We start from the raw sequence: 61653 nt of genomic DNA, 5'->3' as shown, positions 1-61653 counted from the left end.
ATTTTGGACCAAATTTTATTTTTTCAAAAAAACAGTCAGATTATGGATGAAATAGTGTTCTATGACATTTGGGTTGATGACATAGTATAGTATGACGTTTTGGTCACATTTTGGACTAAAATAATTTTTTCAAAAAATTGTCCGATTTTGGACGACATAGTATAGTATGACGTTTTTGTCAAATTTTGGACCAAACTTTTTTTTTCAAAATAATGGTCAGATTTTGGACAAATAGTGTAGTTTGACATTGTCGTTGACGCCATAGTATAGTATGACGTTTTGGTCACATTTTGGAATAAAAAAGAAAATTCTAAAAAATTATCCGATTTTGGACGACATAGTATAGTATGACGTTTTTGTCAAATTTTGGACCAAAAGTATTTTTTCAAAAAATTGTCCGATTTTAGACGAAATAGTGTTCTATGACATTTGGGTTGATGACATAGTATAGTATGACGTTTTGGTCACATTTTGAAATAAAAAAAAGTTTTCTAAAACATTATTCCACTTTGGACGACATAGTATAGTATGACGTTTTTGTCAAATTTTAAAGCAAAATTGTTTTTTCAAAAAACGGTCAGATTTTGAATGAAATACTGTTCTATGACATTTGGGTTGATGACATAGTATAGTATGACGTTTTTGTCACATTTCGGAATAAAACATTTTTTTCTAAAAAATTATCCGATTTTGGACGACATAGTATAGTATGACGATTTGTCAAATTTTGGACCAAATTTTCTTTTATCAAAAAAACAGTCAGATTTTGGATGAAATAGTGTTCTATGACATTTGGGTTGATGACATAGTATAGTATGACGTTTTGGTCACATTTTGTACGAAAATAATTTTTTCAAAAAATTGTCCGATTTTGGACAACATAGTATAGTATGACGTTTTTGTAAAATTTTGGACCAAATTTTCTTTTTTCAAAAAATTGTCCGATTTCAGACGAAATAGTGTTCTATGACATTTGGGTTGATGACATAGTATAGTATGAAGTTTTTGTCACATTTCGGAATAAAAAAAAAAATTCTAAAAAATTATCCGATTTTGGACGACATAGTATAGTATGACGATTTGTCAAATTTTGGACCAAATTTTCTTTTTTCAAAAAAACAGTCAGATTTTGGATGAAATAGTGTTCTATGACATTTGGGTTGATGACATAGTATAGTATGACGTTTTGGTCACATTTTGGACTAAAATAATTTTTTCAAAAAATTGTCCGATTTTGGACGACATAGTATAGTATGACGTTTTTGTCAAATTTTGGAGCAAACTGTTTTTTTTCAAAATAATGGTCAGATTTTGGACAAATAGTGTAGTTTGACATTGTCGTTGACGCCATAGTATAGTATGACGTTTTGGTCACATTTTGGAATAAAAAAAAAGAATTCTAAAAAATTATCCGATTTTGGACGACATAGTATAGTATGACGTTTTTGTCAAATTTTGGACCAAAAGTATTTTTTCAAAAAATTGTCTGATTTTAGACGAAATAGTGTTCTATGACATTTGGGTTGATGACAGTATAGTATGACGTTTTTGTCACATTTCGGAATAAAAATTTTTTTCTAAAAAATTATCCGATTTTGGACGACATAGTATAGTATGACGATTTGTCACATTTTGGACCAAATTTTCTTTTATCAAAAAAACAGTCAGATTTTGGATGAAATAGTGTTCTATGACATTTGGGTTGATGACATAGTATAGTATGACATTTTGGTCACATTTTGTAATAAAAAACTTTTTTCTAAAACATTATTCCACTTTGGACGACATAGTATAGTATGACGTTTTTGTCAAATTTTAAAGCAAAATTGTTTTTTCATAAAAACGGTCAGATTTTGGATGAAATAGTGTTCTATGACATTTGGGTTGATGACATAGTATAGTATGACGTTTTGGTCACATTTTGGAATAAAAAGTTTTTTTCTAAAACATTATTCCACTTTGGACGACATAGTATAGTATGACGTTTTTGTCAAATTTTAAAGCAAAATTGTTTTTTCAAAAAAACGGTCAGATTTTGGATGAAATACTGTTCTATGACATTTGGGTTGATGACATAGTATAGTATGACGTTTTGGTCACATTTTGGACAAAAATAATTTTTTCAAAAAAATTGTCAGATTTTGGACGACATAGTATAGTATGACGTTTTTGTCAAATTTTGGACCAAAAGTATTTTTTCAATAAATTGTCCGATTTTGGACGAAATAGTGTTCTATGACATTTGGGTTGATGACATAGTTTAGTATGACGTTTTTGTCACATTTCGGAATTAAAAAATAATTTCTAAAAAATTATCCGATTTTGGACGACATAGTATATAGTATGACGATTTGTCAAATTTTGGACCAAATGTTCTTTTTTCAAAAAAACAGTCAGATTTTGGATGAAATAGTGTTCTATGACATTTGGGTTGATGACATAGTATAGTATGATGTTTTGGTCACATTTTGGACTAAAATAATTTTTTCAAAAAATTGTCCGATTTTGGACGACATAGTATAGTATGACGTTTTTGTCAAATTTTGGACCAAACTTTTTTTTTTCAAAATAATGGTCAGATTTAGGACAAATAGTGTAGTTTGACATTGTCGTTGACGCCATAGTATAGTATGACGTTTTGGTCACATTTTGGAATAAAAAAGAAAATTCTAAAAAATTATCCGATTTTGGACGACATAGTGTTCTATGACATTTGGGTTGATGACATAGTATAGTATGACGTTTTGGTCACATTTTGAACTAAAATAATTTTTTCCAAAAAATTATCTGATTTTGGACGACATAGTGTTCTATGACATTTGGGTTGATGACATAGTATAGTATGACGTTTTTGTCAAATTTTGGACCAACATTATTTTTTCCAAAAAATGGTCAGATTTTGGACAAATAGTGTAGTATGAGATTTTGGTCACATTTTGGAATAAAAAAAAAATTATCCGATTTTGGAGGACATAGTATAGTATGACGTTTTTGTCAAATTATGGACCAATACTTTTTTTTTCCAAAAAAGGGTCAGCTTTTGGACGAATAGTGTAGTATGAGATTTTGGTTGACGACATAGTATAGTATGACATTTTGGTCACATTTTGGAATAAAAAAGAAAATTCTAAAAAATTATCAGATTTTGGACGACATAGTGTTCAATGACATTTGGGTTGATGACATAGTATAGTATGACGTTTTTGTCACATTACGGAATTAAAAAATAATTTTTTCAAAAAATTGTCCGATTTTGGACAACATAGTATAGTATGACGTTTTTGTCAAATTTTGGACCAAAAGTATTTTTTCAAAAAATTGTCCGATTTTAGACGAAATAGTGTTCTATGACATTTGGGTAGATGACAGTATAGTATGACGTTTTTGTCACATTTCGGAATAAATTTTTTTTTCTAAAAAATTATCCGATTTTGGACGACATAGTATAGTATGACGTTTTTGTCAAATTTTAAAGCAAAATTGTTTTTTCAAAAAAACAGTCAGATTTTGGATGAAATACTGTTCTATGACATTTGGGTTGATGACATAGTATAGTATGACGTTTTTGTCACATTTTGGACAAAAATAATTTTTTCAAAAAAATTGTCAGATTTTGGACGACATAGTATAGTATGACGTTTTTGTCAAATTTTGGACCAAACTCTTTTTTTCAAAATAATGGTCAGATTTTGGACGAATAGTGTAATTTGACATTGTCGTTGACGCCATAGTATAGTATGACGTTTTGGTCACATTTTGGAATAAAAAAGAAAATTCTAAAAAATTATCAGATTTTGGACGACATAGTATAGTATGACGTTTTTGTCAAATTTTGGACCAAAAGTATTTTTTCAAAAATTGTCCGATTTTGGACGAAATAGTGTTCTATGACATTTGGGTTGATGACATAGTATAGTATGACGTTTTTGTCACATTTCGGAATAAAAAAAAAAATTCTAAAAAATTATCCGATTTTGGACGACATAGTGTTCTATGACATTTGGGTTGATGACATAGTATAGTATGACGTTTTTGTCACATTTCGGAATAAAAAAGAAAATTCTAAAAAATTATCAGATTTTGGACGACATAGTATAGTATGACGTTTTTGTCAAATTTTGGACCAAATTTTATTTTTTCAAAAAAACAGTCAGATTATGGATGAAATAGTGTTCTATGACATTTGGGTTGATGACATAGTATAGTATGACGTTTTGGTCACATTTTGGACTAAAATAATTTTTTCAAAAAATTGTCCGATTTTGGACGACATAGTATAGTATGACGTTTTTGTCAAATTTTGGACCAAACTTTTTTTTTCAAAATAATGGTCAGATTTTGGACAAATAATGTAGTTTGACATTGTCGTTGACGCCATAGTATAGTATGACGTTTTGGTCACATTTTGGAATAAAAAAGAAAATTCTAAAAAATTATCCGATTTTGGACGACATAGTATAGTATGACGTTTTTGTCAAATTTTGGACCAAAAGTATTTTTTCAAAAAATTGTCCGATTTTAGACGAAATAGTGTTCTATGACATTTGGGTTGATGACATAGTATAGTATGACGTTTTGGTCACATTTTGAAATAAAAAAAAGTTTTCTAAAACATTATTCCACTTTGGACGACATAGTATAGTATGACGTTTTTGTCAAATTTTAAAGCAAAATTGTTTTTTCAAAAAACGGTCAGATTTTGAATGAAATACTGTTCTATGACATTTGGGTTGATGACATAGTATAGTATGACGTTTTTGTCACATTTCGGAATAAAACATTTTTTTCTAAAAAATTATCCGATTTTGGACGACATAGTATAGTATGACGATTTGTCAAATTTTGGACCAAATTTTCTTTTATCAAAAAAACAGTCAGATTTTGGATGAAATAGTGTTCTATGACATTTGGGTTGATGACATAGTATAGTATGACGTTTTGGTCACATTTTGTACGAAAATAATTTTTTCAAAAAATTGTCCGATTTTGGACAACATAGTATAGTATGACGTTTTTGTCAAATTTTGGACCAAAAGTATTTTTTCAAAAAATTGTCCGATTTCAGACGAAATAGTGTTCTATGACATTTGGGTTGATGACATAGTATAGTATGAAGTTTTTGTCACATTTCGGAATAAAAAAAAAAATTCTAAAAAATTATCCGATTTTGGACGCCATAGTATAGTATGACGTTTTGGTCACATTTTGGACTAAAATAATTTTTTCAAAAAAATTGTCAGATTTTGGACGACATAGTATAGTATGACGTTTTTGTCAAATTTTGGACCAAAAGTATTTTTTCAATAAATTGTCCGATTTTGGACGAAATAGTGTTCTATGACATTTGGGTTGATGACATAGTTTAGTATGACGTTTTTGTCACATTTCGGAATTAAAAAATAATTTCTAAAAAATTATCCGATTTTGGACGACATAGTATATAGTATGACGATTTGTCAAATTTTGGACCAAATGTTCTTTTTTCAAAAAAACAGTCAGATTTTGGATGAAATAGTGTTCTATGACATTTGGGTTGATGACATAGTATAGTATGATGTTTTGGTCACATTTTGGACTAAAATAATTTTTTCAAAAAATTGTCCGATTTTGGACGACATAGTATAGTATGACGTTTTTGTCAAATTTTGGACCAAACTTTTTTTTTTCAAAATAATGGTCAGATTTAGGACAAATAGTGTAGTTTGACATTGTCGTTGACGCCATAGTATAGTATGACGTTTTGGTCACATTTTGGAATAAAAAAGAAAATTCTAAAAAATTATCCGATTTTGGACGACATAGTGTTCTATGACATTTGGGTTGATGACATAGTATAGTATGACGTTTTGGTCACATTTTGAACTAAAATAATTTTTTCCAAAAAATTATCTGATTTTGGACGACATAGTGTTCTATGACATTTGGGTTGATGACATAGTATAGTATGACGTTTTTGTCAAATTTTGGACCAACATTATTTTTTCCAAAAAATGGTCAGATTTTGGACAAATAGTGTAGTATGAGATTTTGGTCACATTTTGGAATAAAAAAAAAATTATCCGATTTTGGAGGACATAGTATAGTATGACGTTTTTGTCAAATTATGGACCAATACTTTTTTTTTCCAAAAAAGGGTCAGCTTTTGGACGAATAGTGTAGTATGAGATTTTGGTTGACGACATAGTATAGTATGACATTTTGGTCACATTTTGGAATAAAAAAGAAAATTCTAAAAAATTATCAGATTTTGGACGACATAGTGTTCAATGACATTTGGGTTGATGACATAGTATAGTATGACGTTTTTGTCACATTACGGAATTAAAAAATAATTTTTTCAAAAAATTGTCCGATTTTGGACAACATAGTATAGTATGACGTTTTTGTCAAATTTTGGACCAAAAGTATTTTTTCAAAAAATTGTCCGATTTTAGACGAAATAGTGTTCTATGACATTTGGGTAGATGACAGTATAGTATGACGTTTTTGTCACATTTCGGAATAAATTTTTTTTTCTAAAAAATTATCCGATTTTGGACGACATAGTATAGTATGACGTTTTTGTCAAATTTTAAAGCAAAATTGTTTTTTCAAAAAAACAGTCAGATTTTGGATGAAATACTGTTCTATGACATTTGGGTTGATGACATAGTATAGTATGACGTTTTTGTCACATTTTGGACAAAAATAATTTTTTCAAAAAAATTGTCAGATTTTGGACGACATAGTATAGTATGACGTTTTTGTCAAATTTTGGACCAAACTCTTTTTTTCAAAATAATGGTCAGATTTTGGACGAATAGTGTAATTTGACATTGTCGTTGACGCCATAGTATAGTATGACGTTTTGGTCACATTTTGGAATAAAAAAGAAAATTCTAAAAAATTATCAGATTTTGGACGACATAGTATAGTATGACGTTTTTGTCAAATTTTGGACCAAAAGTATTTTTTCAAAAATTGTCCGATTTTGGACGAAATAGTGTTCTATGACATTTGGGTTGATGACATAGTATAGTATGACGTTTTTGTCACATTTCGGAATAAAAAAAAAAATTCTAAAAAATTATCCGATTTTGGACGACATAGTGTTCTATGACATTTGGGTTGATGACATAGTATAGTATGACGTTTTTGTCACATTTCGGAATAAAAAAGAAAATTCTAAAAAATTATCAGATTTTGGACGACATAGTATAGTATGACGTTTTTGTCAAATTTTGGACCAAATTTTATTTTTTCAAAAAAACAGTCAGATTATGGATGAAATAGTGTTCTATGACATTTGGGTTGATGACATAGTATAGTATGACGTTTTGGTCACATTTTGGACTAAAATAATTTTTTCAAAAAATTGTCCGATTTTGGACGACATAGTATAGTATGACGTTTTTGTCAAATTTTGGACCAAACTTTTTTTTTCAAAATAATGGTCAGATTTTGGACAAATAGTGTAGTTTGACATTGTCGTTGACGCCATAGTATAGTATGACGTTTTGGTCACATTTTGGAATAAAAAAGAAAATTCTAAAAAATTATCCGATTTTGGACGACATAGTATAGTATGACGTTTTTGTCAAATTTTGGACCAAAAGTATTTTTTCAAAAAATTGTCCGATTTTAGACGAAATAGTGTTCTATGACATTTGGGTTGATGACATAGTATAGTATGACGTTTTGGTCACATTTTGAAATAAAAAAAAGTTTTCTAAAACATTATTCCACTTTGGACGACATAGTATAGTATGACGTTTTTGTCAAATTTTAGAGCAAAATTGTTTTTTCAAAAAACGGTCAGATTTTGAATGAAATACTGTTCTATGACATTTGGGTTGATGACATAGTATAGTATGACGTTTTTGTCACATTTCGGAATAAAACATTTTTTTCTAAAAAATTATCCGATTTTGGACGACATAGTATAGTATGACGATTTGTCAAATTTTGGACCAAATTTTCTTTTATCAAAAAAACAGTCAGATTTTGGATGAAATAGTGTTCTATGACATTTGGGTTGATGACATAGTATAGTATGACGTTTTGGTCACATTTTGTACGAAAATAATTTTTTCAAAAAATTGTCCGATTTTGGACAACATAGTATAGTATGACGTTTTTGTCAAATTTTGGACCAAAAGTATTTTTTCAAAAAATTGTCCGATTTCAGACGAAATAGTGTTCTATGACATTTGGGTTGATGACATAGTATAGTATGAAGTTTTTGTCACATTTCGGAATAAAAAAAAAAATTCTAAAAAATTATCCGATTTTGGACGACATAGTATAGTATGACGATTTGTCAAATTTTGGACCAAATTTTCTTTTTCCAAAAAAACAGTCAGATTTTGGATGAAATAGTGTTCTATGACATTTGGGTTGATGACATAGTATAGTATGACGTTTTGGTCACATTTTGGACTAAAATAATTTTTTCAAAAAATTGTCCGATTTTGGACGACATAGTATAGTATGACGTTTTTGTCAAATTTTGGACCAAACTGTTTTTTTTCAAAATAATGGTCAGATTTTGGACAAATAGTGTAGTTTGACATTGTCGTTGACGCCATAGTATAGTATGACGTTTTGGTCACATTTTGGAATAAAAAAAAAGAATTCTAAAAAATTATCCGATTTTGGACGACATAGTATAGTATGACGTTTTTGTCAAATTTTGGACCAAAAGTATTTTTTCAAAAAATTGTCCGATTTTAGACGAAATAGTGTTCTATGACATTTGGGTTGATGACAGTATAGTATGACGTTTTTGTCACATTTCGGAATAAAAATTTTTTTCTAAAAAATTATCCGATTTTGGACGACATAGTATAGTATGACGATTTGTCACATTTTGGACCAAATTTTCTTTTATCAAAAAAACAGTCAGATTTTGGATGAAATAGTGTTCTATGACATTTGGGTTGATGACATAGTATAGTATGACATTTTGGTCACATTTTGTAATAAAAAACTTTTTTCTAAAACATTATTCCACTTTGGACGACATAGTATAGTATGACGTTTTTGTCAAATTTTAAAGCAAAATTGTTTTTTCATAAAAACGGTCAGATTTTGGATGAAATAGTGTTCTATGACATTTGGGTTGATGACATAGTATAGTATGACGTTTTGGTCACATTTTGGAATAAAAAGTTTTTTTCTAAAACATTATTCCACTTTGGACGACATAGTATAGTATGACGTTTTTGTCAAATTTTAAAGCAAAATTGTTTTTTCAAAAAAACGGTCAGATTTTGGATGAAATACTGTTCTATGACATTTGGGTTGATGACATAGTATAGTATGACGTTTTGGTCACATTTTGGACAAAAATAATTTTTTCAAAAAAATTGTCAGATTTTGGACGACATAGTATAGTATGACGTTTTTGTCAAATTTTGGACCAAAAGTATTTTTTCAATAAATTGTCCGATTTTGGACGAAATAGTGTTCTATGACATTTGGGTTGATGACATAGTTTAGTATGACGTTTTTGTCACATTTCGGAATTAAAAAATAATTTCTAAAAAATTATCCGATTTTGGACGACATAGTATATAGTATGACGATTTGTCAAATTTTGGACCAAATGTTCTTTTTTCAAAAAAACAGTCAGATTTTGGATGAAATAGTGTTCTATGACATTTGGGTTGATGACATAGTATAGTATGATGTTTTGGTCACATTTTGGACTAAAATAATTTTTTCAAAAAATTGTCCGATTTTGGACGACATAGTATAGTATGACGTTTTTGTCAAATTTTGGACCAAACTTTTTTTTTTCAAAATAATGGTCAGATTTAGGACAAATAGTGTAGTTTGACATTGTCGTTGACGCCATAGTATAGTATGACGTTTTGGTCACATTTTGGAATAAAAAAGAAAATTCTAAAAAATTATCCGATTTTGGACGACATAGTGTTCTATGACATTTGGGTTGATGACATAGTATAGTATGACGTTTTGGTCACATTTTGAACTAAAATAATTTTTTCCAAAAAATTATCTGATTTTGGACGACATAGTGTTCTATGACATTTGGGTTGATGACATAGTATAGTATGACGTTTTTGTCAAATTTTGGACCAACATTATTTTTTCCAAAAAATTGTCAGATTTTGGACAAATAGTGTAGTATGAGATTTTGGTCACATTTTGGAATAAAAAAAAAATTATCCGATTTTGGAGGACATAGTATAGTATGACGTTTTTGTCAAATTATGGACCAATACTTTTTTTTTCCAAAAAAGGGTCAGCTTTTGGACGAATAGTGTAGTATGAGATTTTGGTTGACGACATAGTATAGTATGACATTTTGGTCACATTTTGGAATAAAAAAGAAAATTCTAAAAAATTATCAGATTTTGGACGACATAGTGTTCAATGACATTTGGGTTGATGACATAGTATAGTATGACGTTTTGGTCACATTTTGAACTAAAATAATTTTTTCAAAAAAATTATCTGATTTTGGACGCCATAATATAGTATGACGTTTTTGTCAAATTTTGGACCAACATTTTTTTTTCCAAAAAACAGTCAGATTTTGGATGAATTAGTGTTCTATGACATTTGGGTTGATGACATAGTATAGTATGACGTTTTTGTCAATTATGGACCAATATTTTTTTTTCAAAAAACAGTCAGATTTTGGATGAAATAGTGTTCTATGACATTTGGGTTGATGACATAGTATAGTATGATGTTTTGGTCACATTTTGGACAAAAATATTTTTTTCAAAAAAATTGTCAGATTTTGGACGAAACTTTTTTTTTCAAAATAATGGTCAGATTTTGGACGAATAGTGTAATTTGACATTGTTGTTGACGGCATAGTATAGTATGACGTTTTGGTCACATTTTGAACTAAAATAATTTTTTCAAAAAAATTATCTGATTTTGGACGCCATAATATAGTATGACGTTTTTGTCAAATTTTGGACCAACATTTTTTTTTCCAAAAAACAGTCAGATTTTGGATGAATTAGTGTTCTATGACATTTGGGTTGATGACATAGTATAGTATGACGTTTTTGTCAATTATGGACCAATATTTTTTTTCAAAAAACAGTCAGATTTTGGATGAAATAGTGTTCTATGACATTTGGGTTGATGACATAGCATAGTATGATGTTTTGGTCACATTTTGGACTAAAATAATTCTTTCAAAAAAATTATCTGATTTTGGACGCCATAATATAGTATGACGTTTTTGTCAAATTTTGGACCAACATTTTTTTTTCCAAAAAAGGGTCAGCTTTTGGACGAATAGTGTAGTATGAGATTTTGGTCGACGACATAGTATAGTATGACATTTTGGTCACATTTTGGAATTTAAAAAAAATTATCCGATTTTGGAGGACATAGTATAGTATGACGTTTTTGTCAAATTATGGACCAATATTTCTTTTTCAAAAAACAGTCAGATTTTGGATGAAATAGTGTTCTATGACATTTGGGTTGATTACATAGTATAGTATGATGTTTTGGTCACATTTTGGACAAAAATAATTTTTTCAAAAAAATTGTCAGATTTTGGACGAAACTTTTTTTTTCAAAATAATGGTCAGATTTTGGACGAATAGTGTAATTTGACATTGTCGTTGACGGCATAGTATAGTATGACGTTTTTGTCACATTTTGGAATAAAAAAGAAAATTCTAAAAAATTATCCGATTTTGGACGACATAGTATAGTATGATGTTTTTGTCAAATTTTGGACCAAAAGTATTTTTTCAAAAATTGTCCGATTTTAGACGAAATAGTGTTCTATGACATTTGGGTTGATGACATAGTATAGTATGATGTTTTGGTCACATTTTGGACTAAAATAATTTTTTCAAAAAATTGTCCGATTTTGGACGACATAGTATAGTATGACGTTTTTGTCAAATTTTGGACAAAACTTTTTTTTTCAAAATAATGGTCAGATTTTGGACAAATAGTGTAGTTTGACATTGTCGTTGACGCCATAGTATAGTATGACGTTTTGGTCACATTTTGGAATAAAAAAGAAAATTCTAAAAAATTATCCGATTTTGGACGACATAGTATAGTATGATGTTTTTGTCAAATTTTGGACCAAAAGTATTTTTCAAAAAATTGTCCGATTTTAGACAAAATAGTGTTCTATGACATTTGGGTTGATGACATAGTATAGTATGACGTTTTAGTCAAATTATGGACCAATATTTTTTTTTCAAAAAACAGTCAGATTTTGGATGAAATAGTGTTCTATGACATTTGGGTTGATGACATAGTATAGTATGATGTTTTGGTCACATTTTGGAAAAAAATAATTTTTTCAAAAAAATTGTCAGATTTTGGACGAAACTTTTTTTTTCAAAATAATGGTCAGATTTTGGACGAATAGTGTAATTTGACATTGTCGTTGACGGTATAGTATAGTATGACGTTTTTGTCACATTTTGGAATAAAAAAGAAAATTCTAAAAAATTATCCGATTTTGGACGACATAGTATAGTATGACGTTTTTGTCAAATTTTGGACCAAAAGTATTTTTTCAAAAATTGTCCGATTTTAGACGAAATAGTGTTCTATGACATTTGGGTTGATGACATAGTATAGTATGACGTTTTGGTCACATTTTGGACAAAAATAATTTTTTCAAAAAAATTGTCAGATTTTGGACGACATAGTATAGTATGATGTTTTTGTCAAATTTTGGACCAAACTTTTTTTTTCAAAATAATGGTCAGATTTGGGACGAATAGTGTAATTTGACATTGTCGTTGACGGCATAGTATAGTATGACGTTTTGGTCACATTTTGGAATAAAAAAGAAAATTCTAAAAAATAATCCGATTTTGGACGACATAGTATAGTATGACGTTTTTGTCAAATTTTGGACCAAAAGTATTTTTTCAATAAATTGTCCGATTTTGGACGAAATAGTGTTCTATGACATTTGGGTTGATGACATAGTTTAGTATGACGTTTTTGTCACATTACGGAATTAAAAAATAATTTCTAAAAAATTATCCGATTTTGGACGACATAGTATATAGTATGACGATTTGTCAAATTTTGGACCAAATGTTCTTTTTTCAAAAAAACAGTCAGATTTTGGATGAAATAGTGTTCTATGACATTTGGGTTGATGACATAGTATAGTATGATGTTTTGGTCACATTTTGGACTAAAATAATTTTTTCAAAAAATTGTCCGATTTTGGACGACATAGTATAGTATGACGTTTTGGTCACATTTTGGAATAAAAAAGAAAATTCTAAAAAATTATCCGATTTTGGACGACATAGTATAGTATGACGTTTTTGTCAAATTTTGGACCAAAAGTATTTTTTCAAAAAATTGTCCGATTTCAGACGAAATAGTGTTCTATGACATTTGGGTTGATGACATAGTATAGTATGACGTTTTGGTCACATTTTGTACGAAAATAATTTTTTCAAAAAATTGTCCGATTTTGGACGACATAGTTTAGTATGACGTTTTTGTCAAATTTTAAAGAAAATTTGTTTTTTCAAAAAAAACGGTCAGATTTTGGATGAAATACTGTTCTATGACATTTGGGTTGATGACATAGTATAGTATGATGTTTTTGGTCACATTTTGAACGAAAATAATTTTTTCAAAAAAATTATCTGATTTTGGACGCCATAATATAGTATGACGTTTTTGTCAAATTTTGGACCAACATTATTTTTTCCAAAAAATGGTCAGATTTTGGACAAATGTGTAGTATGAGATTTTGGTCACATTTTGGAATAAAAAAAAAATTATCCGATTTTGGAGGACATAGTATAGTATGACGTTTTTGTCAAATTATGGACCAATATTTTTTTTTAAAAAAACAATCAGATTTTGGATGAAATAGTGTTCTATGACATTTGGGTTGATGACATAGTATAGTATGATGTTTTGGTCACATTTTGGACTAAAATAATTTTTTCAAAGAAATTATCTGATTTTGGACGCCATAATATAGTATGACCTTTTTGTCAAATTTTGGACCAACATTTTTTTTTCCAAAAAAGGGTCAGCTTTTGGACGAATAGTGTAGTATGAGATTTTGGTTGACGACATAGTATAGTATGACATTTTGGTCACATTTTGGAATTTTAAAAAAAATTATCCGATTTTGGAGGACATAGTATGGTATGACGTTTTTGTCAAATTATGGACCAATATTTTTTTTTCAAAAAACAGTCAGATTTTGGATGAAATAGTGTTCTATGACATTTGGGTTGATGACATAGTATAGTATGACGTTTTGGTCACATTTTGGACAAAAATAATTTTTTCAAAAAAATTGTCAGATTTTGGACGACATAGTATAGTATGACGTTTTTGTCAAATTTTGGACCAAACTTTTTTTTTCAAAATAATGGTCAGATTTTGGACGTATAGTGTAATTTGACATTGTCGTTGACGGCATAGTATAGTATGACGTTTTGGTCACATTTTGGAATAAAAATGAAAATTCTAAAAAATTATCCGATTTTGGACGACATAGTATAATATGACGTTTTTGTCAAATTTTGGACCAAAAGTATTTTTTCAAAAAATTTTCCGATTTTGGACGAAATACTGTTCTATGACATTTGGGTTGATGACATAGTTAGTATGACGTTTTTGTCACATTTCGGAATTAAAAAAAGAAAATTCTAAAAAATTATCCGATTTTGGACGACATAGTATAGTATGACGATTTGTCAAATTTTGGACCAAATGTTCTTTTTTCAAAAAAACAGTCAGATTTTGGATGAAATAGTGTTCTATGACATTTGGGTTGATGACATAGTATAGTATGACGTTTTGGTCACATTTTGGACTAAAATATTTTTTTCAAAAAATTGTCCGATTTTGGACGACATAGTATAGTATGACGTTTTTGTCAAATTTTGGAGCAAACTTTTTTTTTCAAAATAATGGTCAGATTTTGGACAAATAGTGTAGTTTGACATTGTCGTTGACGCCATAGTATAGTATGACGTTTTGGTCACATTTTGGAATAAAAAAGAAAATTCTAAAAAATTATCCGATTTTGGACGACATAGTATAGTATGATGTTTTTGTCAAATTTTGGACCAAAAGTATTTTTTCAAAAAATTGTCCGATTTTAGACGAAATAGTGTTCTATGACATTTGGGTTGATGACATAGTATAGTATGACGTTTTAGTCAAATTATGGACCAATATTTTTTTTTCAAAAAACAGTCAGATTTTGGATGAAATAGTGTTCTATGACATTGTGGTCGACTACATAGTATAGTATGACGTTTTGGTCACATTTTGGAATGAAAAACTTTTTTTTCTAAAAAATTATCCGATTTTGGACGACATAGTATAGTATGATGTTTTTGTCAAATTTTAGACCAAAATCTTTTTTTTCAAAAAAATAGTCCGATTTTGGATTAAATAGTGTTCTATGACATTTGGGTTGATGACATAGTATAGTATGACTATTTTGTCACATTTTGGACAAAAAAATTTGTTTTCTTAAATTGTCCGATTTTGGACGACATAGTATAGTATGACGTTTTTGTCAAATTTTGGGCCAAATTCTTTTTTTTCAAAAAAATGGTCAGACTTTGAACGAAATAGTGTAGTATGAGATTTTGGTCAACGACATAGTATAGTATGACGTTTTGGTCACATTTTGGACAATTTATTTTTATTTTTTTAAATTGTCCGATTTTGGACGACAGTGTCCAAAGTGTAGTGGTTTGCACACGTGCTTTTAGAGAAAGAGGGTATTCTTCCAAATGTTTGAATGAAACACACAAGGACAAATAACTCATGTGGAAGAACGAAAGACAGGAGTTCCTGAGGTCAAGTGTTCGAATCTCAGCTTAAGTTATTTTTTTGTACAATATTCAACGCACAGAATAAATAGGTGTTCGAAAAAATCTTATGAAGAGTGTGGAAACTTAGCTCAGCTGGTTCGAGAGCAGGCTTGTAGCCCTAACGTTGAGAGTTCAATTTCTTCATACGTCAAAATTTAATGTGTAACATCCAAAGTGAAGACTGAAAACCACCAAGAGCCTTGAAAAGTAACAGGAATGTGTGGCATAGTGGATTCAGTCCGGTGATGGCTGGTTCGATTCCACCTCGTGATTGTATGCGCACTGGCTGTGGTTTGATGGTGGGAGTCTGGGGCTGGGCCTGTGCCCCCCAGAGACATGACATGAGGGGTTTATGCCATTTTATTTAACCAAAAATTCTTTAAAAAACCCATAGAAATGTACAAGGGTTCACACCCTGGACAGTTCCCGGACAGTTGGGGTCCAGGTGTCCAGTAACTGCTGCTTAAAAATGATCAGCATATTAATTAGACTAATTAACACCTATGATTGGATCACTCAGGTCGGATTAACAGCAGCAGGTGTGAACAGGGCGTCAACAGAACATCATAGAAATGTGTGGATCATTTTTAAGCAGCAGTTACCACGTTTGTCCTTGCTGCTCCTTGTCCTCCTCCAGGTCCTCCTGCCCCTGCTGGCTGTGTGGAAGGTCTGACTGGCAAACAGGAAGTGGATGATACCAATTAGATTTATTGAGAGGGGAGTGCGTGGACCGCACTAAGCCAGGAGGAGTCCACTTTTCCTCATTGTGTTTTGTGATTTGCAGTTGTGTTTAATGTGCGTTTGTTTGTCATTTGTTGGTGTACACATAATGGAACACTTCATGACAAATAAATCTATGTAAATAGTCTAGTAATAAATAAATGGCAAATCCAACCGATAGTGAATACAGTAAGCTGAAAAGTATAATGACTATATATAATCAATTTAACGGGTTATTTCATTGACGGTGGCTGTTTTTGCCTGATTTCCCTCATATAAATCAAATCAAATGTTGATTTTCCATTCACTGATATACTGTATGCTAATAATCAAAGATGTCACAGAACTCAGGGATTTTATTGTCCAAGAAAATAATGACAAAACAATTCCATTGTATATTAACCAAGGAATATTTTGGTCTCATTGCTATGCTTGTATTTTGGTTTAAATTTCACATTTGTAACTGATTTTGTAGAGGTGGTTTACAAATAAAGCTAATTTATCGTTATAATTGCTATCAAAACAATAAGTACTATTATTACTTTTGTTATTAGTACTACTGTTTTTATTTAACCCTTTAAGGCACCACTCAATCATTTGGTCAACCACACTATAAGTCACCAAACTCATTGAAAAATGCATCAAGCTGAACTCACTAACACTTAAAGTCACTTGTTCTGAATGTTGTACTTTATGAATTATGCAAACCAGGTTTATTATGAACAGACGTCTCAACCGTTTGGTAGAGGCCTGTATCTGTAATACTGTAGGGTCTAATTTAAAAATATATATATATATATTGATTGTCGTTATTGTTATCATAAGTAATTTTTTAAATGCAAAGAAATCACTATAGGTTTAAAGTTTGTAAGTTTAAAAATGGGTCTCGTGCTATTGTGCATGATTCCTTCTGCCCTCAGAGATTCACTGTCGTGTCCTGAGCTCAGTGCAGATCAGATCAAAATGCTGACAAATCAGCAAGGATTTATCCAGCCGCCCCCAAAATGGAGGCTGGCATTAGCTCGAGTTTGATGGTGCAGGCTCCCAAACAGACACACTCACCTACTTTACAGCCTGTGGGACAGGACAAACAAACAAAAGAGAACAAAAACAATTGGGTCACATACAGATTTTTTTCTTCTTCCTGAAATGCTTAATGGATGCAAAGCTGTACACTGACATGGACTGTCAGTAAAATGATCTGTACACTTTTTTTTTGTATATAGCTATAAATACTACTTAATAGTAGCTTGCACATGCACCCAATCATCTATTACTACGGCTGCTCATTGTGACTTTCCAGCTATTTTGACGTGTGAGGTTTATAATCAGAAATATTGTGAGAATATGTATGTACTTGTCAGGTCTCAGCCATGTATATTTAAAGTATCCTGAGATAATGTATGTTTTTAAACAAAAACACAAATGTGACAGGGCACAATGGCCCTGGACTGGATTTATTTCTATTTCAGTTCAATGTGGTGCAATGGCACAATTTAATCGGGAAATGAGATAAAAGGCTCAGAGAAGCAGTGAGTGGGAAAACTGGACCCAACTGCTTAATAGATGATGGACCGTTTATATGACATATTTACTTCTCGTCTACGAGACTAGTTTAAGATCCTGATCCTGATCCTCACCTCCAGTTACTTGGGTTGATAGGAGCCTTCATCCCTCGATACCCACACAAGGTGACATCAGACTAATGTTTAGTACCCAAGTGTTTGACAGGTAAAATTCTTCATATATGAGAATTATATAAGGCACTTAATGATCTGGCTATTAATACCTCGAGATCCTCTTCTAGATTATTGTTCCCATATTCTAGTGGTTCTATTATTTTTGCATTTATATCTACTTTTGACCAGTTTTTCCTGCACTTTGAGAAGTGCTATGTTGATTATTTTTTAACCATAAAGCATAAACCTTTGTAAGAGTGGCATATACAAGGACTTGATAAAGTGTAACAGACAATTAACATAGGACTACAATACATTTATTAAGACCGGTTTATTTACTTCCTTTGGAAGTTAAGAAAAAGTCAGGGCATCAGAGATAGCCATCAACCTCCAAGGCAGTTTATACTGTACATCTGCAGTGTCCTTGCTCAATTAGAGTGAACATGTTACAGTCTTCTCCAAGGTTTATGTAAGGGAAAAGAAAAAAAACCTTAAATATCAGCAGTTGTGTAATTCTGACAGTTGCGTGACCATGAGCACAGTTGGGAGGATCATTATCATCTACACATGAACTGATAATCCTGTCGTCATGCTACGCGACAGAAGTCACAGCTGGTTAGTCGTTTCCATCACTGATGTTTAACAAAGTAAGTGACTGACTGTAGAGAGAAGAGGAAATCCCTCACTCAGTAAGACTGAACTGTCATCTGAGGAAACAAAAGAGCACACCGCTGCTCTCTGGTGGATACAAGAAGGACCAACATCATTGTTGAGGACAGCCAATAGTACATAAAAATGAAGACAGGAGCGGCATCAACTGTTAACTCAGATTTTATTTATGACAAGGGGGCGGGGGAACAGTTCTACTGAGCCTGCTGCTGCTGATCTGGCATACTCCTGATGATGTCAGAATCACCTGAAGAGGAAAACATGAACGCGTGTTAGTGGATCAAAATTTAAACACATTTATTACTGCAGCACAAAAACATCCTCTTAAATAATCTAACTAGCAATGAACAAAAGCTGCAGATCAACTCTTCTATTTTAAACAGTTTTATCTTTGATGCAAATTAGAAAAATTATAACCAATACATTGGAAACAGTGGTTCACATATTTAAGTTTCATACTAATGAGAATATGGAGTAGTTAATTTGACAGTAATTAGGTAACATTCCATTGCATCTTACATCTTAATTACTACTACCCATCTTAATTAAAACTATTATTATTATTATTAATAATAAATGTCAAGCTATCATTGTAACTTGGCTACCCGGTAGCTGAAATACTGCTCTTGTCCCACGAGTGGGGAATCTACTAATTGAAGTGTTTAAAATGATAAAACCTAATCCGACTCCTTGCCAGTCTAAAAACACCCACTAGCTTAAATGTTTTACATGTCTGTCCCACACACTCTGTTGTGCACCGGCTTCTTATAATAATTCCTGGTATAAGGCAGGGGCGTGAGCTGTGGTGCATGGACAAAGCATCCCGAGTAGCTTAATCCAACTCTGAAACCCTGTTTGACTGAAGATGCGATAGCGCTTGAATGTGGTAGTCTTTCTTCTAATGACATGTAAATGACACGAGGATAAGTACCAGTAACCCTTGGCTAATATCCATGTATGAATTTTGCTACGAGACAGCATTCGGAACATGCTTGGATCTGTAAAACCCCCTTAGCTCACTTAATATGCCTGGATGGACCCACTGGAAACTATCTTTAGCTCTTAACAGGCTCAGTGTTTGAGGCCATTCACAGCAGAATCAAAGCAGGGACTCACCGGGATCAATGATAGCCAGTGTGCACACCCTGTAGTATTTACCACAGGCTGTACCAAGCTCAATATTGTTTCCACTGTAGTGGTGGACACCAGTCTTAGCCAGCATGGCGTAGTACTCGATCTCAGATTTCCTGAAGAAAACAGAGGCAAAGAAAATTAGTCAAAGAAGAAAATACAAGAGGGCAGACGATACAAATAAGAACTGCATAAAAAATGTGCAGACAAATCATGCTGCCCCATAATGCAACACTGATGGCAGATGTACAAACAATTTATTTAACTAATTTGTAACAAGATATTTAAGGATTTAACCCCCACTGTGAACCCCGATGTGCATGTTACACAAAAATCAGTGGAATATAAAATTTCAAAAACCCTTCAATCAAGCTAACAACAATGTTTAGTAACATATCCTTCATGTGAAGTATATTAAAGTGATTTACATTATTCTACTAGTGTGTTTCTATTAGCTGCTTGTAAAAAAAACTGAACAAATACCACCATCATCTCCCTCTTATTCAGCCATTCCCAAACACTGGGTGAGAAGTGACCTCTTTTGAAGCCTATCATTTAAAATATGTTGTATTTATTTAACCAAACATATGTACATCAGAAAGACGGTTTATCTGTTCAAATTAAACTAGTAAATTAATGCATTATCAAAGTGACAGTAAAATTAGAAACATTTAATGAACAAATTTACTCTCTTCAAGTGTTACTAGTAGGTTTATGTCACTACATTGTTCTTTATGTTTTTACAGTGGTAGATTTCCCTACAGTTGCATAACTGCCTTTTTTTTTAAATCATCTTTCTTGCCCCGTTTTGTGTAATATAACAATTCACAGATGGTTACAAGCTTTAAAAATGAATGTTACGTGCATAAGAAATTTACTACTACTACTATTAGTATTTGATTTCATGTAGCGGTCCTCCGTTTACAGACCCATGATTTGACAACACGATCTTGTGTTTAAACCAAATCTTATGTCTAGAACTTACGATTATCTCCATATAAATTAACTGGTTGATTATTTCTTGATTAATTGAGTATTGCTTGGTCCAAAAGGTGTCGATCTGTATTCCTCAAATTATGTAAATAAATGTCTTGTTTCAGTTGAAATTTAGTTTTCAAACGGAAGAAAAGGCATAAAATATTCACATTTAAGAAGAAGAAAAATCAGAAAATGTATTTAAATCCATAAAAAAATAAAAACAAAAAAAAACTCTTAAGCAAATAATCAATTATCAACATAGTTGACGTTTCATTCAGTTATCATTACAGCTCTACTAACATAACTTACACTTTCTTACAGCAAATTTAATCCTTATGATGCAGACATTAGTCTATGGAGTCTTACCTGAGAGCAGGGCAGTTGTTAGCCAGGATGACCAGCTTGGCTTTTCCCTGCCGGATCATCTTCTGCGACTGTTTGTAGCCCAGGACATATTTACCACTCTTCATCACCAGCTGGAGCCGAGAGTTGATGGACTCCATGGACTTTTTCTGAATAAAACACACATCATCCAAAATGATCACCCGGGTTTAACAGCTATTATTGTAGGCAGAATAAACATTTAGGAAATCGATTCAGCTGTAAACCAAGTGGACACACGGACAGCAGTGTGGTGCGTTTATGGCGTACAACTAAATTAATAATTGCCACTAAACTGAAATTTGCTGTACATTACATTTAGCAAATTAGCATTAGCAAGATGGCTAAATCTAGAAAACCATACGAGTACGCAACAATTTAAGATAAACAAAAGACATAAACGGCAATATGGTTGTATTAAAGCAACAACCGCACGCTTTATTGTACATGTTAACTCTTTTAGATTGGTTTATAAGGACATTAGCGGTGCTGGTTAGCAGGCCCTGACAGATAAACTCGTCCACGTGAAGCAGCGTGTGCCCCGGCCCCAGCCGCCCGCACTACTCACCGTTTTCTTAGCGGCCACCATGTTTGCGGTTAAGTCCTGACCGGCCAACCTGTGGACGACGGGAGGGGAAGAGAAGTGTTTTGTTAACGTATGGCAAGATACAAAATGTCAAAATGTGATAGAAAACGTGATTTTTATCAAGAAAACGCAGAGCTCGTCTTACTGTGAGATAACTCCAATATGGCCTCGGAGAGAAAGGAAGGACCGTCATGCATTGCGCCGGTATCAGTCCGAGGGCCTGCGCAGAAGACTACTGCGCACACCGATGGCTGCTGCCTGTTACACCAACTATTCTAACAATAATAATATTCAAAATAAAAGTACAGATACGGTTGTAATCATAAGCTATATGTTTTGTATATACTGTTGAGTAGTTCATGTGTTTAGTTGTACAACTTAAACTTTAATGTGTTTAATCTGTTTCAGTATTTTTATTTTTGTAGTTTGTTTACCTTCTTTACCTCATACTCCACCACTCCCCAACATTTGAAAAACGAAACATTTTATTTCTCAATGTGTGTTTGTTTATTATTGTGTATAGCATGTTTTATTATTGTTATTGTTATTATTATTATTTATTAATTTTATTTGAAATCATTTGTGATTTCTTCTGAAATCATAGCAAATAGGGTGTTCCCCCTGGTGGAAGACAGTTTTAATTTGTCGGGTAGTAGTTTAATAATTAACTGTGGATTCTTTTTTTTTTGCTCAACGTCACCTTGGCATTTGGTCTAATTTTTAATTCTGGCACCACTTTCTCCGCCCCAAAAGGTGGCCACTGCGCACTAAGTGAATAATGTGCTACTGTTCCCGTGACAGCCTCTTGGTAACAGCTTACGTTTAAGGACACAACAAAAACACCATTTAGAAACTGACAGACGGAACGTGAACTCTTTGACGCTGGAGGAAGGAGAACCGCGGTGCGTAATTACGCACAGGAGCAGAGGAATTTTTTTTTCTTATTGTTTTTACCTCCCAGGGATTCGCTCTCCACTGCGTGGACTCACCTTTATTCACATAGACGATATCTATGCTCGACGTCACCTGTGCAGATACAGCCTCACCTGTTCACTCTGAACTTCACCATCCAGTCTCTGTGAGCGCAGGACAGGATGGGATGCTCCACCAGTTCCCAAACTTCAGCGGTAGACACGACTCGACCGAGTTCTAAGCCCGAGGAGAGCAACGGAGCCAGCACCACAGGTGACGTAAGATTTACTTACTTAAAAACAATATATGAAGCACATTATATTGACGTTTTTGTCTTATAAATACAAGTTCGTGTGGCTATTTTAGTGGCTAAATACAAAGTGAGGTTACATTAACTTATATCTGAAAATAATGGTGGAAAAAAAAGTATAGAAACATTGTTTTTCTATACAAAAATGACTTTAGTTTCACAATTTGTATTTAATTTAATTTAATGTTATTTTATTGAATGCATAATGTGAAACAACATGTTGAGGCTTCACTGTAGAAATGTTTATTATGACAATTATGGACTCAACTTATATAACTCATATAATAAGTAATTTATTTAAGTAGGCAATCAAAAATATAATATAACATGTTAGGAAATCAACTTCTGCTTCTATATAAAGTTAAACCATCGATTCAATTGTATTGTAGTGACCACCTTCATCTGATAATTCTGATAAGGATAGCAGTGTCACAGTCTGCATGCAAATGACCACCGGCGTGTTCCTCTGTGTTCAGTATCTGGTTGCTGTACATTTAGTGAGCCACAGCTCCACGGTGACAGGATGGGAAAGTTTATTGACATTATTTAACACTGCTCTCTGGCTCTGTCCTCCTCAAGAGGGACGGCAACAAGAAAGCAGATTTGGTAACAGTCTACAGTTTCAGTAGGAAATGGAGAGGCCACTTTAGACCCTCCTCCCTTGTTGCAGGAGGTCAGAGATGACCCAGCTCTAGTGCACAAGAGGAGCTTATAAATACAGTATGTGCAGGACATTGTGCCTATTTATAATAAACAGCATATTATTATCATAAAAACATGGAGACTAGTGCATTGACTTGCGATACCTGGAAATGTTTTTTTTGCCTCCCTGTTGTTGACACTGAGGAACGAAGTGTGCCGGTAATTGTTGTCTTAGAGGTCAGATGGAAATTTGTCAGGAGCTTTTCTTATTTTTGCATGCGGCTCTTTTTCCTCTGCGTTGGTCCTTGTCACGCACAAGACAGAGTAAACAGGGTGACATTTATTAACCAAAGTTTATTCATATAAGGATGTGTTAGTTTAACCCCACAGGGCTGTCAGTCACTAGTCAGCAGCAAATCATATACTGACCCACTTATATATCATAATATTGTTTAAAGTATGATATAATACACATATATTATCATATCATACTTGTACCATACCAAGAACATATATTGACAAATATCAAGCAATATCATGTTCCCAGTTTGCAAATGACATCTCATTTATTCAAACTACCTCACCATGACCAGTGATATTCCTCCCAGCTCTAAACTTCCAAATGTCTTTGGGATCAACTCTACTCTGTGCTTCAAAAAAACTTAAGTCGCAGGTCCATGTCATGAAGTCTGTGATTTACACAAATGCAAAATGTCTCAAAAGGGGATTTGCATTGCAAAAGGAAGTGATACATTATATCTATAAACACATAGCAACAACCTGTTCACAGAGCTAAGTTAATGTTTATTAACAACAATTTATATAATTATTAACTCCCTTTGTCAACTTGTTGAACATAGCAGCAGCAGCAGCAGCACATGTCTATTTCGAGGAGGAACAAATTTTTTTTGTTGCTATTGAGCTCATCTATTTTGGTGAACATAGGATTTTAAGTCTATTGTTAGAGACTTGAATGTTATCCTTCATTCCACAGTCATCAGGTTCTTATTTCCATACTGGCCAGGTTCTTAAATATATCATGCAAATCAGGGGACGTCATAAATGGAAAATATCTGAGTCATACACCCTAATATTCTGCAAGTGAAGTCTGCAGAATTTCCAAGTCAAACCCACCAGTCATGAAACTGACCTGAATATGATCATTATTAATATATATATATATTATATGGGAAAGGTTTTTAGCTTCATATATTTGTTTTGATCATGTGTTGAACGCTGTGTTCCTGACAGGGGCGGCCAATGAAAATGGCAATGTAGCCGAGGACAGTGAAACTCTTCCGGACCAAACGCCTGCAGCCAGCAGTGAAGTTAAACCCGTGGATGAACCTGCTGCAGCGGCCACATCCGCAGACAGCACTACTGCAGCTCCACCAGCAGCGGAGGAACCTCAACCTGAAGCAGCAGCAGCCAGTCCCCCTGCAGACGCAGCACCAGCACCAGCACCAGCAGCTGTGGAAACAACAGCACCAGCAGCTGTGGAAACAGCAGCACCAGCAGCTGCAGAGGCAGAAGCAGCAACAACAACAGAAACAGCACCAGCTGTAGCAGCAGCAGACAGCACCACTGAGACAGCAGCGAGCTCCTCAGAGCCTGCAGCTGCAGCTGCGGCTCCAGAGCAAGGTATGTTTCAGATAAAAGCTTTTCTAAAGAGCAATGACACTTTTCCTCCTCATCCCACTTTGCAGTTGCATGTGGATATGAAGCTTAGGTTGACATCAGGATCTGCGTCTATGGAATTGTCGTTAAAGGGCAGTTGCTGCAAAAAAGTAGACAACAAAAGTCACAATATTAATAGTCCTATTAAGGGATGAAGAATTCATCAGGGACAAAATGTACCATTTTCTTTTCATTGACCAGCAGTAACCTGAGCACTGCTCCACCTCCTGTGTGGCAACCCAATGAACCCGGGCTACCACAGCATCCAGGTACAGGAAGTCTTCTCCTAGATCCTCCCCAGTCTCAGTGCAATGGCAGTTACCAAGCGTTTCCAACAACACACACACACACACCTGGGTTTTAATGAACACACCAGGGTGAACACAGGAATGTGTTTATGAGTCACACCTCTAATTATTTAGTTAGTCTCAAACAATCTGTTTCAATGTATCACTTTACCTCATCAGACCAATGACGGTGGCTTAATGAACACTTTTCATTAATGTTATTATATTATATTTTTAGATAGTTCTCCCTCCTGGAAGTGTGTAACATATTAAGGTGGATGTTTGTGGCTATAGTTTATTGAATTATATGGTTTTACGTCAGTGACAAGGGTTAATATTCCAGGTGTCCCAGCAGCTGTCAGCTATAATATCTTAACATTTCTGCATTTATTTAAGTTAATCAGTTTTCTGGTTTTATAATTTCTATAACTGAGCCCAAAGTAGTTACAGAAGCCATTTATCGCTCCAGTTTTAAACATAGTGTGTGTATGAATTAGTGACGTCAAATGGTGAGGCTGCAGATTTTGACAAATGGGGAACTTCTTTTGTTTCACCCATCTTTTTTTCCAAGCATGTGCAGAAAACTACGATGGCCTCGGAATACCAGAAAGAATAGTATTGTTCTTTGTTTGTTTAGGAAACTTTTGCTTTATGATCTAAAACACAATATCTGACTAGTTTGTCCAATTGACTGCTTTAGAAACTTGGTGTTGCAAGATAGTGTCCACCATAAAGTCTTATTGTGGTGGCTTTAAACCATTTATAAAGCATGTATACATCTATGCAAACACATTTAAGGATTGTATATGAAATTTTCTTCCAAAAAAAGCCTTATACATGTTACACACTTAACCCTTAAAGACAGGATACTTGCTCAGGGTTAAAACTCCGGAGCACATGCCGTGTAATCCCTCCCCTCCACCTTTGTTTTCGTTTGACTTCAACCACCTTTGTTGTCTTACTCTCAGTTCAAACTTGACCACAGCCTTGTTTGAATGGTCAATGTGAAGTGTGTGTGTGTGTGTGTGTGTGTGTTGCAAAGATTTTGTTGTTACCATAGTGTCATTAAGGTGCAATTGGAGTCCACAGAGAAACTAGAGCATACCAACATAGGGCAGGCCGCTGGGCGACGAACGATGTCAGGCCTGCTGAGCCTTCCTGCCTCCATTTCACAGCCAATGAAGAGAGAAAGGATCGAGTGACACATTAAGCAGGATGAGGCAGCTCTGGCTCTGTTAGCAGTCAGGTGTGCCGCTGTGCTTTTTGGAGATAATCTCCAGTCACAAGCTGGAAACTGAAAATGAAGCAAGATGTTGGTCAATGCTGGAATTTGACACCTTTGGATTTAAAGGCTCAATAGTTAATGTTTCAGAAACAGACTCGGTCCAATGTGTTGTCTCTTAAAGTATTTTCTGCTTTGGGACTCTATTATTAGACCTGTACTTGGATGAAGAAAGATGACAGGAACACTCTGGGCTTTGTCTTGACTCTGACTGTAGATTGGGGTCAGGTATCCATTCACATCAGAATCATGCAGCACTGGTCCTTTTTCACTACTTGTGCTGTTTTTGTAGTGTAGTTTGTAAAATGTAGTTTAAGCTGTAAAAAAATAAATCCAAAAATGAAACCAGAATCAACATTGATCGTGGAACAGAATGTCAGGGAAACTCAGTGCAGCTTGTATTAACTTCTTCAAGGACACACACACACGCACGGTTTACATGACTTCAGAGGACATTGCATTGACTTACATTCATCCATCCATCCATCTATCCATTATCTAACCCTGACCCGAACCTAACCTTAAAATGTAGCAATTTACATTATGGGGACTGGGGTCCCCATACAAGACGAGTCCCCATAATGTGACTGTGTAATCAGATTTCGGTCCCCACAACATCAGTAATACCTGTACACACACACAGCTATTCTTCTGAGGACACGGCATTGACTTCCGTTCATTTAGACAGCGTAAACAAATCATAACCAGTTCATGTCTAACCCTAACCTAACCACAATTCAAATCGCCCAAAAAGCCCACACACACACAAATCAACATACAGAAAGCTACTGCCAACATTTGGCACCAATGAAGAAGAATCGATACTTGTGCCCACACAAAATGGACCGGTGCAAATAAAAACATCAGGAGATGTTGTGGTTATTGGTTAATGTCCTAACCTTCACCAGTGAGCCCAAGGTCAATCAGACTTTTAAATATAACCATGTCTCGTTATCATTATGTTCAAATCCTCCTCTGTTTCTCCCACAACAGAAAAAGCAGAGAGCACAGCGACTGATGCAGAGCCCAGTGCAGCGGCAGAACCAGGTGAGCTCAGCTGTACTTTCTCTAATCTCTATTCTCTAATCCAAACATTACACTCTCTGTGTGTCAGTCGTGACAAATTTCTGAACATGTTTCTCTCTTTGAATTTGTTTCCAGCTCCCAGTGAATGAAGCACCGTGTGAATGACTGCACAGATTATTTTCTTGGACGTGTCTTAATTGTTTGTATGCATGAGTGAAAGCATGTGTAAGCCAGTGTGTGTGTGTGTGTGTGTGAGAGTGTGTGAGAGAAACAGACATGACCTTGTTGCCAAGATGCAGACCCTGTGGTAACCACTTTCAAGTCAGGGTTCTTCAGTCTCCACTGTGCCTTCTTCAACTCTTTATTGTGCACGGCTACAAAAACAATAAGTGTAGATAGACGGAGTTCTTCAGCTCTCAGTGGGTGTGTTAACTTTCCGAGGATGCGATCATGTCATGAAAAGTCCTTTTTATTAAGTGTATAGACATTTATAATAGCAGATGTCTTTAATCTAACTTCAAGAGTTCATTCTGTAGTTTTCTATAAAATTGTTATTTTAAAGAACCCAAAGCCAAATATATATATTATTTGATTTATGAAATATTTTTTCTGTTTGTGGAGCTGGCTTTGATTTGACAACTGTTTGTAATGAACATGAAGAGCTGGCTCGCTGCAAGTTTACTGACGACTGATTTTAATCATCACGATGAGAATTAAATATGTGATAACTTTTATCGTCTCTAATGTGTCATGATTTCTCCCTGGAAAGTGAATGTTCAAATAGGTTATAAGATGATCTGATAATTACGGAACAGCAGTTTCATGACTCATCGTCTTTATTAGTGAGATGAAGACAGGAATGCCACAATAGGAGGTTTATAAGACAGTGAATGTGTCCACTGAGACAGGGGAATGTGATTATCTGAGAAATAAAACACAAACTAAACGCTGGTTAAGAAAAGGTTTTAACAGCTTCTCTATGATTTCCATTGGTATGTAATACTGAAAGACTTCAACCATCCATGAGAAACAATACAAATAAATCTGACTATGACAAAAAGAATGATCACAGATTGGTTTTTCATCTGGACGTACAACGAGGCTTCTGCAGGACGACTGTGAGGCCACTCAGTGGTTTGACTATAATTTGTTTGCGATGTGGTCGGCTAGTCAGGAGTCAGAGAGAGGACCAAGAACAGCAATCGCCTCAATTTCCACCAGTCCACCCTGAAAACAGAAGACACACAATGAAAAAACACATACACACAGAACTGTATACTACTAACTTTTCTGCTTTCTTGTCTCAACATACACAACTCTTTCAAGTCAACATGGATGATGGGAAATGTAATAACATATCATGATTTTTGTGTGTGAACCAAACCAGCTACAGTTCTGACACAGTAAACAGATGTGTTTGTTCGTACTTACTCTGGGCAGAGCAGCGACTTGGTAGGCGGCTCTGGCCGGGAAGTTGCTGCTGAAAACTGGAGAGAAAACAAAGAATGTCTTAAAAGAATTTTAAATGAACAATAATAATCGACACAGATGCTACGACTTTCAACGCTTTCATTTTAATACCTTTTTAGAAATTTGGTAAATGCAAAACAAAATAATTCCACAGCACAATAAACACGGTAGTTCAGCAGTTTGATGGGATAAACGCCTCCCCGTCCACCCCTGCAGTACAGCCGTATCAAAAACTAACGCTCCCACAGTCAGGTCTGATAGTACTGCCTGTTTTCAGATGATGGACGCAACATATAAACAATTTTACACCATTTTCTGTGTCACAACATTATACAATACTTTTATTTTTTACACATTAATTAGACCACCTGTCATGAAAACAAGAAAACTAATATTTTAGAAATCTTTCAAAAAACTTGTTTAAAACTAAATATGCTATTGTTATTTGGCTAATAACAAACTGAATTCACCTTTTTGTCCTCAAATTTGAGCCAGTTCACTGGGTTTCTTCTCTGAGAAGTCAGAAATGAATCAAGTATAACATTCAACCACTAAAAAAAATGTTTCTGTTCAGGAAAGCAAGTAAATAACTCTAATTTGACACTTTAATCAAGAAATAATAATGTGCTTTATTATTTTTCAGTTTGTTTAGTGTAAAATAGTAAACTTGAGTATTCTTGGATGACAAAAATTGTTATATTTTAGCATTACAAATATAAATTCTGTTAAAGAGCTTCTACAGACTGGTGTATCAACAGAAACAAATAAAGAATTATTTTGATAATCACCAATGCTGTTAATTAAGGGCAGCTGTGGCTTTGAGTGGTGGTTTAATCACAGTATATAAAAATATACAAATGATGTGTCCACCTTAATAAAATACAGAAAAATTTACTTTTACTGTGAGACTCCTGACTCTCAGGCTGAAAACTTGACATGACTATATCACAGTTGGACACCTTTCTTCTCATCAAGGTCAGGGAAAGTTCTCTTCCTGTGGTTTAGGGTTGGGGAGAGTCTGAAGAAGGGACCGAGCTCAGGTCTGCATCAGAGTCAATGGTCCGTGCAGCAAAGCTCGCCCAGAGGGGTCACGTTACACCTGGGTGTCCGTTTACGACTCACTGCACTCTGCAGCTTCCATTACACCTGTCTGTTGTGATGCAGGAGGAAATGACCAGAGCAGCAGCAGCAGCAGCAGCAGTCGGCTTTCATACAGCAGAGGAAGAGCTGAGTGAGCCTGTCTGTCAGTGAGCCTGTCTGTCAGTGAGCCTGTCTGTCAGTGAGCCTGTCTGTCAGTGAGCTGCACTCGTTTTCTGAGAGATGTCACTGACATAGAAGCCACTGCATCACCTCCATTACAGCGGGCGACTGTTATTAATACAGGCTTTTACACTAGTGAGTGAACTTTATTTTTTAAAAGGAAACACTACTTTAACCCTATAACGCCAAACGTATCATGTGATACATTCGTTTTTGAGCCCCCCAATTTTTTCCTTGACAAACCTGATGTATAAATTTATGGGAAACCCGACAGAGATGCAAGTCCTGCGTAGGCCACTTTGCCCATGTGTACTGTGAGAAATGCAGAGTGCATCTTTGTCTGAACAACTGTTTTCAAGCCTACAATCACTCAAAATAAAAAGGTTGTGAACCGCAAAATGAGTAAAAATAACTGAAATGTTATGTCTTCCAGACTTCCACCCTGACAGTTCCATTGCTGCATTGTTTTTGTTGGATTTGTTTGTGTATTTTTTGTTCAAGGAAACACACATTGTGACCCGCTGTATCAAATATGATACAAATTAAAACTCCTATATAGAAATTGATATTTGAAAAAAAAAAAAAAAAAATTAGTTAGTTTGTTCAGAAGGACCAATAAAGGAAGAATTTGAATTTTCTGTCAACTATTTAATGGTTTGGGCTTTAATGGGTTAAATCATGAAAGATTTTGAACAACAAAAACAATATTTATCTGAATTAACCACAAGCATTATGATTATTACATGTCCAATTAGTACCTTAAAGGGATACTTGGGAAAAGGTACAAGTATCTTACCAGAAAAGGACTTATATGACATTTACTGTACGTAAGTATCAAACATACTTTTCTAATATAAAATGTACTCAAGCTTTAGAAGTAAAAGTATTAAAAAAAGGTGAGGAGTAAGTAGTAGGCCAAGTTGTCTTTCAACTGGAAGGTTGTGGGTTAAATTCCTGGCTCTGCTAGTCTATGTCTTTGAGCAAGACACTTAAGCCCATGTTGAAGAATGTGAATTGGCGTGAAACATGTGTGAATGGACGAATGACAAAAATATATGAATATATGAAGTGAATGCAGTGGAATAAAAGTTGCTAGAAATATAAATAAAGTAAAGTACAGATATGTGTTATGTATTTTGAACTCAAGTGCATTACTACACTGCATCAATTAGATGCATGTTATCACAGCTTTTAAAAATGATCAACTTATATAATGATTACAATACACATTTAGAAGTGTGAGAATATATTTTTTCTATATACCATATCATATTTACAGGGAAAATCCAGTGTGTTTTCTTTTAATAACAGTACAGTCATTTGTTGGAGCAGTTGCAGTGCAAGTCTCTGGGTTATTTGTCCTAGAGTCAAATTCTTCAGTAATCGATGTAACAAGAAGTAATGATGTGATGAGTCCAAACATCTCTATTGACCACATAAAGAATTAGCAAAGAAAAAGAAAAACGAACACTCTCATTATCTTGACATAAGAACAGCAGGGTCTTACAGTAGTTCTTGCTTGGTTAAATGCTGCCCCCATGTGGCTGCTTTTAAGCACTAACTGGACTGTGATAAGCCAAGTTACAAGTTACAGCTTCCTTACAAACCTATACACAAAAAGGAACATGTGTGTGTATTTGCACGTTTACGTACATGTCTTGTAGACCTCGTTGACACTGTTGAAGTCGTTTATATCAGCGAGCAGCACAGTCGTCTTCACCACTGAAACACAGAGAGAGAGAGTTTGTTTAGTTTAGGTTTAAAACAGGGTTTCTCACTCCTGGTCCTGGAGACCCACTGTCCCACATGTTATAGATGTTTCCCTGCTCCAAAACACCTGATTCAGAACGAGCCATTTATTTGAATCAGGTGTGTTAGAGCGAGGAAAGTTCTCAAACGTGCAGAGTAATAGGTTCCCTTGTACAGTAATTCAGTCTCACCATTGCTGTAGTCACAGTTGGCAGCTTTGAGGATCTCCCCCATGTTGACGAGAGCCTGAGGAAAGAAGAGAGTCAGTCAATTAGGGATGTGAATCTTTGGGTGGCTCACGATTCGATTCCGATTCTTAGGGTCACGATTCAATACATACGATTCTCGATTCAAACGATTCTCGATTCAAAAATTGCTACAATGTATAGTGCGTTAAGGCAAATTATGGCATCATAACAATGCAGTTTGTATAAGATAATGTGATTATTTGATCACACAAAGGCTTAACTTAAGACAAAAGTTAACATTTATTCATTCAAAACAAATAAAAACTTACTTACTGTACACAAAAAAACTTGCATTAATTAAAAGCTTAGGCTAGCTGCCTTTTTCTCCCAGAAGTTACAAAAATAAACTGTACACAAATAACACAAACTGGTGTTAGTTCTATGACCCTTAGACTTTTAGTTATTACAGACAATATGTTGAATTTAATAAATATTCATGCTTTTTTTTATTGAATCTAACTACACCCTTGATTATACATCTCTCATTAGCACTTAAATTTACATCCTGATTTCTTGTTGGTGCTGTAGCTTTATTTGTCCACATTTATAACAATCATCATCATCATCATCATCATCATCATCCTCCTTCAGCTTCACCTGTCTGGCCTGAGCCTGGACTCCTCCATCTACCAGCTGACCAGAAGCCACATCCATCCCCAGCTGACCGGAGATGTACATGGTTCTGTCCGCAACCACTGCCTGGCTGAGGACACAGGGAACATAGACATGACATAAGAGATACACATCCTGACAATTCTGACTAAATTCACACATTTGAGGACTTGAGACTTGCTCAAACACAATTTGTTCTTGAAACACGGAAAACATTGGCTGTCTGCTTTTGTGGACTTGCGTACAAACCTGGCAACCGAGCGACACCGACACCACTACGTGAAATCTAATTTGACACTTTGAATCTCACAAAGGAAGGTAAGACAGGAAGTCACTTGGTTGCTATTTTAATATAACGTTAGTTAACGTCTTGGTGGATTAAAGCTGTTATAATAAATGCACAAAATGACATGCCATTTTTTTTGCTGAATATTTGAAATGCATTTCCATGGTTTAATGTAGGCCTACTGTCAGTTTTATTTTCATTTTATCGATGATAATTTGATATAAACAATTCAGTTGTGTGGGACCATGAAGCAGTGTTTCTGTTACAGATAAAACTCTAGCAGTTCAAAATTACATTTTTTTAGCCTATTTACATCATCTTCCTCTTCTATATTCATACAACTTGACTTGTAACTTGCTTGATTTAAAGCAGGGATGCGACTTGACTTGCATATGTGTGACTTACTCCCATCTCTGACAATATCTTACTGTTGTTGTATATATTAAGTATATGTTTACATACTAGTGCAGATTATTTCTGTGTACTATTTCACTGGGTAACAGTGTTTCCAAAAACAAACATATCTACTTTGCAAGATGCATTCATCCATATGGTCTATATAATGTAGAATATTCCCAATTAATAGGAGATTGGTTTTGTCATTTTGTCGTGAAGTTTAACAATGGACTATTAGAAAATTAATCAAATCACCTTTGTTTGAATAAAACCAAATCACAACATAAGATAACTGAAAGCACTTTATATAATAAGACTGAGGAATTAGGATATTAAAAGGTCTCAGTTCATGGGATTTTCATTAGAGAAATAAACGTCCTAGTTTTCTATATCGTTTATTATGAATAAAACTAAAATATGAAGTAAAAGTTATCTGAAAGCAATCACATCTGTTGTGATTTGGAGTCAGTGTGTCAAATGGCTTTTAAAATGTATTTTAATTTTTGATAACTCAAATAAGATATAAGCCTGATTTAAAATAGAAATGCCCTATTTGTCCCAGGGCAGAAGAACAATTTGGATGCCATTAAAACAATGCAGTTATCTCCTAATTAAAAGAGGAACTTGTTGACGTTTCCTTATGACTGAAATCCTGGAAATGTCAAATACGAAACCTAAAAAGAAACTTGCTTCATCGCCTATTTCAAATTTTTTTTTATATATGAAGAAACATTTCAAAGAAATTAAGGTGAATTTAGGAGGAGTCTTCCTTAAAAACACTTTGTCAGCAAACTGCAGTGACTCCACCCACTGACAGTTCATTTGTCAGAGGAGGAACTCCTTTCTGTTTCAGAAAAGACACATTTAATCAAAGAATAAAAGAAAAAGTAAATTAAAGCTATTGCATGAGTTTTTTTATATTGGATGAAATGGATTTAGTTACAGATAGAAAATGATTTGAGGTTTAAGGTGCAGATGTCTTGCCAATTAATATCAGATTTTATTCTATTTGTTATTAGACTATATAGAGTGTATATAGATTGACAGCACACTCTTGCTTACCTGTATATTCCCTGTCTGACAGGAGCTTTAGGTGTGTAAGGAAACTGTCGACGGATAGTTGCCATGTTTAACAGTTGTGCCACTGAACTTTCGTCTGTGCTCTGCTGTTAAAAGTTAATCTTTGACTGTTTTCAGAGGTCGAGTCGAGCAGGCGAGTTAATCGATCACGAATGCGACGCCCCCCGATGTTAAAAAAGTGTGCGCGCACGTCACAATTAGCAGATTTAACATGAAAAACATTGTTTTTTAAACTCACCTGTAAGGACCGATGGCAGCCGGAGCAGATGGAGTGTGGACGATCTTTCTGTTGAGTGTCGACATGTTTTCTTCTCCGTTCTCTGGCTGAATGTGGACGAAAGACCGAGCAGAGACTCGAGTAACACAAAAAAAAAGTATCAGTGCAAGCTGTGAAGTTTTACCGTAATGTACGACAAAAGGGGGCACTTTTCAGAGGCGCCGTGTAGGAAAGTGCGAACCAAGCGGTGACCTCGGGAAATAGCAACGATTCAGCTCAATAAAGCTGCAATTCTCTGAACCGCCACACGAGGCTCTCTCGTACAAAGCCACTCAACGTGCAAACGTAAAAACAGTGGCGTCTCTATTAGGACAGTTACGGTACAACGTGTCGTAGCTCTCTGTTGCTCTATGTTTCTAAGTTCAAGTCTCCTTGAAGCCAGGGAAATACGAGAAAAGGCAACAGTTACAGTTAACTGTATGCAACTTTTATTATTTCTTGCATATTTAAAAAACATTATTTAAGTATTGCAAACAAACATAATAAATTAAGTGGTTCAAACATAAATGCTTCCGTTCCACCCGACACCTCACGTGTAGAAGAAATAAATGAAAACAAAATTATGTAGTTATATATCAAAAAACATTTCATAAGGTTTCATATACACATTATGGCTGATCAAAGTGGGGTTTTGTACACTTTACAGATAGCTTTGTTTCTATCGTTATTAAAAGTAGTGAAAACAATGCATTTTTCCTATCAACAATACTCTCGTGTGCGGTTAAAAAAAAAAAAAAAAACGTTTCACTATTAAGCAAATGTATTCATGAACATGCATAGTCTAACACAAACAGACAGAAAACAAGCCACATATGTCTGACAGAGATATTAACAGTGTGACAAGACTTAAAGTCTAAAACATTTACTAAATGGAGTGCGAATGCTTGTTAGTTGCAAATATTCAGCAGTTTGAAAACAGTGGCAAGAATGTCACAAAGGATTCATTTTAAAGCAGAAAATAATACAAATCTAGTAAACATGTGATTTTTTAAGGCTGCGATAGTCCTGATTGAAATTTGCATTAATGCGCTTAAAATGTCAGCTCATGTTGGACACAGTCCATCAGATGAGACACAGTAAGACAGTGTAACAGGTCGTTTTTATCGTATTAGTAAAATATGTAACATGCAGCGATGTCAAGGCTGAACCAAATGATCATAACTGCATATTAACATTCATATGTAACAGCAAGCAGCAGACAAACTGTACTCAGTATAAGGACAGTGTGACTTCATTCAGTCATGATTAACACTAAATTACAGCCAACGCAGAGATGTTTGGTTCCTTCATGGAGACAACAAATATCACTGGTTCGTTAGTAAACAATTTCAATCCTACATTCAAAACTGGGGCCCGCACATCGCATTTCAATCAATATTGGAAGACTATACAAATATGAATATCAAATATTCATTTTTAAGGCTAAACTAAGTCGGTTATGTTACGCTTAAATAAAACGGTTGTCAGAGCGCTCTGGTAAGAAAACATTGTGATATTTAATTACAGACTCAGAGTCCCTGCACAGATATCGTTGGCTTTTCTGCACTACCGTTTGTTGCTACAAATTTTTGAAACAAATTACCTTGAGTGCAGACATTTGAAAAATAATAAAAAACCCTTATTAAATCTCACTACTAGTTTTGTGTAAATACAGTTTATAGTTGTTAAAAAAGGGCACGCAACATGTCCTCATTCCTTCATCAATAACACTCACACTCCAAAAAGCCTGGAAATGAAAGCAGTAACAATCTGAAATGCTAAAAACAAAAACATACAAATAAGCTGCACTGAAATTTATAGAAGCAATAGCAGAATAAAGAATAAGTACTCTGTAGCATCAGTCACTTTTAGCTCCTGGAGTGAACTACAGCAATAAACTGCTCATTAAGTTTCTGAATTTTACAGCTCAGCTTTTTAACAGTGAACTCAAAGCTAGAGATACACGATTGTGGAATGCCTTTTGTGAAAGTTTTTTCTTAATCCGGAATGGATTTCTGAGACCACTATTAAAAGAAAATATGGACACAACTAATAAGTAAATGGGTTTTAGGGTCCGGTGTGTTTTTACCAGTTAAGATAGACGTAAATTTGATGTATAACGCAACCCAAATCATCAATCTTTGAAAACCGGGTTAAATAAATTAGAATTAAGACGACTGAAATGTGAACCTTTTCTGGTCCATAACGAATTGAAAACATGCACGCACTTGCACGATCTTTTAAACCGTGTAAATGATTTGTCATTTCTGTCCATTCTGACAAACATTTGCAGCTTTAACTGCCCGACTCTTGAAAACTAGGTCTAAAACATTTTAAGGCATTCTCAACAAAATCATCACACTGATTGTCTTTGGTCATAGATGAACCTCCACGGCTTTTTGCTGCAGGCATTTCCAAACTAGGCTCTATATTATATTATATTTACAGATGATGAAAAAAGTCTTGAGGGGAAAAGGACCACTTGTTGAGTGCACTGCAACTGAATCTTGCTGCTACCAGATGCTCGGTGTAGTGTTAACCTGGTTGTCATAGCAGAAGCCCTTTCTTATGTTTTGATTGAGATATCCACAGGATTTTCTATGTGGCATGAAGCGAAATTTGTGTGGAAGTGGGGAAATTAACCGAATATTCACTTTCAGATGTGTGACCACCAAGGCTTGGTTCTCTTTGGCCTTTACAGGAACAGTAGAAGCCACATTATGATTTAGACTGAATGAACAGCATCTGGACACAGTGTAGAAACAAGGCTTATAGGTGTAGAGACTGTCACCCAGGAATAGAAGCTTCACTCCTCAGCCACAGGCCCATAAGTGGATCAGACAGAACAGCAGGTGGCTTCCAGCAAAGACAGTGAGGTCATCCTGGTTCCTCCAAGTCATTAGGACATTAATTTTGTGGCAAGTGTGGCTTTGTGAGACCGCCGAAGGCAAAGATCACTTAGAAATTCTGTTGTCGTCTCTTCTTTGCATCCATTGCATCCAGGATGGGCTGTCTCTTGGCAGTGTAGCGCTGCCTTAGCTCCTCGATCTCCCGCTCCATCATGGGATCCAAGGCACTCAGCCGCATCTGTAGCTCCTCAAAGTCCAAGTTCTTCAACTGGGTGACGGAAAAAAAAGAAACATTGATGGGAAACAATGAGTCATATTAAGTGTTGAGTTGTGTGTGTTATTTTAAGAACTGCTTCCGTTTTGGCTTTTTTTTTTCTTCCACTGAGATACAGCTCACTGTGAGTAACCTCAATTCAGACTCAAGACATTACTCACAAAGTCAAAGTCTCCGTCTTGAGGCACCTTCCAGTTGTCAGGGAACACATTCTTGGACTGGATGTGGTAACCGGGCTGCTCCTGCAGCTGGTTGTGATTGTAGTTCTCGTGCTGCTGGGCTGCCTTGTTTGAGTCCTGCTTATCAAAATAGTCCATGAAGGACGGACGTATTGGCTGCTGGGAGGTGGCGTGTCCTGTGGAGGAGGAAGACAATTATGTTCAAATTTATTTGAGACACTTAGTGCAAAGTGGAATTCCTTTAAACAACTTCACCAGCCATATATAGAAGAATACATTCATGTATCAAAACACGATGATAGTTTGCTGTGGGTTTTAAAGAAACACAGCATTCAGTGGATCATATTACTTCCCAATAATTACCAGGGATGTAACATTTACCTTCACCTCTAGTTTACAGGTGGATCTAAGATGAGGCTGCTTCTTCCTCTCCTATCAATCTTAAAAGTGTTGTTTTACATTTGTTCCTTTTTTTCTGCTCAGAATCCCATAACAATGTGTGTGTGCTCACTCTTCATGGATCCCTGATCTTCCTCTTCCTCATCATCACTGTTGATGACCATAGTGCCCAGGTCTGACTCCAACATGGTGCTGCTGTGTTCGATCATTGTCTGAGCTCCGTCACTCATGGTGCTAGTGGCCCTCATGGTCCCTGCACCCTCTGAGCCCGACTTCACCATAGTGTGAGAGTCCACCTCAGTCTCCTCCTCCTGAACGACACAAGACGATTACACATATAGCCTTCTCATAGACAACTGATGAGTGTAGCGCTCTCATGGATGATCTGGCTGGAACATCTCAGAATACATACAGAGTTGTCGTCCTCCTCCTCAAGCTCTCTCTGCTGCTCTTGCTGACGTTTGGCTTTCATCTCCATGGCTTCAGTTATCAGGTCTCTCAAAATTGTGACCGGCTTGGCCTGGCTGATGAAAGAGTGCTGGAATTTCAGAGAAATAAGTTATACACATGCATCTCTTGAAATTTTTTACCTATAGTTGCATGTTCTACTTTTACAGGTTTAAATCTCTACCTGTAGCAGCTGGGTTGCAGTTGCTCTCTGCTCTGGATTTTTCACCAGACACTTCTTGACAAAGTCTGTGAATTCATCTGACCAAAGCTCAGGCTTCCTGAAAGTTGGAGGAGGGTTTGTGGGAATCATGAAGATAGCCTGAGGAAGGAGACAGTCCGAGTTAAGTAACAAAAATGAGACGTGCTTTAGTTTAGCACCGGCTTCTTCAATGGTTAATATTATCACTCACTCTCATGGGATGGATGTCAGCATATGGAGGTTTTCCTTCTGCCATTTCTATAGAAGTAATGCCTAGGGACCAAATGTCAGCTACACAGTTGTAGCCTATCTCCTGAATCACCTCTGGGGCCATCCAGAATGGAGTACCAATCACAGTGTTTCTCTTTGCCATGGTGTCCTTTAGAGATACATGATACACTGGTGTAATCATAAAGTGCCAAGATAAAACGCTTAACAACAAGCTGTAAAACACTGATTAATAAGTTACCGTCAGTTGTCCAGCGACTCCAAAATCTGCAAGCTTGGCATGCCCTTCAGTGTTGAGAAGGATGTTTCCTGCCTTGATGTCCCGATGGATCTTTCTCATGAAGTGGAGATATTCAAGACCCTTCAGCGTGGACTTCAAGATAGTTGCAATCTCATCCTCCGTCAACTGATGTAGGAAGGAAAAAGAAATCAGAGATGAGATAAGCATCAAAAGCAACAATACTGTGCTGCTTTTCCAATAAATATCAGAGAAAATAAAATGCAGTGGAAAACCACTGTAAACACCCACCGTCTTGTTGCGCAGTCTGATGATATCAGAGACAGACCCGGCTCCACAGTATTCCATGACAATCCATAGGTCTGTGTTCTTAAAGTAGCTGCCATAATATTTTACCACATAGGGGCTGGAAGACAGAAAAAGAGTTTTCAAATAAAAAAAGGATAAAGTTTCATTTCAAAGAAGAGTAGAAGTGATAAAACCTTCAAGATCAATACAGCAGGTGGCTGAATAAGCTGCATTAACTAAAAGTACCATTCTCAGCTCAACTCAGTGAACAACAGTAGCAGTTATTATACTCTGAGGGCAAAGAGAAAAAAGATTTGATCCTTGTAAATGCTGCCATACCTGTCACACTGCTGCATGATGGAAATCTCCTTGATGATCTCCTGCAGATCAGACTCCACAGGGACCTGCTTTATGGCCACAACCTGGCCCGACTCCTTATGGATAGCTTTAAACACACTGCCATAGGAACTAAACACAGACACGAGAGTCCCAATATGTCCAGAATGCATTTTGCATGCAGATATATTAAAGCATTAACGTATAAAACAACAAGAGAGAGCCTAAATATTTCCAGTCAAAGCTGCACATGTGAAAACTGAAGTCAGTTGTGACAAATACATCTTACCCTTCACCAAGTTTTTCTAGAACATCGAACACTTCCTCTGGCTGTTTGGTCAGACTGTCTTCACTCAGCTTTTTGAGCTTGCTGTAAAAGAGGAATAAATAACTTGCAACTAAAAACAGTAGTGAAACCAAACTAAGGCATGGTACTAAAGCAGCATTTTTAATAAAGGTCACCATGATTTCCAGCACCTTGTACTAATGTTGCATACAGCAACAAAAATGTGTAATGTTTTTATTTCCCAATATGTGATATAATACATTTGGGTGCATCAAAAACTCTACAAACTGAAGAGATAATGTGGGAAATACATTTATAGTATCCCTTTACTGCAGTACTGAAAAACCTCTTGTTTTGTGGGGAAATTAATTCAAAACCACAAGATATACGTTTTACCATAAAAAATACGAAGAGGAAATTGGTAAATTCTCACATGATGATTTGTTCAAGTAGAACTGATAACTATGAATTTTACCATAATACATTACCTGCACAATTAATTATGTATTTCTGATTTATCAGTTAATATGCCATCTACCAACTAATAACAAATCTGTAAGATCCTTCAATTATGTAAATGTGACTGCTTATGACAGCACACAACATAAGAATTACATAGATAACCTCCCCCCAGAGATTGGTCAAATAAATAACATTAATATATATATAACACGACCCTAAAAAAGGCAATGGTCAACTTTGATAATATAACAGCATATAAACAATCTTTACTTTTACTTTATAATCTTTAAATGTTTATTTTAATGTAATTTCAATTCCTCGATGGGGGAATTCAGTCGTTGCAGCAACATGAAAGCAGTGTGAACAAAATAAAACAAACACTAACAAGTACTGTAGGTCCATGAATAAAAGAAGGAACAATTACTCAAGTACATAAAACAAAATGTGACAATTTATATATACATACATATAAATAGAGGATGCATATCTAGCACACGAGACATAAGTGCAATGTAGCCTTTAAGACCATGAAAATCAATGTTTAACACTTATATTCCCTGCAGGGAGGCTTCAAGTCCAAATATCGACTCATATCGAATTTCTCCTCAAAGATACCCTGATTTGATTTAGAGTTAAAATTTAAACGGACCTGGAATCCAACATAGATCAATACATATTGCTTGAAATGTTGTCCAAATGGGACATTTTAACCACCCATCCGTCTTAACTGAGAAGAAAGTTTAAGAGAAACTCGGCAAGCTAACTAAGTTAGCATTCAGCTAGCTTTCCGAAGCGGTGGTAGCTACCGCCTAGGTTAGCTCTTAAGCTAGTTCACGCTTGAAACCACAATTGAAACCGGTGGAATGTACACTAACCTTTTTGGCGCAGACGGCTCCATGATGAACAGCTTCAGAGTCGAAGAAAACAGCGGTCGAATAGTCACTTATGTCAGTTTTGGGGGCAATAGTGACGCTATTCACATTATCGACCGAATCACTGTTGTCAAAAAACTGGTGGTGGCAAACCAGCTGAGTGTCAGATGATGGACCATGTCGGAAGGACATTTCACCATGCCGCCCCCTGTTGGTGTGGAGGGCGAATAAAACGTCACCACGGCTTCTGTTTTTAAGAGGAACGGTGAATACTTGGTGAATATAAATAACTGCCGCAAACATTTAACATGTCATATACATACAGTAACCGCGCTGTCACTCAATGGAGCAAAAATTACACCGCAAACACATAATATTTCCTGACCAATCACAGTTCACTTTGCTTTGATGTGGACGGTACGGGTGTACGCATGCGTGCAGACAGCAGCGCGTGAGACATGAAAAGAGAGGTAAACAGCTAACCACCGGTGTCGTAAAAACGGTGAGTTTTGGTATGATTTCTACAGATTGGTTCAGCGTGGTTCACATTCACAGTGTACATTTGGTATTTTCTTGGTTCTTTGCGGCTCATTAAGTCCCCAAGTCGTGACGGTGTAGATTATCCCACGCTGTTCCAGTGTTAGCATGCTATACCGACACATCTGTGATGATGCTAACAGCCAGCTCTCTGTTTTTAAGGATATAAAATGGACCCACAGAAAGATGTACAACCACCCAAGCAGCAGCCAATGATCTACATATGTGGAGGTAAATCTTCTTTCTACTATGACTGTTATTTGTGTTTAGTGATGGCGAGAAGAAGTGGGTCTAGTGGGACATCATGAACCTGTCCCTGTTATGGTTATCCTAGTCCAAATGACTTGTGTTTCATGATATTAACTTACTAACTTACTACCTATTTACTTAAAGTCTATAAAGTGTAATTTAAGACGAGGTAAGGCACTATCCAGACACAGGGCGATTCCTAATTCTCTTTAATCTTCTTCCTGTCTTCTATTACAGAGTGTCACACTGAAAACGAAATTAAGGCCCGGGACCCAATCCGATGCAGAGAGTGTGGTTACAGAATCATGTACAAAAAGAGAACAAAGAGATGTATCCTTTAAATGCCCGTGTGAACACTGTGTGAAAGTGGAATTGATCTATGTGCTCTCAGTGTTTTATTAGTAATAGGCTCTATCCTGAACATATCCTAGAGCATTACTCTCCACTGTAGTAGAGCATATTAAACATATTATGTGTAAGGTTATAAAATGCACAAAAGGTTTTTTCATTATATAATTTATTTATGTTTAATTTCCTTGACTGTTTGATTTCAGTGGTTGTTTTTGATGCCAGATGAAGACGACGACAGGAGCTGTTCTTATGTGCTGTTTGTACTGTATTAGCATGTAAATAAATAAAACCTGACCCCATGTTTCCAAATTTGTTAAACCTAATGATTTCTCTCCTCCACTTAGGCTGTATTGTTTTTGTTTTATACTTGGTATTGATTGAAAGATTTGGTTCATTAAAAACATGATTTTCACTTTCCTAGACTGACTGTTTTCACTGTTGTTCATTATCATTATATTATTTAAATGGTAACAACTAAATTATACCAGGCCGGAGAACCAATTGAGAAATTGTTGTTTTTAAATCCAATTTCCCAAATCACATTTGTTTTCCTTTGTGACTGTGACCTCTTGAATCAGTGTTATACATAAATAAAGGTATATTTCACTGATCAAATTTCTGAGTAAACAGGTGTAAGCAATAAAGGCTAATAGTATAACTTTGTATTATAATCCGATTAACACTATAACACAGTGTTATATCTATTTTAATGTTATTGACTGTTTTCGAATGTAGGAACAGTGTAAAATGTAGTAATATTTATTGGTGAAGTGCTGCAGAAGAATATCCCGCACCTCACCTTTGCACATTTAAAAAACAGTCAATAACATTAAAATAGATAAAACACTGTGTGAAATAATAATTGGATTATAATACAGTTATATAGTTATACTATTAGCCTTTATTGCTTCCAGCTATACATATACATACATGCGTATATGTATATGTATATACATATACATATATATATATATATATATATATACATATATATATATATATATATATATACATATATATATATATATATATATATATATATATATATATATATATATATATATATATATATATATATATATATATATATATATATATATATATATATACATATATATATATACATATATATATATATATATATATATATATATATATATATATACATATATACATATATATATATATATATATATATATATATATATATACATATATATATATACATATATATATATACATATATATATATATATATATATATATATATATACATACATATATATACATATATATATATATATATATATATATATATATATATATATATATATATATATATATATATATATATATCACTAAAATGTTACACACTGGACCTTTAAGTGAGTGTGTCCCATCATAGCTGTCCTACTGCAGCACTGCATCACGATGGCACCTCCCCCCCCTTATGTGACGTAACAGCTGACATCCCATCTGGGGGGGGCGTGTCTTAACAGAAATCCCCGGCTAGGAACAGATGCAGCTGCAGTTCAGAGAGAGGGTGAGGTAGGGAGGCAAGACGAGTTCGCACATACTGCGGAGGGAGTGCAGCTATGGGGAACACGCAGGAGAAACCCTCAGGCAGTGGAGGAGCGAGGCTGGATCAGGCCACAGCAGGGAACGGCACCAGAAGCTGGGGTGGAGGCAGCACGGACAAGCCCCACACTCAGGGATTTCCAAAGAAGGGGATGGCCAACGGCACGCAGAGGGATAACAGCCCTGCTGGTGGACAACCGGAGCAGAGCAGCCCTGCAGTGGACACAAGTTACCTGGACGCTCCTGCTGGGGCCCTTCCTCCTCACCTGGCTCGCCTCAAGAATGAGGGAAACCATCTCTTCAAACACGGACAGTTTGGAGATGCTTTGGATAAGTACACTCAGGCCATTGATGGTTGTGTGGCAGCAGGTGAGCAAAATACGAACAATGTGCTTGTTTTCCTGGAGTCAACATCACAGTGTTTCATTCAGACACAAATGTTGATTGATACATTACAGGAAAAAAAAGGAAATTATACAATATGTCTATAAAATGTAAACAACATTACTGGTGTAAATAACAGTTTATGGTTAAAAAAAAGCTAACATCAAAGTAAAAAATGAATTAAACGAGTAATAGTAGTAATTAAACTCAAATATCACTGGGCCAACTTTGAATCTCATATCTGTCATCAGATTGTTCAGCAGCACTGACAGGATATAGTCTTATTACCAATCTTTGAGACTGATTTGCAAAAAAATATGTGATGATGCTCTTTTGAAAAATCTATCGTAGGTTGATTAGAATTCTACAGGGGTAAGAGCACTGTGTGCTGACATTAGTTTTGCAGGCTCTGAAGCAGTGTATCGTGACTGATGTTCTGCTAGAGGTTGTGAAAGTGTAGAAGAGGTCCAGCAGAGAAAGGACAGGGGAGGAAATCACTCTGCCCAGAAGGACACATTCATTCATCTGTCCACCGTTCTCCGCCTCAGCATCTCTGCTCAGTCTGATGACTTTAAATTGAACCGATTGTGTTGTGGTGTCTTGATTTCACTTTCGTCTGCAGCTCTCAGTCCAGATCATCGACAACGGAGTGGAGCGAGTGTCGAATTAAATATTTTATACATAGTCCAAAGATGACGTGAGTGTTGTTCCAGTGTCTGGTCTTTCTGATGAGTGCTTATTGTCCCCCTGCAGGCACTGATAGTCCAGAAGACCTGTGTATCCTCTACTCAAACAGAGCCGCCTGTTACCTGAAGGATGGAAACAGCTCAGAGTGCATAGACGACTGCACCAAGTATGTGACCAGTGATCAGATACGTGTGCGTTTATGTCTCTACGTGTTCATCTCAAAACAAATCTGTTCGGTTAACTTTTACATTCCACCTACTTCAGAAAAGGCTGATCAGGTCCATCAACTCCACACGTCTCTCTGTATTTCTCAGTATAGCAGCGTTTAGATTTTGTGCAACATTCTGAAGTGATTTGCTAGTAAAGTCAGACGACTGAAGACAGGTTTGAGTCTGACTAAAAAACACCAAGTAGTGCCCACAAAAAAAGATAGTATTGCTAGTATTGCTCGAAAGAGCCTGTTTTGGTGAGTTTAAATGTTCACTGTTGCTATTACACAACATGTTTTACATCAAACATACAGATATTAAAATAATGACCTAATCATTACATACAATAATGACAGTCAGCATTGTGCGAGAGGTGGTAGATGTGGCTCTTTAACTGATATGTCTATTACATTTCTAGTAATCACATCAAACTCAGACAGACAGAGAGACGTTCCTTGCATTTTTAACATAGTTACTGTTCACAAAGGTCAAACAAACAAAGGTTCAATATTACTTTTCTCATTTTTGATTTACTTTTTTAAATTTTAATTAACCATTAAAACTTTGAACCTATCATGCAATCGTTTGCAGTTTATTCACATATCATAATCTCCATGCCATCCAGGAGCCTGATGTTTATTTGAACTTCATCATTCAAAAAAACCCAGGGAGATGAATAGAGAGATTATTATAAAAGAAAAAAATGCTTTTCCTTTCACTGCACCTACAGCTGACAGCAGCGTGATAGTGTGCCTGTGGAAATGGCATATTTGCTTTGTAATTAGTTCATAATGCCTTCTGTGTGACTGCCAGTGACCACTGGCTCAAACAGGGACTGATCCACTTTTACACAGAATGTTTTAGAGTGTTATAAATTAATGCATCAGCAGTTTTTGACGCACAGAGGTTGTTTTTCATTGCTGTACTTTATGAATAGAACGTCTCAGGTCATCCCTTCTGTGACACAGTAGGCGTAGAGGGTTTCATCCTCTGTCCCTGCATTTTTCTGATCCTCTTAGGGCTTTGGAGCTGCAGCCGTACTCATTGAAGCCCTTGTTACGTCGCGCTATGGCGTACGAGTCACTGGAGCGCTACAAAAAAGCCTACGTGGATTATAAGACTGTGCTGCAGATGGACACAGGAGTGCAGGCGGCTCACGACAGTGTCCACAGGTCAGCTCAATCTGCAGAACTCTAGCTACCTTTGTCTGGATGTTTGTAACGTTTAGTATGAATGAGAGCTATTTATGCTTTCTGTTTTCACAGTGTGTTTATAAAACACATTCTTAGCTTGTGCTGTAATTTCATTAAGCTCAGTTATTATAATATTTATGTTGCATGGACAACGTTTAACACTTAATTCCATTATACGTGCTTGATCTTCCCTGAGCACAGTATTACCAGTATTGACTGGGTCAAGATGTTGTCTCAAATCAGACAAATCAGCTGCTGTAGTTTTCAGGTTAATATGAAGTGGCAAGGAGAATTTGTTCAATATATATATATAAAAAACACAAATTCTGGATTGATGGCTGTGAAGAAAATGTCTGCAGAAAATTAGGAAAATAATATCACAGAAACACAGTTTCATTTATAGATAAACCAAAAAGTAGGTTTTTAAAATGTAATTGTATGTTACTCTCAGAACGGATTTACTGTAAAATCATCAATCAAAAAAAATAAATATATATATATATATATATATATATATATATATATATATATATATATATATATATATATATATATATATATATATATATATATACATATATATATTTTTTTGTTTGTTTTTTAAAGATAACTAAGACAAAAAGGAAGAAGTGAGTTTCTCAATGTCAATACTTAAAACAACCACAACAACAGAGAGGGTCAGGTGTCTCCTGAAAGCAGCTGTTGTAATGGTCAGGTTAATAGTGACAGGGAACAGATTTTGGTCTAGACCACAGAGTGACTGCAAAAAAAACCAACCCTTTATTCAAATTCTGGCCCTGGAAGGAAGCAGACCAGGAGGGAACAAGGCTTCTAAACCAGGGTTCTGCAACCTTTAGTATTAAAAGAGACATTTTTAGCTGGCTTCTCCACCCAGATGCATTTAATCTGGAGAAAAGAACTATAGTTTGTCGCATTTATGAAATTGAAGAACTACAAAAAGGAAACTGCTGACATGTTTTTGCCTGTTAACAAAGGAAAAACACCAAACTCTTATGAAGTGATGAAAAAAACTGACCTACTGTGAAATAAAACAGATAACTATGGAGATCTATTTGAGTCCCCAGCAACCCTGGGTTAAACCTGGCATAATTATGTGGATCCGAAGATGGACAAGACTCTTTTGAGGTTTTCAATATCGCATTTGACGAAGACAAGTATAGGTTGTGACACATTTTTAAGTGGACAAAATATGAAACCACTTCCATTTATCTGTTTGATCTCTACAAAAGAAGCGTTCACTTTGAAAGATATAATGAAAATAAGATAACAAAAAATAAACAGTGTTTTTCTCAAAGCTACAGGGAGCCATAGGTTGCAGACCCCCTCACTGAACTACTGGGAGAGTTTCTTATGATTATTATTAATAATCCAAACCTTTCACATTTGAAACTCCTCAGAGACTCACATCCTCACCCGTTTTGTCCTCTTTGTCTCTTCCTTCTTCAGAATCACTAAGATGCTGATCGAGCAGGACGGGCCTGAGTGGAGAGAAAAGCTTCCTGAGATTCCCGCCGTCCCACTTTCTGTCCAGCACCAACACAGACAGAAACCAATCAGCATTGAGCTGGCCCAGGCCCGAGCCGCCAGGGCTGCACAGGACGAGGGTGAGTCATGTTATTTCTTCAGCTGTTGGTGTCTACAAAATAATAATAATAATAATGGTATTATTATTTATAATAAATGTAACTTTTCAAGCTAAAGAAAAGTGTGCTTTGCTGATGAAAAGGAATACAGAATAAAACAGGAAAACACAAGAACGTGAAAGCACTGACCCCATAATAAATGTATATGTGAAAATAATAAGAAAATTCTATAAAAACATTTAGTTTAAAGACAAACATTTGTTGCTATAATAACAAAAAAAACTAGTATAAAACACCTGCACAATTACAATGTATTATTATTAAAATATATAATGAACTTTATCTGGTAAAATATGAGCGTTTGTGTCATAAAAGTGTATTTTTTAAAAACATGTATCATTCACACTCAAGCTTACATCACTCAGAATTACACATTTATACCAATCACAATTTCAGGTTTGAAAAAGACATTCTATTGTATTTGATGTCTTTTTCTTATGTAACATATTTAGTTGACTCAAATGATAAATAATTATTAGTTTAGTTATTAATGAAGTTAGTTATTATACACATACTAAAATATATTTACCACCACATCTGGCCAAACAAATTAATGATCTAAATATTGTCAAATTACACCAGTGAATTATTGAATCAAAAGGCAGCAGCAGACGTCAGTCAAGGATTTGATGAAGGATCGCCTGCTGTGTGTGTGTGTGTGTGCACGTGTGTGTGTGCACGTGTGTGTGTGCACGTGTGTGTGTCTGGTTGAACTAGTAATCAATAATGCAGATGTAGTGCGATCCACACCGAGCATAGTGCTGCTGTAATGGAACAATCCAGGTCAGGTTTCCTGCTCACACAGACCAGAAGACTCTACATGTATCACACATTCTAATTCAAATGTTAATATTATGCAGTGTAGTACACACCTACAAAAACAAACATTTACACTTGCAGATAAACCGGTCTTGTTTTTTTTTTTTTGTTTTTTTTTAAATTCAGCACAGGACATCCAGGATTTCAATCTTGCCCTGTTCAATATTACTTTTATGTAGTTGACTGTGTACGACTTCATGGCTGCACCACAATCAGCTATAAGCTTGTCTTTCACCTGTGGTCCCCGAGAAACAACATCTCTGCAAGAGAATAAAAATACATAAATGATCAGTGACTATAACACATGCTGTGTATCCCAGTGCATCCGTGTGTGCTGCTGTTGCTAGGGAGATGAGAGAACATGATTGTCAGTGTTTAACACATACTATTAGCTGGTAGAATCCTAATTTGTTTATTATTTGATGCTATAGGAGAAATTATGTGATACGAATTAATGCAATAATCTTCATATTATAGTCAAAGTTAGCCAAATGTTACCTGTAACATAATTCAACTAACAGTTTGGATAAAACAGGGACTTTTGACTATGAGGTGCTGGATATTGTGGGAGCATATTAACCATTAAAGGTGCCATATATAAGAATGTGGCCAAAAGCAGTTACTAAATTCAAATTCAAAATACCGAGGTCTTTTAGGTGTCGTTTTCTGACGTAACTGGCAACCGTGGTTGCGAGGCAGCTGAGACTCTACTGACTGCAATGATTAGTAGACAGCGGTAGGTGGCGCCACATGCCAAAACATGATTTCAAAACATAAACATGATTTTCAGTCTGCAAAATATTTTTTTTAATGCAAATATTGTGGCTGTACTGTTGTTGTTGGTGAGTTCAGTTTGTCATATTAACATTATTCCTGAGTCTCTGTGAAATATTTGGAGGATTTTATGGCCAGTTGCTTTAGATTTATTACATAATGCACCTTTAAATTAGTCTTACGTAAGTTTTAAACCTTTCCTAAATCTCCTTAACAAATTAGCAAACATTTTGACTGTAGCCATGCTAACGGCGCTTAAGGAACTAAAGGAGCTAAAGGCGCTAACAGAGCTAACTGGTAAACTTCATAATGAAACAACACATTCCAAATAAATAAAATAAGGACCAGTCAAGTGTTATTGAAGTGTAAAATGTGCTTTATACTACATAAATGTTGCAGTGTGTATAAGTATTAAAATGGCAGATAAAACTTTGAAACCTGACCATAAAGAACCTTTAAAAACATATATTGCAGCAGTTAAAAGATGAAAACAAATGTTAAACCGCTTGATTGTCTCTCTATAGAATAACAGTTAGGGCTGACCTGCGTTCACTCACTGCTGCTCTATATAAAGCTGATGTAAGCGAGCATTGTGCTTTAAATAGCCACAGGCCATTATTGCAGTGTAGTTGAGTTATTGATGAATTAAAATTAAAAATGATATGGCTCTCCTGACGCTCACAACTCTTCCGGTCTTCCTGAAGCTAAAGAGCCTAAAGTCTGTATAGAGCATGGTTTTATATCAGTGTGTAGGTTTGTTCTCTTCAATCTAACAAACTGCATAAGCTTTGACTTTGATAGATTGGTTATATTTATCCTTTGTAACTGTTTCAGTGGTGAATGAACTGGATTGTGTTTGTATTGAACAGTTTATTTTCTCTTTGATAAATTGACGGCTGGTGTTGCAGTTGTGTACTAAAAGCAGGTAAAATACTGGCCAAGTGTTTCGATGGCGTGTTGAGTCAGTTGTCTTATCTTCCTGGATAAATAATTTAGACTTTATATCAATTATTAGGTGGCTTGTTAACGACCAGGTCATGATTTAGTGGGTTTCTGTATTTTCTGGCTCTCTCAGCACAGCAGAGCGCTCGGTAAGCAGGTCGTCTGCGATCTGACTCACTCAGACTGACAGATCTCATCCGTTTGTGCTGAACTGATGGAGAAAACGCACACACGTTCAATACAGTCTGATTCTAACTGTATCTGTAGCCTGGCTTTAATTAGAGACAATGAAGCTTGTATTAGATTTAGTTACATCATAATACATTTATTCTGACCCTCCTCCTTTAAAAGAGTTCTTATCGTTACACAACGACAACTACAGCGACCAGCAAACATGACTGTGCGATACAGTGCTGGTCAACACAGCCTTTTCTCTTTACAGCAGTGTTTCCTCTGCCCTGCTCCAACAAACCTGATTCAAATGAATGGGTCGTTGTCAGGCTTTAGCAGAGCTCGATGACGAGCTGACCATTTGAAACAGACGTGTCAGAGCAGGGAAACATCTAAAACATGCAGGGCAGTGGTCCCTGAGGACCAGGATTGAGAAACACTGCTTTAGACCAAATAACATTTGAAGCACAAGACCCAGTGAGTCCTACAGTGTTGCTGCTTTAAAATCGACAGTGAAATCATGGCTCATTTTATCCCAGTCATCTGCACTTAATGCATTAATGCTTCATTTTTTGTCTTAATGTTGTGAAGCTGTTTTTTAAAATAGTGTTATTGTGATGTATTATGGTGAGAATATGTGTTGCCTTTGTTTGCATGTATCTTATACTTATCTATTAACCCTTAGAACATTGTTTTCCATTACTATGTTTAAAAGTACAGTATATACAGAAGCCAGAAGACTATGCAATATAGAGTGTCTTATATCCTTTTTTCAGCACAACCTAGACAATCTGATGAAAAAAAAAAACATTGATTTTCACCAACTATATAAACACACCTGAGCAAAAAGTACTATGTAAATGTTTAAAATATGATTGAATTAGTGAAATTTGGAAATACGTCACAGTTCACAGATGTTTTTATGAATAAAAAGAAAAGAAAAACGGTTTATTTTGTGACTTCTGCACAGTTATTGCTATTTTATAATATAAAATGAATCAGAACTTTCACTCAACAACACATAAGAAGAATAAAAAAAAAACACATTTTCTGAATACGTGACCTATAAACACCCCCCCTCCCCATGTTGTCCATATAAGGAGTTGTGTATTATTCCCACAGCATATTTACCATGGGTGCACCTGCGGCACAGATTTGTGCCGCGTGAGCACTAAGGGTTTAAATTAGCTTATGGTGCAGCCATGCAGCTGTACACTGTTCTGTCAAATAAACTAGTTAACAAATAAACTAATGCACTTTCCCTCACCCGTCTTGTTATTGAATTGTGATTTTGTTTTTCTCAATAGTGAGGAGAAAAGAGGCTCAGTTCAATTTACTGAAACAGAAAGGCAACGATCTGGTGAAGAAAGGTCACTTTCAGGAGGCACTGGAGAAGTACAATGAATGTCTCACCATGAGATCTGATGAATGTGCCGTCTTTACCAACAGGTGAGCATACAACAACACTTCTGTGTAGAATCACAAGCAGAAACTGTGACGCCGTCGTCTTCAAGTTCTACATTTTAGGATCAGGAAATGATTTGTCACAACACAGAAAAGATCAGCTCTGCGTCAAAGTCACAGCACTGTTTCTTCTAATCCTCACGTATACTCGTTCCATAATTTACAGTCAGTCAAACAGCAGCTGGGGATTATAGGACCACATTATTATATCAGACAGTAGAGGGCACCACATAATCACCAAGATCCCAACTCTAGTCTGTTCATAACTCTATCAAGATCAAATGTATTCTTGTGTGTGAGACTGAGAGCAGTTGATTTTTAAAACACTACTATATATACACTAGTATATAATACTATATTCTGCTAAATTTTGGATGATTTTATCAGTTTAATGTAACTTTAGTTTTACAGCTTCATGTGAAATTGAGAAGCAGGTGTGGTTTTCCATTTACAGTCAAAGTGAATTGACAGGGGAGTGCGAGTCTCATCTTTATGTATTTGTTCAAGCTTCGGGACAGAAGCTGTGTGTGTGTGTGTGTGTTTGCGGTTCAGTGCATTAATGATAAACGAACATGATAAATAAAACAAATGTTTGACAGGTGGCTGGTGTCCTGATAACAGCAACTTTGTCAGTCGTGGTTTACATAAGAGGAAATATACTTATACGACACAAAAATATCCATATTAGGTCAGTTAATGAGTCAATGAGACTATTAACAAAAACATGATGTTAATGATGTCAGTGTTGGGAATTAATACTTTTTTTTTTTTTTACATGAATTAAACCAAGTAGGTAACATTTAACATCATAGTGCAGTGATGATATGACTATAGTATGGTAATCATTTTGAAATAATAAAAAGTAATAATACCATACAGTAATGTCATATTTCTATTTTAATTATAGTCATTACAATGTGAATAAATTACAATGATGGTATAGTTATAATTCTCATTAGTAATTACCTGGATTTTACTTTGGAAAGAACTAGGGATGAGCCAGTACGATACACGGTATAGGTATCGCTCCAATATTGGTCAAAATCCCTGGATCGGATACAGTACAAAAGTCCTATATATATCACATGCTTCACTATGCACAGACTGTAAAAATGTAAATAGAAATCAGCAACAGCATTCAACTTTCAGCACAAATGTGTTGTGAACATCTTCATAGTTTAAAAGGTCTAAAATGACTGATATCGGTGTTGGTACATGCTCACTATTGTTATTACCAAGCTAGAAATTGTATTAAAAATACAATGATGTTACCATAATATTACCTGCCTACTACAACATTACAATACTATTACCCTGTACTGTAATGTGGTGAGTGACCAGATTACTTTTCTCTCAATGATTAAGAATAAAACATGTTCATATGTAGATATCCTTGTGTTGTTGTGCAGTCACATGAACTGAACATGCAATGACAATGTTGTGCTGACACGTGTCACTCTTTGACTCCAGAGCCATTTGCTTTCTGAGGCTGAATCGCTTTGACGAGGCCAAACAGGACTGCGACTCTGCTCTGCAGCTGGAGCCGAGCAACAAGAAAGCCTTCTACAGACGAGCCCTGGCCCATAAAGGTTTACAGGTACACAGATACAGATGCATCATCTTTGTCCTATATATGGTATTGGAAGGTTGTTGTTTTTTTTTTTTTAATGTTGTCGATATGGTCGCACATGCAGGACTATCTGTCAGCTAGCACTGACCTGCAGGAAGTCCTCCAGCTGGACCCAAACGTCCGCGAGGCCGAGCAGGAGCTGGAGGTGGTGACTGGTTTGCTGAGGCAGAGCCTGATGAAGAGCACTGCACACACACCGAGGGTAAGAGATTCACATTCACAAAAACTCACATTTATCTAAGCTGTAATTTGCAAATAAAGAATTAAAGCATACTATTCTGCTGATGTCCTCCAGGTTTGACGTCTCCCTCTGGATCAATAAACAGGTGTGGACTTGTATTATACTCTTAGCAGCTGTGGAGGGGAAAAAAACACTATTTTTAAAGCCATCAACTTGAGTAAGTAAGACCTGTGAAAACAGAAAAGACTGGTGGTAATTTCTACGACAGGCTCCTCGGTTGACGACAGTGTGAGGGCTGCACCATCTGCAATGTGTGCAAACTGCACCATAACTCCTGAGTGCACAACTCCACATAACAGGCAGCCTTGTTTAAAACAAACAAAAAAATAAATAAAATGTCAAAGTGCTTGACCTGCTTGCAATATAAAGGCATTCACATGATGGTGTAATGCATTGTATATACAGATTCATGCACCGAGCTGCCGCACACTGTTCTCTGTTGAGGTAAGATGGGAAAAAAAGAAGAGTGAGGGATCTAATGTGTGCCTTATTGAAGTTTCTATTGGGCAGGATGAAATATGCCAAGATTGAGTTTTACTTTGAATTTTTCTTTTTTTTGTGTGTTTGTTTGGCTTCAAAATGCTTCAGTGAGCTGACAATGGAAGGGCTGAAAAAAACAAACTGATCCAACTCGAGTGTAGCAGTATATGTAAAGATAACAAAGGCGTTCAGTATAGGTAATTTATGATCTTGGTAGGTTTCTGTACGTCGAGGCTTCCAGCTCTGTCACTGTTTACACCTATTTATATTATCATAGCTGCTGCTAACTTAAAGCTTTAACAGACTTTTAACCCTTTATCGGGCAAGTGACTGTAAATGATCACATCTGCAGATATCCAAAATGACAGTGAGGTTGGAAAATCGTACGACTTCTCTCAGCCAATCAGCGAATGGTTTGGCTGCGTCACAGATAGCAGTGGGTTAGGAGTCAGGGTTACAGGGTTAGGGAACTCCAACATTAAAATAAATGATCCTTTAAGTTTATATGTGTTTTTCTTATACTTTTTGTATATACATACATCTTTTAGAAAATGTCTTACCCTAGATGGGCACAGAGCCATGTATGCTAAAGGGGAATTCCGGTATTTTTCGACCTGGGCATGTATGTGAAGAACACTTGCAGAAAGTTTCATAATTGATCCAGGAGATTGCCTTGGGTGGCAGCAGCGACCGGCGGCAATGGTTGCAGTGCGATCTTATGGGCAAGCGGCATTCTGAGTTATATCGATAAAAAATGCTTGTTTTGGCCAATAAATGGCTCAGAAGAGAGAGATGTGCAAGGGCGTAGGTTTGGTTATAAGACTGGAGGCGCTGTGTCGCTGTGTTGTCAGAACAGCACATCTCTCTCTTCTATTTATTCTATTCACATGTAAACATTGGGAGGGACAATCTGTCCATATGCAAACCTATGCTCTTGTGTGTGCACACGTAACATACCGGAATTCTCCTTTAACTTTAGCACTGATCTTGATTTTCTACATGAAAAATCAATATTCTTAAGTTAAAAAAGTCATGTTGTGCACTGTAATTAAAACCATAGTTTTTGAAAGGCTGTCTGATAAAGGGTTAAAGGCTGATTAGGCCTATGCTCCCCACAACACCCTCTGTGTTTCTCAGTGTAGCAGTGGTTAGATCTATTTCCCAGTGACAGAATAATAAATAATAAAAAATCAGCAGAATTTATGCATTACAGCTTTAAGATAACAGCTCACTCTAAAGCATCATAATCATTACACAGTATACTGTTCATGCTTTTGGGGAAGAAATAAAACAATGCAGACCTCCACAGCCAAGCCATAACAACACTGACGGTAAAATAGTTATTTTTTAAGACTGGAGTGAGCTCAGTGTTGAGGTCGTAGCTGATGATACGGTTGCTGCTTTCCCTGGTTTTCGATAAATATCACAGTCACTTACTGTAATGCCGGGTTATTACCGTTATTACAGGTTACATATTCATGTACTGTACTGTGTTGGTCTCAGGGTCAGTTTTGAATGTACATGGGGAACTTAAATCTCCTGCTGCATCTGATGTTAATGCTCGTGTCTTCAGTTGCAACAAGGAGAAAAAAAAAAGAATAGCATGGATGTCCATCAGTCACCTCACATGTGTTGTTTTTGTTTTTGCAGAAGCCCTCACATAGTCATATCAAGACATGTTATTATATACTTCTCTATAGAGTCCAACGATTGATACAAGTCCAAGCAAAACAGTTCTAATTAAGGTTTAATTCTATGAAAGCCAACTTCAATCTGGATGAACTCTTGTCTTTTGGTTTATTTCTTAGCAAGTTAAACAAATGTTAGGTTGGATAATAGATGCAGGAACACTGCAACATAGAGCTTTTAAAACAGTGTGTAGATTGTTCAGGGAAATTATGCACAGAGCTTGATTTAGTTTTGTTTTGTTTTGTTCAGTGGTTGGATATTCACAAGTCTGTACAAGTGTCCTCACCACACAAATCAGAGAAGTGACTGAAGTATGTGCTCAACTGAGAGACATTTGAATCAGTTTTATTCTATAAAAGCAGACAATTGGCTTAAAACACAAATACTACAAGAAACGTACAATTGGAAATCACATTATTTAGCAGTTTTCTGATACTTACACACAGTATATCCTGTCCCGGCTCCTTTGCACAGGTGTTTTCACTAATCTGATTAGAGGTGGAGTGTAGCTCCTCCCACTGTAACCTGAGCAGAAGGTTAATTAAGCAGAATTAAAAACACCTGTGTGATGAGCAGGCTACTCAAACACCACTGGAGCTGCTCCGTTTCTATTCGAATAGAATAGAATCGCTAACGCCTCATGCTTTTGAAACGTCCCCATCAGCTCATGCAGACGTATGAATAGCACAATGTGCCACGGCTGTTTATTTCACTTGTGTCGACGTGTACATAACTTACGTTTGTCCCCTTTTAAAATAATAAAAAAAAAAAAGACAAAAGACTCATCGACGTGAAACCATTTGTCACGAGGCTTGAACAGTGTCTCGCTTCTCTGAATGTAAAAGCATGTACTGTATGTAAATAGTTTGAATGCAAATGTAAATAATAAAGTGTAATGTGAATGCTTTAATGTGCCTTTCTTTCTGAAAAGTAACTTTTTGAATCTCAGTGACTCCCAAGGACGAGGTCAGACAGGACCCTCAGATTTTTCTTTTTAATTTGCTGAAAATTCCAGACCTTTTAATTAAGATTTACGTGTATTCATTTTAAATAACATCAATAAATACAATTATTTGTATGGCAATGACATTAGGTGCTACACATTTGGCTGTAAATTAGTGCTTTCGTCACGATTGATATCAGAACTGGGGGAAAAAAGTGGGTTCCCTTGTTGGATATTTGGGAAGATGAAATAATCTCGTCTCATTGTTTCCTTGAACCGCGACTGCTTAAACCGAGCTGCTAATTGAGTGTTGTTCAATCACAGCAATACATTTTTCACAAATATAAACAGACAAGGAGGCTTGATTGAGAAATTTATTGTTGAAGGATATGCATTAACATGCAAATTATAAAGCAAATTATTAAGAAATATAGGTTTTCTTCCCAACCATCATAAACCAATTTTAACCAAGTTAAAAAAAAAGAAAAAAAAGAAAAGGGAAAAAAAAAGACCTGGCACTGGTCATCAAATAATAATAATAATAATAATATACAATTCACAGGATTAAAAATTTTGTCAATAAAGACAAGGTGGGATAATCCTGCAAACTTTACTGCTACACTGGTGGTGCACACAGGATGCAGTTTTACTCTCCCGGTGCTCAGACTCAGATGATGCTGGCTACTTTGGACAAAAAGGGGTTTCTTACCAACACACGCTGAATAAACTCTCACATCTTTGAAACTTTGGCTACTTCAGAGAAACATCCTTCACATTATTGCTCCTATGAAAAAGGACTTTCACCCTAAACACTTTGGTCACAAGTTTTAAAAATAGTTTTAATCCAATATTGTATTGAACTGAACTGTAGGTTCAAGGATTTCAAGGAAATCATTAAGGTCCCATCAAATGCTACAAGGAAGGTGAAAATCCACATCAGGATTCATGCACTTCGAGGCAAACAATTATTCATTCACTTATGTTTTTTATGTTTATCTATTTGAAGACACACAGATTGAGAAAATAAACATAATACAAAGGATTCTCTCAATCGAAAGGCACTGTGGGTCCAACAAATATAAAATCATTTGCAAGGATTTAAGGAACAACTTTTAACACAGTGTGGTTAAATTACACCCAAAGCTCAGAATCAGAAAGAATAATGTTCTGTTCATCAAAAAAAAAAAAGGTGACATTAATACTGTACATTCACGACTGATTATGCTACAAGGAGAGTTTTCCATTGCACCACATTTAATTTGTACAACGACGTTGACATATTTCCTTGATTAGCTCTTCTTATATTGAAGCTTAGGTGTTTTTACTGTATTGCAAATACATTGTTTGGATGATAATCCAGTTTTAAAGACAAGCCCTGTACGTCATGCTACACTTCCAAAAAAAGATGAAAAACTTTTTTTGCATTTACAGGACCTGTTGTATCCCTCTCGTCATGAAATTATATACAAAAAACTTAAATTAAAGATTTAAAAGATTGAGCTTTTTGCCTCGGTGCAACCTTAAATACATTTATAGCATAGCAGACAGGAGCTTAATAAACAATAAAAGTGAAGAGGGGCTACAGACAGTTTTAGTCTCTGTCAACACCATTCACACCAGATTTAACTTAAGAGGCTGGACCCAACTCTGGGCTTCAACATTATATGACCATCTTTCCCAAAATGGTAAATAAAAATAAGCAAACATGTAGCACAACAACAAAAAAGAGTCACATTTAAAAGAAAGAAATAATAATTACTTTACTTTGTTATAGATGATTATGGAAAAATCAAATCTGCTGTGCTGACTGGTCCCGCTTTGTTTCAGCTATTATTTGATTACGCTGTGGTGTTTGTCACTTGAGAAGTCAGAGAATGGAGCGGTGGCACAGAGGTGAACCACAGTGACGCCCTCTCCACACTAGATCCATGCAAAACCCAAAAGACAGATTTCTACTCAAGTGTCAGACATTTTACTCACTCCTATCCAACGTCCTCTATCCAAGTTCTGCTGGATAGAGGCCGGCTTGAGGTCGAGCTGGGTGGTCAATAAAATGAATTCATGCGAATTCATGGTTTAGGATGATTTGATTTCTCTTTAAATTCTACTTCTGCTCCTGCTGGGCTTCTGTAGCTCATAGTGGTGCATCACTGCAGCTCATCTCCACAGAGAGACTAACCAGGTGGCAGCAAGCAGTGAAGCGTTTGTTCCTTTAAAATAAAGGCTCAGTCTCCTCGGTAACATGGTTCGGTAGCTTAGCTCCAATGTGATTGCAGCTAATGGCGTTTTAAAACCAAGGAGAAATTAACAATTACATTGTTATTGTTGTAAATATTTTGTTTCTTTGTTTAAAAATGCATATAAAGTCGTGAACCAAGTTAAGTGTTGAAAAAAGAAGCGGTTTTTAGCCCAGCCCTGGCTTGAGTTTCAATTCAGAAAATCATTGAGCGGTACAGACTGAAAAGGTCAGACTTTATAGATCATCATAATAGCAGTATACCGCCTTCTGTAGTTTCTCATCATACCGATAACTTGCTGCTCAACACTTGCTCCACATGCGTTCAGCTCTACCTTCTTTAGCTCTTGCTGCTCCAGCTTCGACAGCAGACGTCACAGATCTGCTCCTCGTGCCACTGAATTACAACATTGAACCACCTGCTTTGACTTTTCTGTGCTTCTACTCTCTTTAATAACAAATCTCTCTCCAACTTTAACCCCTCTGTTCCTCTACAGTCGCACATTCACGTAATATTCCTGCCTCCACAGCAGATAAAATATAACAGACATGGCCACTAACTCCCCAAATATAAAGTGACTGGCTTCAGTTAAGAGTGAAATTAGGTGATAAGGCTAACTGAGTTTGCAGAGGTGACAAAGCCACAGCAGGAGGACAGGAAGTGTCGCTTCATATATCCGTTTGTATACAGCGCTTCCTCGTCAGGCTCACAGACTCCACTGCAGTGTTACTGATGCTCTCTTTCATGCCCTTATCCTCCTCTGGCTTTGACTCTAAGACTTCACCTACACTCTCCTCGCTGATGTACAGAAACATGCCACTACTTCCCTCTCTAGGCGAAGCGGGTGGAGATGCAGACAGCAGATGCTGGGTGAAGGCCGCATGGCT

General features: G+C 35.6%; 6 protein-coding genes across 7 annotated transcripts in view; 2 read left to right on the top strand and 4 right to left on the bottom strand.

Annotated features, from left to right (window-relative positions):
* Positions 1–19041: 19041 nt before the first annotated feature.
* rpl30 (ribosomal protein L30) lies at positions 19042–22195 on the bottom strand. The gene is made up of 5 exons (XM_083899285.1): positions 22117–22195; positions 21954–22002; positions 21371–21516; positions 20012–20142; positions 19042–19142 (listed from the first exon to the last, which is right to left on the bottom strand). The coding sequence occupies exons 2-5, from the start codon at positions 21972–21974 to the stop codon at positions 19090–19092; spliced, it is 351 nt and encodes a 116-aa protein (XP_083755411.1). The 5' UTR covers positions 21975–22002; positions 22117–22195; the 3' UTR covers positions 19042–19089.
* A 6788-nt stretch (positions 22196–28983) lies between these two features.
* Positions 28984–35552, bottom strand: LOC310935375 (2-iminobutanoate/2-iminopropanoate deaminase-like). The gene is made up of 6 exons (XM_083899262.1): positions 35447–35552; positions 33432–33537; positions 32778–32832; positions 32491–32559; positions 29539–29594; positions 28984–29334 (listed from the first exon to the last, which is right to left on the bottom strand). Exons 1-6 carry the CDS (start codon positions 35509–35511, stop codon positions 29278–29280), a joined length of 408 nt encoding a protein of 135 aa, XP_083755388.1. The 5' UTR covers positions 35512–35552; the 3' UTR covers positions 28984–29277.
* Positions 35553–37438: 1886 nt separating this feature from the next.
* On the bottom strand, positions 37439–42659 carry stk3 (serine/threonine kinase 3). Of its 2 annotated transcripts, none has more exons than XM_083900285.1 (11): positions 42528–42659; positions 41194–41274; positions 40908–41036; positions 40572–40686; positions 40284–40448; positions 40026–40193; positions 39797–39934; positions 39578–39703; positions 39278–39476; positions 38749–38942; positions 37439–38581 (listed from the first exon to the last, which is right to left on the bottom strand). In XM_083900285.1, the coding sequence occupies exons 1-11, from the start codon at positions 42548–42550 to the stop codon at positions 38423–38425; spliced, it is 1497 nt and encodes a 498-aa protein (XP_083756411.1). In that variant the 5' UTR covers positions 42551–42659; the 3' UTR covers positions 37439–38422. The 2 variants fall into 2 exon arrangements, with proteins under 2 accessions (XP_083756411.1, XP_083756412.1); XM_083900286.1 differs by having other exon boundaries at positions 39278–39473.
* A 283-nt stretch (positions 42660–42942) lies between these two features.
* polr2k (RNA polymerase II, I and III subunit K) lies at positions 42943–44130 on the top strand. Its single transcript, XM_083899674.1, has 4 exons — positions 42943–43026; positions 43224–43292; positions 43548–43640; positions 43865–44130. Exons 2-4 carry the CDS (start codon positions 43232–43234, stop codon positions 43885–43887), a joined length of 177 nt encoding a protein of 58 aa, XP_083755800.1. The 5' UTR covers positions 42943–43026; positions 43224–43231; the 3' UTR covers positions 43888–44130.
* A 1126-nt stretch (positions 44131–45256) lies between these two features.
* Positions 45257–55597, top strand: LOC310936089 (sperm-associated antigen 1A-like; the record flags this gene model as incomplete). Its single annotated transcript, XM_083900125.1, has 8 exons — positions 45257–45608; positions 46377–46476; positions 47539–47691; positions 49180–49337; positions 53390–53531; positions 55017–55143; positions 55241–55378; positions 55472–55597. 8 exons carry the CDS (start codon positions 45257–45259, stop codon positions 55475–55477), a joined length of 1176 nt encoding a protein of 391 aa, XP_083756251.1. The 3' UTR covers positions 55478–55597.
* Positions 55598–59127: 3530 nt separating this feature from the next.
* Positions 59128–61653, bottom strand: part of LOC310935956 (E3 ubiquitin-protein ligase RNF19A-like) — a gene marked incomplete at its 5' end in the record, with an annotated part of 10742 nt that continues 8216 nt past the window's right edge. The window contains one exon of the mRNA XM_083899967.1: positions 59128–61653. This exon is cut by the window's right edge and continues 583 nt beyond it. Within this exon, the coding sequence (XP_083756093.1) occupies positions 61435–61653 (219 nt within the window). The 3' untranslated portion in view covers positions 59128–61434.

Source organism: Microchirus variegatus (genome assembly GCF_963457635.1).
Source record: "Microchirus variegatus genome assembly, chromosome: 13".
Lineage (NCBI taxonomy): Eukaryota > Metazoa > Chordata > Actinopteri > Pleuronectiformes > Soleidae > Microchirus > Microchirus variegatus.
This window is presented reverse-complemented; position numbering and strand designations above follow the sequence as displayed.

Bases quoted from the DNA above. Each gene is read 5' to 3' on its own strand.
- rpl30 (XM_083899285.1), bottom strand. From the start codon at position 21,974: ATGGTGGCCGCTAAGAAAACG. The intron at 21,517-21,953 runs GTGAGTAGTGCG...TGTTTTATTCAG, and splicing joins TGGTGGCCGCTAAGAAAACG to AAAAAGTCCATGGAGTCCAT. The intron at 19,143-20,011 runs GTGAGTCCCTGC...TTTCCTCTTCAG, and splicing joins ACTGGCTATCATTGATCCCG to GTGATTCTGACATCATCAGG.
- LOC310935375 (XM_083899262.1), bottom strand. From the start codon at position 35,511: ATGTCGACACTCAACAGAAAGATCGTCCACACTCCATCTGCTCCGGCT. The intron at 33,538-35,446 runs GTGAGTTTAAAA...CTGTGTCCTCAG, and splicing joins GCTGCCATCGGTCCTTACAG to CCAGGCAGTGGTTGCGGACA. The intron at 32,833-33,431 runs GTGAAGCTGAAG...TTCTTTCCTCAG, and splicing joins TCCAGGCTCAGGCCAGACAG to GCTCTCGTCAACATGGGGGA.
- stk3 (XM_083900285.1), bottom strand. From the start codon at position 42,550: ATGGAGCCGTCTGCGCCAAAAAG. The intron at 39,477-39,577 runs GTATGTATTCTG...TGTGTCGTTCAG, and splicing joins AGGAGGAGGACGACAACTCT to GAGGAGGAGACTGAGGTGGA. The intron at 38,582-38,748 runs GTGAGTAATGTC...TCCGTCACCCAG, and splicing joins AAGACGGAGACTTTGACTTT to TTGAAGAACTTGGACTTTGA.
- polr2k (XM_083899674.1), top strand. From the start codon at position 43,232: ATGGACCCACAGAAAGATGTACAACCACCCAAGCAGCAGCCAATGATC. The intron at 43,293-43,547 runs GTAAATCTTCTT...CTTCTATTACAG, and splicing joins AATGATCTACATATGTGGAG to AGTGTCACACTGAAAACGAA. The intron at 43,641-43,864 runs GTATCCTTTAAA...GTTTGATTTCAG, and splicing joins CAAAAAGAGAACAAAGAGAT to TGGTTGTTTTTGATGCCAGA.